Genomic DNA, 61,081 nt, shown 5'->3' with positions numbered 1-61,081 from the left:
TAGGCCACATCCTGATACCTGTAAGTTCACCCCCACCCCAGAACTGCTGGAGAGAAATCCCAAGAGGTAGCACTCCTCTACCATCCCATGAAAGATCCAGCTGGTTGGCTTCCAGCTCAGGGAGAGGGGCACTGGTGCCTAACCTCACTGGTCCCTCTCCCAGGGGCCCCTGCAGAGGGCCACATCCATAAATTTTCTTATGGAACTCTCCCAAGGCCTCTTCCCCAACTTCATTTGCTTCTCTCAACAACCTCATCTGCATTTTCTATTTCTATATGATACAGACTCTATATTGCTATATCTCTGTATATACTTTCCCCTAACTCTGTCTGTCTCTATCCCATCCCCTCTTGTCTCTAAGAACCATCCTCCCACCCAAAGTTCCCCTTTCTGTGTTTCCACTCCCTCCCTGGTCTCTGAATGCCTTTGCCTGTATAAAGAGTTGGACTCTCTCCCCTGGTGTCTGTACTGTGTACACACATCCCTCTGAGAAGCACAAGGAGACGACACGCGCATTGTAACCTTCGCACTGTCTCGGTGGCGACATAAAGGAAGCTGTGAATCACAAGCTCTGCCTCTTTCTGGCCTCACCCTCTCACCCCAACCCCGGGCACCCTACGCCCTCCCTGTAGCCTTAACATTCCCTTCCCTGTTCCACCATCCCAATGCCCTTTGCCCGGCTGGGACTGTGGCCTCCCCAGGGAAGGGGTAGCTACAGACAGAGCCCCCCACCCAGGGAATGGAGATCTGTTCTGCACACTAAGCCAAGGGTATCAGAGACAAGGGGAGCTGTGGATTGGTGACTTGTAGCTGGAGCAGTGGGGTGCTGACAAGCAGAAGTTGAGGTCCGCAGTCAGTGACTTTTCCTTTCGTCTGGGTGCCCAGCCTCCTTTCCGCACCTGATACCCAAGCCCACCACTTATATTTTCTGGTGAGGTATGGTTTGGTAATGGTGGGAAAAATACAGGCCTAGAGGGGTAGTTTTTAAAGCTCCGCTGTTCTGTCCCTCCCTTCCTATCTTAATGAGAAATGAATGAGGTAGAGGGCCTGCCATGCCCCCTCCCCCAGGCACTCCTCCTAGGCCAGAGCCCTACCCTTTCCCAAGCCTTCTCTACCCAACTGTCTCTTGGTCTCCAACCCCAGAACAGGACTTTGGCAGGTCACCTGTGCATTGGTCTGGAGCTGCAGAGTGAGGCTATGGGATTTTCGGGAACTCTTGGTTCCTAGAAGTTCTTTGGAGATCAGACCTCTCCAGAGGGAAGCAGGAGCAAGGCCCATGGGTGTGCGCCGGATGGGGAACCGCAGGCAGGGCTATGGGTGACGCATGCCTCTGGTCTAATAAACTGGGTTTCAACCATCTCTTCAGTGTCGTTCTTCTCTTATTTGAACAGTACTGAGGCCTTACCAAGAAGTGCCTAGAGCTGAGCTTAGCTTGGGGCCAAACAATCAGGGAGAAGTAAGAAGGCTTGAGCCTCCTGGGATGGGGCCGACTGACCATCACACCAGGAATGGTTTCAACCACTGGCCAGGAAAAGAGGGCGAGGTGAAAGACAACAAAAGTCCCAAAGAGAAGTCCTAGCACAAAAGATTCTTTAGAGAGGGGGCAGGGTCAAAATTCAAAAATAAAATCTGGAAGCAGGTTAGGTTTTAAAGGTCAGGGACAAAGTTGGGTTCAAATTGCGGTGTGAGGTAGTTATTGAGGTACTGTATCTGTGGAATGAGCCCTGGGCTATGAGCTAGAAGATCTGGATTCTGGGCTTCGGCTTTACTGCTAACTTGTTGGTTGATCTTTGCGAAGTCATTCACTAAGATCAGCTTTCCGGTTTGTAAAATGGAATAAACAGTGCATTCTCCTCTTCAGCCCCCCAGGCTTACAGCAGTAAGAGAAGGTAACGAAAAACAAAGCGCTTTAGAAAGTTAAATCTCCTGCGCCTGCATGAAGCAGTTACTCCATCACCCCCGTCATCAGAGCTCTGAGGCTGAGGTGTGGTCCCCCTTTCCAGGGCCTTGTCTTCCTCCCGTCGGCCTGGGGGCGCCCGCTCACAGGGCCTCTCTATCCCGGAATTCTTCTCTATGGTCTTCCCTCCCGGAGCGCGAAGACGGGAGGGAGTGGTCAGCACGCCTTTTCCGCTAGTCGCCCCCCTCTAGCCCACAGTCTCGCTGCCCCGAGCCTCCCGTGCCGGCCGGCCGGCCGGGCGGACAGGCGGGCGTGCGGGGGGCGCGCGGGGGGCGGGGGGAGTTCCGGTTCCGGTTCTTTGTGCAGCTGCAGCAGCGGCTCGGGGGAAGATGGCGGCCCGGGCGGGTTTCCAGTCTGTGGCTCCGAGCGGCGGTGCCGGAGCCTCAGGAGGGGCGGGCGCGGCGGCTGCCCTGGGTCCGGGCGGGACTCCGGGGCCTCCCGTGCGAATGGGCCCGGCGCCGGGTCAAGGGCTGTACCGCTCCCCGATGCCCGGAGCGGCCTATCCGGTGAGTGGGGCAGGAGGAGGGGCGCGCGGGCCGGGGGCGGGGCCGAGCGGGGGCCTGGGACTGACAGGGGTGGGGGAGAAGTAGGAGGGACTCTCCTGGGAGGGATTCGGGCCCTGAGTGGGGGTGAGGGCAGGCAGTGCGGAGGAAGAGAAGGGAGGCGGTTAGCATCCCCACCTGCTCCTGGGAGCATTGTTTCCGTTGGGGAGTCAGGGTACAGAAACAGCGTGGTTGAAGTGGGGCCAGAGGTGGGCATGTGAGGACCGGAGTGCAAAAGGGCTAGGGCAGTTCCAGTGCCCGGAGGAACACTACACAGAAGGTGTAGCAAGCAAATTGAGGTCAGCTTCTAAGGAAACGATAGCTGGCAGTACCATCTGAGTAAATGTGGGACTTAGAGAAGATGCCCAATGTGTCGGATACAAAATAGACTGGGGAGCATTTGAGTATAATCTGGGTGTCTCTTAGCTTTGGGGCTATATTCTCCTGTGGAATTGTACCTGGAGTACAGGACGCTCCAGTTATTTGGATTTCAGAGACAGAGGGCTCTCCTTCCATTGTGCTTCACCCCACCCCCAGCCTTGTTCATTCAAAGAACTCAGGCCATCTCTCACTTTTTCTTGGCGGGGTTTGTAGGGAAGCCATGACATCTCTGGGTCCTCTCCTCTCTATAGAGACCAGGTATGCTGCCAGGCAGCCGAATGACACCTCAGGGACCTTCCATGGGACCCCCTGGCTATGGGGGGAACCCTTCAGTCCGACCTGGCCTGGCCCAGTCAGGGATGGACCAGTCCCGCAAGAGACCTGCACCTCAGCAGATACAGCAGGTCCAGCAGCAGGCGGTCCAAAATCGAAACCACAAGTAAGATGACTCTGGGGCGAGGGAGGGAGGGAAGGAGGGAGGAAGCCCGTGAGGACACAGGTGATGGGAGAGACCGAACCCAGAAGTGGTGGTGCTGTGTCAGCAGATGGGTGCTCATTCTTCAGAATGCCTCACATGGGTGGGGGTGGGGATGGGCGGAGTGTCTTTGATTTGAGAGATGCTTTGCAGTCCCTTCATTATCCTATAAACGGAGGTGCTGACCAGTCTGTCTTCATGTTCTGGCTAGTTCTATCCCAACCTGATAACAGTATTTATTCCAAACAGTGCAAAGAAAAAGAAGATGGCTGACAAAATTCTACCTCAAAGGGTGAGTCCAGGCTGTAGGTCTTCTTGAGGATGTCCTGAGTTTGAAAATAGAAATGGTCAGCTCTAGATCCCAATGATATCTCTTTGTTCCTAAGATTCGTGAACTGGTACCAGAATCCCAGGCCTATATGGATCTCTTGGCTTTTGAAAGGAAACTGGACCAGACTATCATGAGGAAACGGCTAGATATCCAGGAGGCCTTGAAACGTCCCATCAAGGTAATGCAGGAGAGTGCTAGGCAGAGAGCCAAAGGAGAGGGCTCGGGAACCTTCAGTGGGCTTAGGATGAGAAATCAAAGGCACAGCGCAGCTCTCCTTGGCATTTAAATTACATCTCCCTTCCGCCTACGAACTGAGAATTACATTAGAACTGAACAGCAAAGGGGGAGGGGCTTTTGCTATCTCTTGCACCAGAAATACACCCTGTCCGTGTTTTTGCCATAACTGCTCTGCTACCTTGGGAACCTGGCACCTTGCATGACTTTGTCTGTTTGGCATCCTCGTGTATGCACTTGCACTCAGGCCAGTGGCCTGTATTCTTATAGATGGAATCTCTATCCACCCACCCCAGGGAATGGGTAGATAGTAAGCCAGTCTGTTAGGAGTAATTTGGGGGTTTGGGGAGAGCTTGTCTTCAATATTAAAGCACTGAAGCCCCACCATCAATCCTGTTTCTGCCTTCCTCAGCAAAAACGGAAGCTGCGAATTTTCATTTCTAACACTTTCAATCCGGCTAAATCAGATGCCGAGGATGGGGAAGGGACGGTGGCTTCCTGGGAGCTTCGGGTAGAAGGACGGCTCCTGGAGGATGTGAGTTCAAAGTCCACTGTGGTTGACGTCTAGGGTGGGAGCTGCTGGGAGCAAGCAATGTTGTCTGGTTGGCAGGAAGCCTGATCGGTGCTCACAGCTCCTGTTGGGAACAGCAGGGAGAGGGTCACTGTGTTCCCTGCACTAAAAGACAATGGTTCTTTGTGTCTGGCTCCCACAGCTTGGCCCTCGCTGTGGTATCATATCAAGAACCTTATTGTTCTGGGATTTGATTTGTTGTTTACCTTCCTTCTGATGGTGCTGGCCATTGGACTTAGCATCTGCAGATTATTCAGTTTTTGGTTTTTGTTTCTTAAAAATCAAGTGAGTTTGCACTTAGCACTTGAAGACATGCTTCTCTATCTGAGTCCTTGAGGTCCTTGATTCCCACTGTGGTATCTCCACCTTCCCAACTGTCATTGGAGACCTCTCACAGTTTAAGAGGGATAGTTTTCTTTGCTTCATGGGGAACATCAGCTGACAGGTATTAGCCCAAACTTCCTACCCCAGAAGCTCACCTTTCATTCCTTGCACTCTCTGTTTTTAGCTGTTCATAAGCAAGCTAATTTGAATGCATTTTTGCAGGAAAACCGGGGCTCCGTGTCAGAGCTTCCTTCTCTATATAGGTCCAGTCCATCTGCTGGTGGTGTCATTCCATCCAAATAAAGCTGTTTTTGTTCTGGCTGCTTATTGCCTGTGATTCATTTCCCCTCTAGAGTCAGACTTTTCTCTGTTCAGACTCGCTTTGTTACGGGCAACGGTTTGGCTTAACTTGCCTCATTTCCCTTAGGGAAATGAGGTGGGTAAGTCAGTGACCCTGTACATGTTATTGGCTGCTTCTTCAGGGTTCTGTGGCTACTCTGATGGGTTTAATACCCCCAGACACCGACCTTGTCATCTCCTGAGAGAGATTCAGAAGACAGTTTTTTGAGTTTTTTTCCCACTGCTGTTGTGGGTTCCTTTTTAATGGGATTTTTGTCTTGAGGAATTTCTTCTGGTCTTTTCTAACATGATCTCTCCTCTCTCTCCTCTAGTCAGCTTTGTCCAAATATGATGCCACCAAACAAAAGAGGAAATTCTCTTCCTTTTTTAAGTCCTTGGTGATCGAACTGGACAAAGACCTGTATGGGCCAGACAACCATCTGGTAGAAGTGAGTAGTTCTGTCCTCTAGGCTTTGACTCCATGACTGAAGGATGAGGGACTTGGGAGCCCAACTTTAATGTTTAGGGAGAGGGAGAGGTATACAGGGTTACCCCCAGTATAAAGTACTACCCTTGCAGTTTGCACGTTGACCTCCAGGTGGCACTAGCTGTTCTGATACTGTTTGAACCCAAGAGCTCTTGCAGTCTGACTTGTCCCACCTTTTTAATGTTATTATCCTGGTTGCTGCCCCAAGGGAAATTCTAATGGAGGCCTCTTATACATTCCAGGTTATCTCTGCATCTTGCTTATTAATAATGGTGAGATGTAGTTATCCACACCCTACTCATACTTTTTCCTGATAGCAGGTGCTGTAATTAAGGCGGTTAGCTAATAGGGTTCTAGTCCTTACAAGGTTACCTCTATAGATAGATCGGGGACTTCCTTTTGGCTCCTGTTCTGTTTAGATTCACTTCCCACGTCATCAGAAATCCTTTGTTATAAAGCCTGGTTACACAGTGTTCTGAAGACCATGTTAGCGACAGTGTTCTTTGGGGTACAGTCAAAACAGAATGACACAGTCCAGCTCCCTGAGTGAACTTAACCTGCTCCTTTCTTTGCCAGTGTAGCTGCAGCCCCTTAACCTCAACCACTAAGAGACATGGAAAGGTCTTTACCATCTAATAAGGGAAGTAAGTCATAGAATCAATAGAAATTTGTAAATATATTTAACTTGACTTTATAGCAGTAGAGTATAGTGGCTAAGAAAGTGGGCTTTAGAATCAGACATGCCAGAGCTCAAATCACAGCGCTACCACTTAGTGGTTGTTTGACCTTAGGCAAGTTACTCCACTCGTCTAAGCATTAGTTTGCTCATCTGTAAAATAGGTTTAATTGTGTCTATCTTATGTGGAAGTTGTGGGAATTAAATGAGATAATCCCAGGTAAAGGTCTTAGAAGACTCTTGAACATAGTAAGTATTCAAGAAATGATAGCCACGTTTTTTTTTTTACTGTGCACATAATGTATTATCCATTTGGTAGATAAAGTTACCACTGAAAATTTAGGCTAATTTAAATGTGACCCTAAATAGAATCAAAGGTTAATCTGTTTATGTACAGACAGTAATCCGAGATCTTTATGCAATGTTTAGAAATGTTTCCTGCTATTGCTCTTTCCCAATAGCCTCAGTAATCAAAGTTGAATATTCAGTCATTACAGACGCTCTTCCCTCCCACCCCAGCTCTTCCTCTGGGAGAGCAGCCCCTGACATCTTCCTCTCTGTAGTGGCACAGGACCGCCACTACCCAGGAGACGGACGGCTTCCAGGTGAAGCGGCCAGGAGACGTGAATGTACGGTGTACTGTCCTCCTGATGCTGGACTACCAGGTATTCTGGGGTGACGTCAGGGGACCTAGCTTTCACAGCCACCTCCCATCAGCAGCCTGATACTCAGAGGTTTAAGTCTAGTTGTGGGTGATTTGTCACCAGACGATAAACTCCCTAAATACAAGGAGAGGGGCTTAGTCATCTCTGAGTTCTTCCTAGTGTTTTTTGGCCCCAGAGAAAGCACTACATTAATGCTTGTTGAATGGCTTGAATGTGTGGCCACACTAAAGCACCCCAAAACGCATATAGACCCAGCTCACTAGCTTCATCCCTGTCCTCTTTGGTTCTCTGCAGCCTCCCCAGTTTAAATTAGACCCTCGCCTGGCGCGGCTCCTGGGCATCCACACCCAGACCCGTCCAGTGATCATCCAAGCACTGTGGCAATATATTAAGACACATAAGCTCCAGGACCCTCACGAGCGGGAGTTTGTCATCTGTGACAAGTACCTCCAGCAGGTAAGAAAAGGACCCATTCTTTTGCCGGAGTCCAGTGGAGCACTAGTTGTGCTCAAAATGCCCACTTCGTAGCTGCCTTTTTCCTCTTTCACACAGATCTTCGAGTCTCAACGTATGAAGTTTTCAGAGATCCCTCAGCGGCTTCACGCCTTGCTCATGCCACCGGAGCCCATCATCATTAATCACATCATCAGGTGGGTACGTAGGGGAGGCAGCCGTGGGCTGCGGTGGCCGGGCACCAGCTCTCACAAACCGGCTGTCCGATTTTCAGGGAGCACGTTGTCAAATAGCAGTGATGTAAATTCTTTACACTCACCGTTTGGTGAAAAGGAGGGTAGCATACACCCCCAAGCTCATAATTTCTTAATTGTTCTATTACATCTTACCAGTATTTGTGTTTGCGAGGTTACTTACGTCTGCTGCGTACGTCTGGTAGAAACAGCAGTCCGTTTCTCCTGCTGTCCAAGAGGAGAGCGTTCCCGCGAAGACTTTCTCACGAGCTAAAGAGGCATAAAGCAACAAAGCGATTACGTTTAATTTACGTGGAAACCTTTTTGAGCGTCCCAGACCCCCAAAAGGACCTCTTTCACGCAAAATAAATAGAAACAAAGTCCGCGTGCTCACAGACACAAGTCACAGCCCTGGTGGCTCGCTGCCGAGATGCTGGCTGGGGTTCTCCCAGAGAAGCTGCTCGGGGCACGCGCTGCCTCGGGGATATGCTGCCGCGACAGCGGTGCCAGGCGCTGGTTTTGCTTCTCGCCTGTTCTCGTAAACGGGAAGATCCTCCTCGGAAAAACTAACGTAGGTCTTCCGGCAAAGTAAAGTGCTATAATGTGTTATGGCGTGTTACTGCACATCTCATCGCAGCTCCGTGATCAGTGACATAACATTGGCAGCTTGAACCCAGCCACGTTGGGAATATTTAAACCACAGAAATCAGCAAATGCTCCAAATTGGCTTTTTTTCCCCTCCTCTTTTGGAGAATCGGTTGTTAGACATTTACCAGCCCATCGCAGACGGGCTCCCATCTCTTCTGTGGATGGTAAAACATTCCAGCCTGAGACTCCGCAGTTCCATTATCTCCTCTCTCTGTTCCGTTCAGAAGATGGATGGGCAAGGCATCTTACTGGACATGGAGTGAAGGAATGCCCTTCCCCCTCCTCAGAGCAGCAGGCGGCTGGCTACAGTCTCTCTGCCTTCTTTCCCTTACTCCGTGTTAATTCCAATAAGGCTTTCCTTCCTTTATATCCTGAGCTGTCACTCAGCCAACAGTAACTCCTACGATTTATATGTTGGATTGTTAATAGCTCATCTGCCCTGTGCTTAAAAGTTAAGCTGCTTTTTACTTTATTTTGTATGGTATGTGTTTTATTTGAATTTATTTTCAGGGTCAATTTTAGTTTAACAGGGAGAAAGGTATGTAAGATACTACAGTGGTAGTTTCCTTTGGGGAGGGAGAGAAACTTCATTTTCACTGGATATCTTTTGGACCATTTGAATTTTTACCACTGATCTAAAAAAACATAGTAGCTTGGTTGGGGTTTATATACAGTAGGTCACACACACTTGAAGTGTAGTTGGAGAGTTTGTCAAATGTAACACCATGTAGCTACCATCGGAAGGAAGGTACAGGAAGTTTCTGTTACATGCAGAAGTTCTCTTGTGCCTTCTTGCAGTCGACCCCTTACCTTCATTCTTGGGCCTTCTTCTGGATCTTGTGTAAATAGGTCTTAGGGGACGAGCCCTTTACCAGTCCCTTTTGGTTTCCTCCCCAGTGTTGACCCAAATGATCAGAAAAAGACTGCTTGTTATGACATCGATGTGGAAGTGGATGATACTTTGAAGACCCAGATGAATTCTTTCCTGCTGTCGACTGCCAGCCAGCAGGAGATTGCTACTCTAGACAACAAGGTAGGGGCCCCTGCCTTGGGTAGCTTGGGTGCCACCAGCCCTCTGCCACAGCTCGTAGGCTGTCTTTTGATTCTCGACATTGGTTCAGGATGTATTAACACCTAGTATACACCAGCACAGGTACCAGTTGGAGCTGGATGCTAGGATTCTGGCCGTAACTTCGAAGAGCTTTGAGCCTTAGTTTTTGAACTGTGAAATAGAGACTGTCGCTTTTTTTTTTTTTAAAGATTTTATTTATTTGAGAGAGAGAATGAGAGAGAGAGAGCACATGAGACGGGGGAGGGTCAGAGGGAGAAGCAGACTCCCTGCCGAGCAGGGAGCCCGATGCGGGACTCGATCCAGGGACTCCAGGATCATGACCTGAGCCGAAGGCAGTCGCTTAACCAACTGAGCCACCCAGGCGCCCGAGACTATCGCTTTTTTATAAGGTTGTTGTGAGGATTCAGTGAGACGATGTATGTAAAGACGACACGGTATCTGGCACATGAAAACAATAACTGCTGCTGTTTCTGCTATTCTCTTGGTTAGACATAGTCCATGCAGGGAAAGCCAGAAAAGGCTCGAAGGAACACAAAGAACAGGGAGGCTTTCCTGGAAGAGTTGGTGCCCCAACTAAATCTTGAAGGACAAAGTGAGAGTTAATGAAAGGGGAGAAAGGATAGTGCTTAGGGGTGTGGGAGGCAGAGGACATTGCAAAAAGAGAGAACAGGGTATGTAAAAACGAGAGAGAAGTATGTTCAAGAAGTACAAGCTGTTTAATGTGCTAGGTCTATTTCAGGGTGCCAGGGATGGGAAATTTGGGGAAAAGAAACTGGACAGGGAAGCAGGAGCCTAACCATGAAGAAGCTTTGATACAGGGAAACTGGTTTCTATTTCGTCCTGAAGACTGGAGGCAGTGATGCTCTTTGCATTTAGAATGATCACTGGCAGGAAAGTGGAAAGTGAGTTGTAAGAGGGGCGGATCTGGAGGCCAGAAGCCCAAACAGGAGGCCAGTGCAGTAACGCATGGGAGACGTGTGGAGGCCTAAACCTGTGGTACTGACAGTAAGGATGAAAAGAAGTAAATCTGAGAGGTGTCAAAGTGGAACTGAAGAGATTTGGATGGCGGGGAGCGGCTTGAGGGAGAAGGAGGCATTATGACTCCCAGGGTTTCAGCTTGGATGCATGGTAGTATTCATCCAGATTGGCAACAGGAGAACAGAAGTGAGTATTGGGGGAAAGGTAGTGAATTTCATTTTGGAGAGTTTCAGGTGCCTTGAGCTGTCCAAACAGATGGAGTGGTTGGAGTTTAGAAAATGGACTGGTCTGTAGACTGAGGACTCACGAACCTGTCAGTGGTAATGGAAGATCTGTCAGTGAAGGAAGTTGCCAGGACGAGTATGGATGATGAGGGGAAGGCAGGAACAGACCTCTGGAGCACAGCTTTTGAGCCAGCGGTCTGTACCACTGCTCCTACCTCAGAGTGTTTTTGCACCTATTTGTGCTGTGGATTAAGTATTCGCCGTGCGGCTCCCCCCATGGTGGACGTTGTGGAGACCAGAAGGAAAACTTCGGCCACGTGGGGTGTGTGACACCGTGCACATATCTGCTGAAAGAATGCTGAGCGCTGGGCAGCACTCCAGGCCTCGGTTGGGAGTGGCAGGCACTGTCTGCTGTGTAACTTCGCATTTCCCAGTCTGAAATGTTAGGAGCGTCCTTCTCTTCCTTTCAGATCCATGAGACAATAGAAACTATCAATCAGCTGAAGACCCAGCGGGAGTTCATGCTGAGCTTCGCCAGAGACCCTCAGGGTTTCATCAATGATTGGCTACAGTCCCAGTGCCGGGACCTCAAGGTAAAGAACTAGGAAAGGTGCATAGGGCCTTAGGTCAGTGAGGCACAGATTTGCTTTGTTTCTGTAGCATCTGGTAGAAGAGCCGGAGGGGGAAGTGAAGGACCAGATTTTCTTTAGCCTGCTCTCAGGTCTGTTTTCTAATCGAGTCAGGATATGAGGTGGAGCCATCGAGTGTTTATCCAGTCTCCTTACTGTGAGGTGTCACATTGTAGGGGATGCAGAGTGCAGACCTGGATCTCTGCTTTCAGAGCAACCTGCATTCTGTTTGGAGAAACTAGGCTAATAGGATTTATGCATTTATTTATTTATTTAAAATGGGAAGATCTAATTGGTTTTATTCAATGATTCATGAATTAGGCAGCATCCCTTCTAGTAAATAGGCCCTCTGAGGAGTTGTACAGAATGGAAGGTTTTGATAGACAGGCGTGGGGGGAGGAGCAAGGAAGTTATTAGCAGAAGCAAAGAAAGGATTGTTTCAAACCGGGTTATTTTCTTTTGGGGGGAAGGGAACCAACTGATCTGATATAAAAAAGTTGTAAACCACATAAGTCATGATGGGGACTCACCACTACCACTGCGATAATTCAGAGGAGAAGGGAGGTAGGTGAGGCTGGGATAGCTGGGGAACGCCCCATGGTGAAGGTGGGATCTGAGGTGTTTCTCAGAGAGGGGAGCACCACAAGCTTAGGCAAGGAAGGGGGGGTGAGCATTGAACGAGTGAAATGTGCCCGCAGTTTTCTCCTTCTCCGTGAAAGGTGACTGTGACTAATTACAAAGGCCGAGCAAAGGAGCGAGGGACGAGGGGTGCCAGAAAGGGTCCCTGAACAAAGCAATAGACTCACTAATAGCAAAGGGTGACTTCGGTCGTTGTATTAGTAGTTTGCGAGGGCTGCCATAGTAAAGTACCACAAACTGAGTGCCTTAAACAAAAATTTATTTTTATCTGGAGGCTGGCATTCTGAAATCAGAGTGTTGGCAGGGTTGGCTTCTTCTGAGGGCTGTGAGGGAGAATCTGTTCCAGGCTGCTCCCCTAGCTTGTGGTAGCCTCAGGCATTCCTTGGTTTGCAGATGGTGTTCTCCAAGTGTCTTCACATCGTCTTCCCTCTGTGCATGTCTGTCTCTGTGTCCAAGTTCCCCCTTTTTATAAGGATACCAGTCATGTTGGATTAGGCCCACCCTAATGACTTCATCTTAACTTGATCATCTGCAGAGACCCTATTTCCAAATAAGGTCACATTCACAGGTACTGGGGGGTTAGGATTTTTGACATCTTTTGGGGGGATACAATTCAGTCCATAACAGGTGTGAAGGAGGGAGACAAGTCTATTCTCCTCTCTCTTCCCCCTCCCATATCCCCCAGACCATGACCGATGTGGTGGGTAACCCAGAGGAAGAGCGCCGAGCCGAGTTTTACTTCCAGCCTTGGGCTCAGGAGGCTGTGTGCCGATACTTCTACTCCAAGGTAGGTGCCTGGGCATGGGAAACTGACGAAAAGCAAGGGGTCTGAACCCCAGATGGGGGTCAGCGGTATGAGGTGCCAGCTTCTGGTTTGTCTCATCTCCTGCTCCCTCCACTGTTTTCTCCCTAGGTGCAGCAGAGACGACAAGAATTAGAGCAAGCCTTGGGAATCCGAAATACATAGGGCCTCTCCCACAGCCCTGATTTGGCTGCACCGATTCGTATTTGGGCCCTGTGCTGCCTGCCTCATAGCACCTGCCTTGGTCTTGCTTGGGGCCTTCCAGGGGATGCTGTTGGTTCAAGGACAACACCAGAATGAAGAGGGTCTCGCATTTCTGTCCCACAAGACACCTGTCACCCTCTTCTCCCACCCCATCCCTTCCTGTCCCCCAGCCTCCCTTTGCCCCACAAAGTTCCCATGTGCCTCTACCCTCCCCTGGTCTACATAGGACCTCTAGATAGTATTAGAGAGAGAACCTGTAGTGGTAATCAGTGCATTGAATGGCTTGGGCCTAAGGCCAGGTGGTCTTCAAGGGGACCGGCTACACTGATCCTGCCCTTCAGAGACCCAGGAGTTGGGAGCTGTAGCCCCTTCTCTGAGACTCAGGCCTGGGGGCACTCCATAAGCTAGTTGATCTTGGCTCTCTGGATAACGGAATCCAATTTCCTTCCTTCCCTCCACAGGTTTGGCGCACACGCTCCCTTTACTTGTTGCCCTCTAGCACTAAAGGAACCCTGGTTCTTGGGCCCCACTGAGCCCCAGGTCAGTCCGCAGCCCTCTGGATTGGCCTGCTGTCTCAGTGCTTCTCTTACTCCCTCGTAGGGGGTCCACATCAGTATTGGAGTTTGTTAACTAGTGCTCCCTCCCAGCACACTCCCTGTAGCTGCTGTCTTTAGGATCCCCTGCTCTCGAGCTGTCCTAACGCAGGGCATTTGGGTGGGGGAATCTTGCCTTTCTCTGTCAGAGCCCCAGGGATCTAACCTGGGGTTTTGTCATTGCCAGCAGAGGCCGTTCCTTCCTGCTGTTGCTTGGAGGTGTGACTCATTTATTCACTCCATCCTGCCTCCCCTATCCCTTCATAGAGAAACAGGCCTCAAATCAAACGGGTAAAAGCCCTGGGCCATCCCTGTCTTCCTGTCCCTTGTCTGCCCAGTTGACACCCACTGGTGACTTCTAGGGCACTGAGGAGTGAAAGCGCCTAGGGCTGGCGAATAGCTCTGAGTTGGGTTTGTGACTCTTCCCTCTCCCTGCCTCACAGGATTGTGACTCCCCAGCCCCTGCCCTCAAAGCTTCAGACCCCCTCAGGTAGCAGCAGGACCTTGTGATCTTGGCCCCTTGGAACTGAGATGGTTTTGCATCTTTCCAGGAGAGCCTCAGATTCTTCTTCCAGGTTGTATCACCCCAAGTTAGCATATCCCAGGCTCGCAGACTCAACATAGCAGGGTGGGAGACAGCTGGGCACAGAGGGGAATTCCGTTCAGCCTGGGCTCTAAACCCACAGAACTGACAAAAGCCCCTGCTTCCCCACCCCCTCCTCAGGCTCCTGCGAGCACATCCTCCAGCCCCATATCCCTGCCTCTTCCACACCGGGGACAGAATTTTCTCCCCATCTTCCCCTTCCTCCCATTATCCCATCCCTCCCTTAAAAGGTTCTCCCCACAGACACTGGACAACCTCTGTCCTTGGGGCTGGGACCATGAGAAGGAAGTTCAGCACTCCTACATAGTGTCCCTGTTGAAGATAACTGTTTTTATTAACTGAATTATTATGTTTTTTTCATGGACCAAAATTTTTTTTGTACTGTCCCCTTACCGATGTCACCCAGTTTTAATAAAAGAATCTTCTGAAGGATGGGTCCCCCTACCTATTGAGGGAGAGCTCTTCCCTGAGCTCTTTCTCTGATACCATTAGCCATGCTCATGGTGTCTGTTCATTTTATTTGAGTAACAAATATTTCTTGAGCGCCTGCTGTGTGCTCGCTGTGGTGCTAGGCACTAGAGATAGGGTGGAAAACAAGGTTTCTACCCTGTGGACCTCAGGTTCTCACCTGAGAGCTGCTTCTGTCAGCCCAGTGGTCCAAGCAGGCCGGCTACTGGTTGGGATTATTGGGCTTCCTCACTGGGTCTGAGCGTCCTGCCCCCAGCTCTCAGTAGGGAGGTCCTACGAGCACGAGCCAGTAGCACTGCGATCTCCTCCCTCACCCTGCTGAGCTCCCTGTGGCACCCGCCGGCTCCAGAGCACTGCCTGGGGGGGCGCCTGCGGTTCCTTAGGCTTGCTGATCCCGAGCCACCTGTAGGCGAGTTCCTCCCAGGGCTCCTATCTAGCGAGGGCTGCGCAGCCGAAGACTGTGTGCCTCTGCCTGCCAGGCCTTTTAAGGCTCCACTTTCACGGCCCTGAGAGATTTCAGTTCTTAAGACTGGCATGGAAGTGCTGTGTTGTGCTCCTCATGGCTACAGATAACCTGCCCCTCGGGATTGATCTGTTAGCAGAAGCATGAAATTCTGCAGCCCCCATCATAATGTGCTTGCTCCTCACCTGGCGGCTCGTACTTGCCTTCTTGGTGCTGCTGTCTTGTTTGGTTCTACCCGAGAACGGGCTTCAGAATGTCGGGGGAGTGCGACCACATTCTAAACTTGCAGTAAAAAAAAATTATCCTTTGCCTTCATGGATGGGAACACGCAAGTAGTGCCTTGCATGCAGTCACACCCACCCAGGTTACAACTTGTTCCCAATTTGGAACTTGGGGGTTTATCGGACTTAAGTAGGGAAAAGGAGAATGTGTGGGGTTGATAACTTGGGAGCGGAAAAAAGTGATGTCAAGGACACTGAAATGGCATCTGTTTTTACGCAGGCTAATTACATGTATAATGAATGGCTGATGAACCATTATTAATTTCAAGCAGATAATCTACAGCTCGCTCTGGGGAAAAGCTCTAGTAGTACAGACAGCTGCTGTGATGAGCCAGTTCTGAATCTGCACACTCTTTATTCCCATATAAATGCACAAGTTCGTTGTCTCCATACTACTGAAAATGATTTTAGGGGCAAAATGAGAGATGGGACAATTTAGGCAAAAAACCAGGGGGTTATTTTATGCATAAACATCCATTCTCTGGGGTTTCCGCCATATGTGCCAGGGACAAAAGCATTCTTTCTCTTGCGTCACCCAGAATGGCACTTGGCGCTGGTCCTTTGTCTCAGTGCCAGCGCGGTAATGAGGCTGGCTCTGTAGCAGGTGCATTTTCACTCCTAAGGGAAACCATCAACTACCAACTTCATGTATGTTCCCCGGTGAGAGGAACTCCCTGCCATGGGAAGGGAATACGCTGGGCCCCTCCTGGGCAGTCCCTAGAACTTAGAAAAACCTTCTCCCCCCAGTCTTGCCCTCGGGCCCATTGACCCTTTCTCGGTGGTTGCACCCAGACTCCTCTCTGGCCTGGTGCTCACTGCTGTTGCCGGCCAGCAGGGGCCCCAGGGGGTGAAAACGCCCACTCAGCACTCCGCCGAGCCAGGAGGTCCGCACGTGGGCAGACACTGGTGTCCGCCCTCTAGGCCAAGGGGCACAGGCAGCCAGAGCGTAGGGGCATTTGCCTCACTCCAGATCAGCCTAGGAACGAGAGCCGCTTCTCTTCCTTGTCAAACAGATGGCTGTGGGTGATGTAGGGTCCCGGACTGCTCAGTGTGTTCTTCCCAGCCTCTTCCCATGTCCCAAATCACACACCCCACTTACTCTCAATTATAGGATCTAGGAACACAAAGCGCCACAGAAGTTAACGGCTGCCCCAGGTGCTGCCTCCCTTCCCCTTTCTGGCTTCTTGCAAGCCAGCCACTAACTTGAGGGAGCCCCTAGTGTGGTAGCTGGGAAACCCAAGAAAGAACTGGAGGAAGCTCAAAGCCTCTCAAGAACAGTGAACGCTTTAGCCACCTTGTTTGCTCTCCTGTCCTCTTCAAGCCCAGAATCTGCTTGGCATCAGAGCTTCTAACTCTTGACGTTTCCCACCTTCTCGTCCTGGAAGACATTCAGGTGAGGATCCTTTGAGGTGAGGAGAGAAGCCCAAGGGGGAGTCCCTGAGATGACCACTGTGGGTAACAGATGACCTTTTCCCTCGGGGCTCCTGGGGTCTCTTATCCTTGGGCTGGGATGCCCCCAAAGCAGGCCCCTAGCTCTTATGTGGTCTTTAAAAGTGAGCCCACAGCCGCCCACCTCACTCACACCCAGCCCTGTGGTAGAGCTAGCGTGGGGCCAGTGACATAGTCTTTGTCACTGCTAGAGGACAAACCTGTAGAGGAGATTTTGGGTTCCTAAGAGGCTATGGGGGGTGATTCCTACCTTGGAAAAGAAAGCATTCCTGCATCTGCTACTAGGACTGAAGACAATTTATTTCAGTGCTGGGGGACAGAAGGGAACGGGGGGCAGTCACTTGCTCCTCATCTGGGCTATTTCTTGGCAGACCTCAAAATGAGACCATTACAGGGAGGGAGGGCTGGGGCCAAGGGAAGCAGCTCATTAGCACCATCAGCTGGCAAACCTAAAAGGAAGAGGGGCCTGGACTCTGCCCCATTCCTGTTCACCACCTGTCTCTAACCTTTCCTCCCCTTTCCCTGGCTTTACCAGAGTCCCTGTCTCCCTGGGCACCCGCCTCCCAACCCGCCCCTGGAGGGCGGGACTTGGCTGCACCCATGTGTGGCGGAGTTATATGCTCCTAGTCGGCAGAGGAGCTGGGGAGCAGAGCACTGAGCTGGATCAGTTAGACAAGTGGCACCATGGCTGGCAAGAAAGTCTGCATTGTAGGCTCCGGCAACTGGTAAGTGGCTCTGTCAAGGAGTACAAGGCTAGGGCGAGAGGCAGGAGGCAGACGGTGGGTAGGAAGTGCCCTCCAATTTCTGTTCCACCCCTGCTCTCTTCTGTGCCTACCCTCACAGGGCAGATGGTGCCCAAACCTTTCGGGTCCTTGCCCGCCTGGGCAGCTGCACCTGTTTGCCACAGGAAGGGAGTTTCCAGAGTGCTCCCTGCCTGAAAAGCTGCTTGGGGGTGGGGTTTGGGGAGATCAGAAGTCTGGCCCCCTTCTCCAGCTGCAAAGTGTAAGGTAGACTGAGTCTCCTTTCTACTGCCAGGGACACACTTTCATGGTGGCGGGAGCTCACAAGGAAGACGGCAAGGATATAATCTGGTGGGCTGCTGCACTGTCCCCTCACCGCCACCCTGTGCCTCCTCCCCTGCCCCCGTTCCTCAGTCATGCCCTGACTCTTCTACTTTCTGTCCTCCCCCTCCCACTAGGGGCTCAGCTATTGCCAAGATTGTGGGAGGCAATGCAGCCCAGCTGTCACACTTTGACCCCCGGGTGACCATGTGGGTGTTTGAGGAAGACATCGGGGGGAGAAAGCTGACAGAGATCATCAACACGCAGCATGAGAACGTCAAATACCTGCCAGGGCACAAGCTGCCCCCCAACGTGGTGAGCCCCAAAACCCTGCAAGGAAGGGAGAGGGAAGTGGAGGGGTGCTTCCTGCTGAGAGGGGGCCATTTCAGCTGCTACTTGGACTTAGGAAGCGTCTTGGGATGGCTGCTGTAGACACAGGGCACCCCTATGCACAACCCCCAGAGTGCTCTCCAGGACTTTCTAGAACTGAGGAGAACCTGAACCCATCCCCACCCCCCTGATACACTTACGGGCTTCCAGGCAGAAAAGGGAGGGGGACAAGGAAGTTGGTTTCCATGGCAACCAAAGACTGGGGGTCTGGGTAGCACCTGCCTCAGGCTCTAATCCTGTTACTTATTCACTGGGCTATTAGCTGAGTTGGAGGCTGTTCCTTGGACTTAAGGTCCCTGGTCAAATCCATGTGGCTTGCTCCCAGCCTGGAGAGGGGGAGCAGGGAAGACAGCAGGGAGAGCTTTCCCTTCCCAGCTGGGGGCCCTAAGAAGCCGGGTGATGAAATCTTACTTGGCCTCTTCCTCCTGCCAAGCTTAGGCCTCCTGTGGCCTCCCTCACTGTCCCACAGCCAAGGGCTAGAAGAGTACTGAGTGGAGGTTCCCAGGAGTCCTCAAGAGCCCTGGGCAGCTGGAGGGAGAGGGATGATGATGAGGGGGAGGGAAGACAGTTTCATTCCTCCAGGTTCAGCCCTTCCAGATTCAATCCCCCAACTGTCCTTCCTTCTCCCCCCACCAGCCTCCCTCTTTAGCTCCTAGATCTCCTGAATGGGCTTCCACAGAGGCTAGAAGTCTGTGAAGCCCATGAGCACTGGTCACCCCCACAGGTGGCTGTACCAGACGTGGTCCAGGCTGCAGCGGATGCTGACATCCTGATCTTTGTGGTGCCTCATCAGTTCATCGGCAAGATTTGTGATCAGCTCAAGGGCCACCTGAAGGCAAACGCCATTGGTGTATCTCTTATTAAGGTGCCAGGAACATCTTCATGTGGATGGGGGGGTGCAGCTAACTGTTGTGGGGTCAGGGTGGGGGAAGAGAAGAGAACAGAAAATGGCAGAAGAAGGCCAAGAGTTTTTTGGAGAGAGGGGAGGAGTCGCTTTGGGGAGGCTGAGAAATAGGTGCTGGGGGCCACTGGGGAGGGGAGGCTGGTTGGGGAGTAAGAGATCGGTTTGGAGGCCGATGTCTTGAGGAATTTAGGAGGCATACAAGGGATGTCTGTGGGTATGAGAAGTGGGCTGGTTTGGAGCAGTGTCTGGGATGGAAGCTGGTTTGGGGTACTCTGTGGGGGGTTGTTTAGGGATGTGGAGGGGATACACTGCCTTGGAGACGTAGGTTGATTGAAGGTATATGGAAGGAGAATTTTCAAAAGGATTCATTTTCACGTGCAATCCACTGTCCTCACAGCAAGCTCTGGCTGCGTTGGAATGGGGGAGGGAGGCTCCACCCAAATCCAGTGGGTGGTCCGGGGGGAAGAGGCCTTTGGGGACGGACACTGATGAATAGTGGATTTGGAAGGGGCAGGATTTCTGGGTGGGAAGCCCTCAGTTGGGCATAAAGGACACCTGGCCTGAGCTCCATCCTGTGCCCAGGGGTTAGACGAGGGCCCTCACGGGCTGAAGCTCATCTCTGAAGTGATTGGGGAGCAGCTTGGCCTCCCCATGAGCGTGCTGATGGGGGCCAACATTGCCAGCGAGGTGGCTGATGAGAAGTTCTGTGAGACCACCATTGGTGAGAGCCCTATCGTCACCTGCATACACAGCGCAGCATACGTCCCCGCTCTGTACTCCCCGCCCCCCCATTTAGCCATCTTCTCCCCATTAATCAGGCGTCCCAAGCATCAGAGGTGAGGGAGGACTGGGACATCCCCCCAGGGAAAGGGTTGCAGGTCCTGCTTAGGGCAGGTGTGGGAAGAGTCAAGAGTCCCCTTTTAAAGCCTTGCCCCCTTCCCACTTTAGGCTGCAAGGACCAGACCCAAGGACAGCTTCTGAAAAAGCTGATGCAGACACCCAATTTCCGCATCACAGTGGTGCAAGAGGTGGATACAGTAGAGATCTGTGGGGCCTTAAAGGTGAGAGGGGTGCAGAGGCAGCTATGGGGTGGGGAGAAGGCCCTGAAGGAGGGCCTGGCTTAGCTCTACGACGTTGCTGGTACTCTGGGCTCTCACTCTTGGGCAATTGCTCCCCTTCCCCACCAAGTCTCTCTCTCTCTCTCTCTCTCTCTCACACACACACACACACACACACAAAGAATTGTAGCAGTAAGGTCAGGGTCATTCAGGCCTGCCAGTTATTCACTATCAAACATTGGACCTCCTTCTTCCTTTCTTCCTATAGCTCCTTGTGGGACATCCCTATCCCTGCCTCCAGTGGGTGGTCCAGGGGGAAGAGGAGATGTCCTGGGGAAGGACCCGGGCTAACAGGAGATAAGACATCCAGGACACCCAGGCAGATTGATGGCCAGAACTCTGGATCTTGGATAGAGCTGAGGACATCAGGGATATGGAACAGAACAGTCATGGATGGGAGGGCCAGCTGGACAGAAGACTGGTTTTCAGGAAAAGTTCTCAAGGATGGAGTATGGGGCAGGGTTGGGGAGCCAGGAAGCACGAGCCCAGGGGTACAGCAAGTGGGAAACTCAAGAGGTGGAAATAGTTGAGGAGCCCACCCACTGTGCTTCACTTAATTCAGTGGCGTGTCATGGCTGATGGAAGGAGCGTGAGGTAGGTGCCGAGGGGCCTGCAGGGAGGGATCCTTTCTCACCTGTGACCTCCACTCTCCAAAGAATGTAGTGGCCGTGGGTGCTGGCTTCTGTGACGGGCTGGGCTTTGGCGACAACACCAAGGCAGCAGTGATCCGACTGGGACTCATGGAGATGATCAGCTTTGCCAAGCTCTTCTGCAGTGGCCCTGTGTCCTGTGCCACCTTCTTGGAGAGCTGCGGCATTGCTGACCTCATCACTACCTGCTACGGAGGGCGGAACCGAAAGGTGGCAGAAGCCTTTGCCCGCACAGGAAAGGTGGGACCCTGGGACAATGGAGGATGGAGGGCAGCCCAACAGTTTCAACGTAGAGGGATTTAACTTGAGGCATCTCTTGAGCACAAACATTAAGACTGTTGTGAGCATTCCCAGCCTTTCTTTCCTACTAAGACCCCACCTCCCATCCGAGCCCCAGACTCTCCACCTCCCACAGACAACCTTCCTCTCCCATTTCCATCACCCATCCTATTTCCTTCACAGCCCATTGAGCAGCTGGAGAGAGAGATGCTGAATGGGCAGAAGCTGCAGGGGCCCCCAACAGCCCGGGAGCTACACAGCATCCTCCAGCACAAGGGCCTGGTGGACAAGTAGGTGTCTGCCCCAGCCCCACTGGGGAAGGGAACCACAGCCAGAAGTGCTCTCCACATTCATCTTCCTCATCCCTCCTCCATCGGTGAAGCGGGCGGAGAGGGGACCTTATGTTTACAGAGACTAGAGCGTGGAAAGAGTCTGCTCTGTCCACTCTCCCCCAGCTAGTTCATAGTCTTTGAACTACCTCCAGGCTAGTGTTCTTTAACCACACTGCTTGGACACCTCTATGTAGCCTCACTTCCTGTCCTTTCCTCCTGTCCTCTGCTATGAGGGCTGGAGCTCTGGGGCAGCAGGAATAAACTCAACTGACTGTCTCACTTCTCTGTCCCTCCACCCCAGTCTAAGCCACTACCTGGAGGCCAACCCTTCTGTACCCTGAATCCTCTCCTGGGTGCTAAGGCATGAGGAGGACAGTCTCTGTGTCAAGGTGCTCCTTTTCAGGGGGGCACAAACACAGTGGGGGTGATGGGCTGATCAGAGCGGAGCTGTGTTGGTCTGAAAGAATCCTAGTGTAAGAGTGTGAAACAGGTTCAGAAGATCAGCTCATGGCTGGTCAAGGGAAAGCCCCAGGTAAAGGAAGCAGCCTGTGCAAGAGGATGGGAAGAGGAAATGCATTTATTGAGCACCTTCACATTAATACATAATCCCTTCTGCACTTTGTTCTGTTAGTCCCATTTTACAGTTGATGATACTGAGGCTTAGAGAGGTTAAGTGGCTGGCCCAACTAGAACAAATAATTCATCCCAGGGAATCATATAGGCAAGTTCAATATGATAGGGAACAGGGCAATCAACAACCTGACCCTAAACCCAGGACTAGGAAGTTCAAATTCTCAGCAACTGGAAATTGAGAGCCAGAGTGTGCCTGAGCTCAAAGGTGGGAGAGTAGGGGAGTGGAGGGTTAGGAGGTGGAGGGGGAGTAGGCGGGGGTAAAGGGGGGAAGGGGTATACTAGAAGGCTAAACTGGGTCTTTCCTTCCCCATTCTAGGTTTCCTCTGTTCATGGCTGTGTACAGGATATGCTATGAGAGCCAGCCAGTGGGTGAATTCATCCATTGCTTGCAGAATCATCCAGAACACTTGTGAACGGAACTGGGGCCCAGGCCAGGCAGCTTCTTTACCCCAATGGAGACAGTCAGCAGCTTGGGGTACCTGGCCACCAGGATCTGTGGGATGCTCCATGGAGCAGCCTCTTCTCCTGGAGGATAAGGAGGCTGTGGGGCCCAACTATCTACCTGGGGATCCTGAACCATCAAGCAGCCTATAGCCTCTTGCCACCACCTCTCACCAGAAATGGAGTTGCCTTGTCCCTCTCCAGATGTGGGGCTTTCTCCTTGTCTTCTGGGAGGGGTAGAATCAAGGCCCAGTGCTGTCTGCTTTGGGTGTGTGTGTTGGGGGGAGGCTGAAGGGACAGGGAGGCAAGGGCTACCCACTGCTGCCTCACACAGACCAGGAGCCCCATCCCCAAGCCCAGTTAAATGGCTAAAGAAGTACCTCAGCCACAGGAGGAATGAGGCAAGGGCTGACACAGGCCTGAGGGACCCCTTTGCTCTGACCTCTGCCAGGCCCCACACAACATCAATGGATCTCAGTGTCTGTTAACAAAATACAAAGCTCTCAACCCCCTCCTAGCTTCTCCTAGCAACATCTGCGTCCTCAGAAACCTCTGGTCGTTCCTCCCCACCTCCCCCAAGCTGCCCTGGCACCAGAGCTGCTGCCATGCTGGCATCTCTGGCCCTGGGGCTTGTCATTCTCCCCCAGGGACTTCCTAGTTCTTGCTAGCTCCTCCCCACCATGCATGACCTTTCTAAGCCTTCCCTCGCCCTCCCGGCCAGCACCCTCTTCGGAGAGCAGGAACCTAATCTGCTGACAGCTACACCTTTTCATAGCAGGCTCAGATCACTCAGCTCCCTATGACCTTTGTATTTGCCCCGCCTCCCTTCTCTGGTTGGGGGAGGTGTCAGTTGGGTCCCTCCTGCTTCTATCTTCCCAAGGACATCCTGGGCTTCACCCCTTTCCTCCTCCTAAACCCTGTGCCTATTTCTCAGCTGCCCCCAGAGCAGCCAGGGCAGCTAACCAGCACCTGCATCAGGAGGCCAGGGGGCCAGAGAGTGGCCCAAAGGCTGATCAGGGATTGTGAGCAGGGAGGGGTGAGCAGGTCCCTGTTGATGGCCCCCGACATTCCAAGGCCAGTCCTCCGTTGTCACTTGAAGGCTTTCTCATGAGGTATTGACTCCATCAGCACCTCAGGAGCTGGGAAAGTCAAGGAGGAAAAAATTAAAACCCCCCTACCCACTGTGGTGAGGGAAGAACAGGAAGGGGAGGAGGGAATGTGCTTTGAACTGGCCTTGTTCCAGGATGGGTTGGCAGCCAGGGAATGTCACAGGTCAGCAGCCTGGGCCCCTGGCTACAAATAGGCCCTGTGGGCCTGCCAGGCTCCAGCCATGTTCAGCAGAGGATCTCAGCTTCCTATGTGGCAGCACCTGGCACACTGTGGCTCTGGCCAGCATTATGTTAACCCTTTCTTACTCCCTGCCCAATCAGGGAGGTGGGCTCGGCTCCTCAGCGCTAGCCCTCGAGGATTCACTGACTTACCAGGGAAGGGCAGAGCTGCCTGGATCAGGCTGCGGGAGTGCAGGCACAGCCACCCCAGATTTGCTGGGCCCGGGTTAGGGCTCTGACTGAACCCAGAGCTGCCTCCCCAGGAGGTCAAAGTGGGGGCAGAGACACAGCTCTCTTCCTTTGGCTGCAGCTGTAACCTTGTTAGCTAGTCCGACACCTTTGCCTACTTTTGTTCACTCCACAGTTAACAATCTGAGGCCTTCCCATCAAGCCTACCTCTTGTCTACTCAATAAATCGTGGTTTTCCCGGAAAGGAGTTGGGGAAGGGCGCTTCAGTGCATGCGGCAGTTCGTACGCTGTGGTGTATCACTGCATATATGTTTCCAGTCATGCCACAGGGAAAAATGAACAAAAGAAGGAAATCCCTCCTCGATAATCCCAGCCACCCCGGCCCCTGGCAGGGGTGCCCACGCCGTCCCTCTCCCCGCAAGTGGTATCCTAATCCCGGCGCGTCTTTGGTTCTTAACCGCGCTTCTTGCAAGCGCGGAGTTCACAACACGGGCCAGAAACGTTAGAGATTCGTCCCTCGTACCCACTCTGTGGCCGTGACCAAACCTGCAGCCTTCTTGGCGGTCCTGGCCTCGCGGTGCCGGTCGGGTCCCTCCCTGAGTTCGGCCGAAGCGGGCCACGTGCAAGAGGGCAGCTCCAGGCTCTAGGGGGCGCGCGGCCCGCCTCCAGAGGGCTGCCCCCGACACAATCTACCCAGCTCCCGGAGGCGTCGCGGCGCCCAGGCTGGGGATTGGCTGACTCCGAGTCGGCGAGAAAGACCGTCTTTTCTCTGGTGACTGTGTATCCTAAAAGTTCCGGTTCTAGAGCGGGAGTCACCAAAGACCCTCTGTCAATGGAGAATGGCCACAACCCCCAGAATTCAACAGTCCTCTCCGCGAGGAAGAGCGGTCTGAGGATGCGCAGTAAGGGGGACTGGCCCGGAAGCGCAAAGGCGCCGAGCCGCCGCGCTGCGCCGTGCGCAGGCGCCGTGCGCAGGCTCCCTCCGCAGTGGGCGGCGTTATGGTGGCTCGGGCGCGTGCTGACCTCTCTCGCGTCGGGAGCCGAGTCCTAGAGGGTAAGCGGGACGGGTGGCAGGCAGAAAGAGTGGTTTCCGCTCCCGTAGCGCCCCAGGAAAGGCCGCTACCCTCGCGTACGTGGTCCGGCTGCCGCGTCCGGCTGCGCTAGGAAATTGCGCAGAGTGCGGCGGCCAGACGCTGCTGGCCGACGCCGCGGCGGGACGCCGGGAAGCGGCAGCACCCAGGTACGCCTTTGCCAGGGCCCCGCGGGGGCCGCGCGTCCGCCGAGGCGCCCCGTCTCGGGCCGGCCTTTGTTTACCCTTCCTCCCACGCCCGGCTTTCAGTGCCCTTGAGATCCCCGCGTATCCTGGGCCGCGGAGCGTGAGCCGCCAGCCGCACCGCTTCCAGCCCAGCAGACCCCTGACAGCCGTAGGTGCCTGTCAAACCTTGACTCCAACCCGGCGTCTTGGCCCTCCAAGCCCTGACTTCAGTAGCTCTGACCCTTCCTTGCCTTACAGTCAGCTGCGCCTTGGTGTGCGGCTCTCCCGGGCACCCTTCGTGCTGATGGATTCAACAGCTCCACTCCTTTGCCGCTTTCAGCTCCGGGAATGCTCTCCCCTCCCTTTTCCCGACTGGTATAAATCCTGTCCGTCCTTCTAAAGGACAAAGCCACACCTCCCCCCTCCACCCCCCCCCCCCCGTGCTTACTGCTAACTTCTTGAGCCCCCACCTTTCCTCTGAGCTCTCACTTTATCTTCTGGTCACTGCCCGTCTTCTACGTTATGTAACCGAATTAGGGATCTGTGACTTTTCCCCATCAGCCATAAGCTGCTTTGAGACAGAGACTTTTTCTTCTCTGGGGCTTTCATGGCGGGAGTAAAAGGTAAACAGATAAATGAGTAAATCTAAGCGGAGGTGGAACACGTTTGAGGAAATGATTTCCAGGGGCGCCTGGGTGGCTCAGTCGGTTGAGCGTCTGCCTTGAGCTCAAGCCATGATCTCCAGGTCTTGGGATTGCCCCCCCACCCCCGTAGGGCTCCCTGCGCAGCGGGGATTCTGCTTCTCCCCCTGCTTGTTCTCTCTCTTTCTGTCTCAAATGAATAAATAAAATCTTAAAAAAAAAAAAAAAAAGATTTCCAGAGGAGAACCCCGAACCTTGAGGTACTCCCACATTTAGGGGGCAGAAAAAGAGAAGAGCCCGAACTTTGCAGATTGCACTCCTATGGAATTTTCCATATTGGTATTGTGGTTTTTTCCCGTTTTGGGGAACCTTCAGTTTAACCCCATCACCCCATAACAGACCCAGCATTGACTTTTTTTTTTTTTTTTTAAAGATTTTCTTTCTTTATTTGACAGAGACACAGCGAGAGAGGGAACACAAGCAGGGGGAGTGGGAGAGAGAGAAGCAGGCTTCCCGCCGAGCAGGGAGCCCAATGTGGGGCTCGATCCCAGGACCCTGGGGTCATGACCCTTGCCGAAGGCAGATGCTTAACGACTGAGCCACCCAGGCGCCCCGACTTTTTTTTTTTTTTTTAAAGAAAATTGATGTCTCTCACATGACAGTGTTTTGCTAACCTCAAAAGTTTCATTTCCAAGGTAAATCCTTCTACGTGGGCTTCTAATTTCACCTTTTCCTGGGCCATCCCAGATCTTGTTCCATCCTGCCCACCTCTTTTATCTTCTGTTTAGCCACCAGCTTCTTCTTCTCTAAAGCACATTCAGATCTTCCTTACCAATAAGCAAGACATACTAGAATTTCCTTGATCTTGTTGCCTTCTCAAGCGCTGCCTTATCACTTCTATCCCCTTAACCAGAAAATCACAAGAATTCTTAGCTATGAGGTGAAGGGGTTATCCTTCTAATAATCTGTTTCTCTCTGTCTCGGAAAAATGCCTAGGCACATGAAACTTGGGGTTTGTGGGCCTGCTGGAGCTAAGAATCTGTGCTTTGTTGGGGCGCCTTGCAGGCTCAGTCAGTAGAGCATGGGACTCTTGATCTTGTGTGGTGAGTTTGAGCCCCACCTTGGGTGTGGAGCCTACCTTAAAGGAAAAAAAAAAAAAGAATGTGCGTTTACTTAATGCCTGTTCCAGTTCAGTGCACTAAATTGACTTCTACCCTAGGAATGTTTGTTTACCTGTGATCTAGTCACCTTTTCCCATCCAGCGATCCGATCTGAGCAGTGTTCATGGCACTTAACTTGCAGTAATGGTTCCCAGTTTTCATTTTGGCTCAACAGGTGGGAAGGATACAGCACATCTCTATCAGTGGCAGTGACTTGATACAGGAGTGATTTTCAACCAGGAGGGGAGATGGATTTGAATAAAAAAGCCCCCCAGATGTTTCTGAAATTTCCCATCTGCTTTCTTTCACTATTTTCCTCCTTCAGATTAGCATTCCCTTGGCTTCTGTCTCCGGTCTTATCCTCTGCTTTGGTGTCACTTGTTACCTCTCTTTGTATCTGTAGCCTAGCCTCTCTCCCAAGATCTGTCCAGATTTGCATATCCATCTGCCTGAAAGACATCATCGCATGAATGTTGGGCTGAACATCTTAGTTTTAACATGTCCCAAACCCAGTTCATGATCTTGACTGCCACTCATTGCCGCTAAAACCCCCATGCACACAGTGATACACCCCTGTTTCTTTTCATTTCTTATTCCTAGTAACAGTATCCCAATCCACAGAGTTTCCTGATTTGCTGCTTTGGAGATATTTTCAGCTTTGCCCTAATCCATTCTGTTAATAAATCTTGTTCTACTTCCAAAATAACTGCTGCATCTGTCCTCTCCTTTTCCACTGCCCTGCCTTAGCTCAGGGCCTGTGGAGAGTTTTGGTTAATGTGAAAATAGAAATCTCTCGTTGGGATTAGACAAGAGACGGAAGTGAAGTTCTGGACACCAAAATTACATCTGTTAGTAGGTCTTCTGTCATTCTCCTAGCCAAGGTGTACCATCCTTTTACTTTGTTAGCTGGTGAATGCTTCCAGCCTTCTTCCTCCAGCCCCTCGAAGAAGTGGTCCTATACCTGGTTAGCATCTTGCCAGGGTAATGGGGGGGTAGGTGGAGAAGGAATAAATGAGGAAGACGTTGAAGGTTGCAGGTCTCTTTGCTGGGAGCTTGTTTACCACCTTAGTGTCCTCTGTGTGTGTGTGTGTGTGTGTGTTCACAGTCTCACAGCTTGGGGTCCTTTCAAACCTCAGATAACCCAGTCACAACTCTTTCTTACCTCAACCTGTGTCATTTGGTTTTCTTCCTCTTGCCTTATTTAATGTCACTTTCTATAGTCATTTGGGATTATAATTCAGGGAAGCTGTCTCTCAGCTCAGCTTGGGTTCCGCTCTCAAGGAATGGCTCAACAGCAGTGTTTAGCCAACAGGACTCACTCTGAGAAGCGCTTATGTGTCTCACCCTACTCTTGACCCCCTAACCAGCTAATCCTGAGCTTCGCTTCTTCCAAATTCTTGACTTTTAAGAAACCTATTCTCACTAATTTCAGTCTTTTTTTTTTTTTTTAAGATTTTTTTTTTATTTGACACAGAGAGAGATAGCGAGAGCAGGAACACAAGCAGGGGGAGTGGGAGAGGGACAAGCAGGCTTCCCGCTGAGCAGGGAGCCCGACGTGGGACTCGATCCCAGGACTCTGGGATCATGACCTGAGCCGAAGGCAGACGCTTAACAACTGAGCCACCCAGGCGCCCAGAATTTTTTTTTTTTTTAAGATTTTATTTATTTGACAGAGAGCGAGAGAGGGAACACAAGCAGGGGGAGTGGGAGAGGGAGAAGCAGGCTCCCCGAGGAACAGGGAGCCTGGTGTGGGGCTCGATCCCAGAACCCTGGGACCATGACCTGAGCCGAAGACAGATGCTTAACAACTGAGCCACCCAGGCGCCCTCAGTCAGTCTTGTAATATCAATTCCCTCAACAGTGAGGAGCCTAAGAACACATTCATAGTTCTAAATTGAAGAACATTTTGTTCAGGATGAAAGAGTCCCATGCTAAACTTTATCTTATTCCCTAGTTCAGAATATCCAGGGAACTGCTAAATTAGAAGTAATTTATCTTTTGCAAACAATTTGTTGGGGACTCAGTAAGTTTCTTTTTTAACCCTTGGGATAGGTTCTTGGTATTGTGTTTGGAACTTAGAATTAATGCCATAGAAGGTTAAGTGTAATTGAAATAATATCAATGTACTGTTGGCATTATTTCAGGTATATTATGGCTTACACAGATACTTGAGGGCTAACATGGGAACTTAGCCACCATGAACAAGATTGTTTTCATGGGAAAACAAATTGGTTATTGTGTAGAAGGCTCCCATTTGACCCTCCCAGAGAGAATAATTTACTGCTAATGTTTAATCCACAATTACCCCCATTAATTCCCTACTAGCCAGAGAAATTGATGTGTGCTTATATTTGTATATCAATTAAGAACATTTCTGGGTGGTTCATACCAGTGCTTTATCTTATAAACATAGAGGGCCAGGTTTTACCTGTAATGTCATTCATTACATGTATACATACATACCTGTATCTCCTTTGCAGACTTTATCTTTCTGAATCTTTTTTTTTTTTTTTAAGATTTTATTTATTTATTTGACAGAGCGCGCGCGCCAGGGAGCCCAAGCGGAGGGGAACGGCAGAGGGAGAGGGAGAAGCAGGCTCCCTGCTGAGCAGGGAGCCCAATGAGGGATTCGATCCCAGGACCAGGGGATCATGACCTGAGCTGAAAGCAGATGCTTAACCGACTGAGCCAGCCAGGCGCCCCTTCCTCTGGCATATGTGTAGGGGCCGTTCAGAGTAGAGTCCAGGCAGACTAAGCAGGATGCAGAAGATGTGGAGTGGCCTTAAAAAGAGAAGGGGGCTGGGCAGATGAGGCCTTATTCTTGGGTCTAAATCCATTCTCTCTTTGTAGGGGACAACATGCCAACTGCCAAGCAGCTAGCTGACATTGGCTACAAGACCTTCTCTACCTCCATGATGCTCCTCACTGTGTACGGGGGTTACCTGTGCAGTGCCCGGGCCTACCGTTATTTCCAGCGGCGCAGCTCCCAGCGCCAGGCTGCCGAAGAACAGAAGACCTCAGGAGTCCTGTAGGACTGCAGGTTTTTCTCCTTGAGCAGAGAGGCCTGAGGCGTGCTGTGGAATGATCTCACCTGCAATCATTTCCAAGTCGCGAGAACTAGGTCCTTGATGGTTTTCAAATCATGCTGAGAAAAAGTGCCCCTGTTTTCTCTGGTACCGCCGGTTTGGGGCGGCTGTGGGATCACAACAGGAATGGGAGGATGAGGCACATCTGTGTACATTAAATATTTTGCCATGTCTGTGTCTTGGTATTTTTGTTTACTCAAGTAGGCTATGGAAGGCAGAGGTGGGGCCTTGACTACCAGTTTCTAGTCACAGACTGGATTTCCATCTTTTGAGCTCTCAGCACCCGTGAAGTGGGGGTATGCAGTTTTAGGAGTAGAAGGGTCAACTCATGATCTCAGACAGAAGACTGTCCCAGCATCTCTACAAATCCCCTGAAAAGACTCAGTAAAGACCACAGCTCTTTGGTCAGTGACCATTCCTAGACCAAGTACTGTGTCCAGGTAAAGGGGTACTCTGGGCCGCTCATGGCCACATGTGTGCCCCTCGGTTAAGGAAGGCAGAGGCCCTTGTTTAACAGCCCTATCAAAACTGCCCAAAGTGGAGGAGGCGTAGTTCCCAAAGGGAAGGGTCGTTGGGCAGCCTATAGTAATGCAGTCCAGCTCCTTAGGCTCAGTGGGTGTAGCGTTAGCATAGGGTTGGTTTCTCCCTGTGCCCCTGCACAGGAAAGCTGCCTGCAGGTCTTTTTGCAAAGTTGTGAAGAGGATTTGAAAGAAAACAGTGCATTCCAGGTAAAACCCAGCTATGAAGAGAGCTGTTCCTGCCACTTACTCCACTTTGAGCCTTGAGGCTTGCAAGTAGACTTCATATCGCCCGAGATAACAGTCCTCTTGGGCATTTGTCCTCTCTCCTGCTTTCTGTGCCTACTGCTCTGACCTTTGTCCTTCTACTCCTAAACCTTTCACCTGAAAGCCCTCTTCGGTGATTAAAAAAATCCAGCTTTCCTATACCACCAGGCCTTTTACTCCCATCCTCTCTTGGCGTGTTAACCAAGAACTCCACGGCCTCTGCTTTCTCACTTCCTATATCCCGGGAGGATCACCATTCTCCCAGCTCCCCTGTGCACTTTCAGAAAGTATAACATCCTTCCACCAACACCATTGTGTTGAAACTCCTGGGTAACAGGGACTCCATTGTGTCACACCCACTGATGATTTCAGTCCGTCCCTGGCTGTTTCGAAGCTGCACTGAAGTTCTACTTTGGCCACAGGGTGGGACCACTATTCTTGTTTCCTCCTATGCCTTTGACTTTTCCTTTTGATTTCCTTTGGGAATTTCTGCCCACTTTAAACACTGATGTGCTTCGAAGTTTTGTTCTTAGACCATTGCTCTCATTCTGTATGTTTTTCCTAGATTATTCTAGGTACTCAATGGCTTTAACATGAAAATAGTTAAGTGCTCAGTGTTGATATCCCAACTCTACCATTCTAACCATATTGCAGTAGGCCAGTTACTTACTCTTAACTCCTCAGTTTACGTCTGTCTAATGGGGATTAAAAAAATAATAGTTCCTAATTTAAGAGATCAGTTTAAAGATTAAATGAGATAATCCAAATTAAGTATTTCTTTGTCTGGCATATGATAAGCACTCAGTAGATGTCAGCTGTTAATGCCTACTGCTGACCTCCAACTGTATCTTCCAAATAGACCTTTTGGGTTTCAACTATACCCAGTTGCTTGACATATCTACTTGAATATCCTATAGTCCTCTCTAACTTGGTATGTTTTTCCCCCTATTTTAGTTAATGATGCTATCATCAAGTCAGAAATAATTGGAGGGTTTTTTTTTAAGATTTTATTTATTTATTTTTAATGATTTTATTTATTTGACAGAGAGCGAGAGCAGGAACACAAGCAGGGGGAGTGGGAGAGGGAGAAGCAGGCTTCCCACCGAGCAGGGAGCCCGATGTGGAACTTGATCCCAGGACCCAGGGATCATGACCTGAGCCGAAGGCAGATGACGTTTAACGACTGAGCCACCCAGGCACCCCAATAATATGAGTTTTATTAGACTTCCTGTATCCTCCCAACCAAGTAATTGTCTTTTTAATTTTCACCATTTAAACATCTACTTAGTTCAATCCTTATCATTTCTTGCTTATAATTTTGCAGAAGCCTTTTAGAAGTCTTGATTCCAATCTTGACCTCATCAGATTTATCTGCCACATTGTTATCAGAGACCTCTATTTGGAACTAACTTGATTACGGCACTCTCTTGCTTTTGATCTCTGAAGCTCAACCACAGACAACAGGTTAAGAATCTTTGACCCAGGGGCGCCTGGGTGGCTCAGTTGGTTAAGCGACTGCCTTTGGCTCAGGTCATGATCCTGGAGTCCCGGGATCGAGTCCCGCATCGGGCTTCCTGCTCGGCAGAGACTCTGCTTCTCCCTCTGACCCTCCTCCCTCTCGTGCTCTCTGTCTCTCATTCTCTCTCTCTTAAATAAATAAATAAAATCTTTAAAAAAAAAAAAAGAATCTTTGACCTGTAGAGTCAAGTCCAGACTCCTTAATATGGCATCTGAGGTCCTTAAAACCTGACCCATTTTATGTCCCTACCTCATCCTTTTTGTTCTGGTAATATCAACTGCCTGTATGCTTGCATGCTGTTTCTTGTTCCATGCCTGTTTGCTTTCTCTCTGAATAGAATATCCTAGGTACCTATCCTCCCCACCCCCTTTTCTTCTCTTTTCTCTTTTTCCAATAAAGTTTCTTGGACTCTTCACTCTCCCATACTGGGCCACGTGTCTGTAGAAGATACCACTTTTCCTTTTAAAAAATCTTTAAAAGCACAAGTAGCTAAGACAGTTTTGAAGAGGAACAAAGAAGATGGGTTGGCCCTACCAGATATCAAAACTTAGAGTAATCCAAATGTAGTGACATTAGTGTAGGAATAGATGAATAGGTCATTGTCGTAGTATAATAAACTCAAACAGATCAGCATGTATGTGAGAAATTGAGTATGATAGAGTATCACAAACCCATGGGGGAAACTGTCCTCTATGTTGTGGAGATGGAGATTTTATATATATATATATATATCTCCTATATATTTATGATTGTAAAAATACAAAAATAAAAAATTGAAAGGACACACCAAACTCACAATAGCAATTATATTGGGGGTGAGGTGAGATGGAGTAGGGCAGAGGTAGAAGGGGTCTTAAATGACAACTGTTTCTTCTAGTCACAAGACTTCTTTTTTTAAAGATTTTATTTATTTATCTGACAGAAATAGCGAGAGAGGGAACACAAACGGGGAGTGGGAGAGGGAGAAGCAGGCTTCCCGTGGAGCAGGGAGCCCGATGCGGGGCTCAATCCCAGGACCCTGGGATCATGACCTGAGCCGAAGGCAGATGCCCAACAACTGAGCCACCCAGGCGCCCCTATTCACAAGACTTCTGACACCAAATGTGTTTTTCCCACACACAACAATTTTCCCACCTCTGCAGACAGCAGCCGAGTATCCCACAATTCAGTTCTGCCCTTAGCTACCTGGAGTTAGCACAGACCCCACAGGTTAAAGGCTTAGTCTCACAAGACTGGCTCCCACTTAAGATGCCAATCACAAGTAGTAGATCCCCAGGTTATCCACACTCTGCCTGTCTTGACTACAAATCAGTCCCCATGATGACCTTAGGTTTGATCATTTGTTATGATGGCTCACAGAGCTGAACTAGGGAAACACTTTATTATTCCTGGTTTATTATAAAGGATACCACTCAGAAACAGCCAAGTGGAAGAGATGATTAAGGCAGGGTAAAGGCATACCACCCTTCTTAAAAAAAAAAAAAGGGGACGCCTGAGTGGCTCAGTTGGTTAAGCGACTGCCTTCGGCTCAGGTCATGATCCTGGAGTCCCGGGATCGAGTCCCGCATCAGGCTCCCTGCTGAGCAGAGAGTCTGCTTCTCCCTCTGACCCTCCCCTCTCTCATGTGCGCGCGCTCTCTCTCTCAAATAAATAAAATCTTAAAAAAAAAAAAAAAAAGGCATACCACCCTATCAACACCTTAGTGTGTTCACCATCCCGGAAGCTCTCTGAACCCCATTGTTTAGGGTTTTTATGGAGGTCCCATTACATAAGCATGATTGATTAAATCATTGACCATTGGTAGTTAGCTCAGTCTCCAACCTTTATCCCCAGCCTGGAAGTTGGGAGAGTGAGGCTGAAAATTGCAGTCCTCTAATTATGCCTTTGGTCCTGTTGCTGTGGCAATCACCTCCCATCCTGAAACTAGCTAGGGGCCCACAAGTCACCTCATTAACATACAGACATCACTCTGGAGATTACAGAGGTCTTAGAAACTGCCAATAACTGGGAAGAAGACCAAATATGTATGGATGTATTGCTTTCTTTTTTTAAGTAAACTCTGCCCTCAACATGGGGCTTGAACTCAAGCCGGAGATCAAGAGTCACATGCTCTACTGACTGAGCCAGCCAGGTGCCCCTGTGTTTCTTACATCACCATGTCACAGGTCTCTAATTTTGTACTTCTTTTACAAGTAAGATTGGCGATAAGACAAAATGTTAGAGATGTTAATTCTGGGTGTTGGAAATAATGGGAGTATATATTATTCCTTATTTTTCTGCATTTTTTTTCCAAGTGCTCAAAGAAAAACTTGGGGGGAACTATTTTTGATGGCTTTCTGTTCACTACAGTTGTTCTTTTTTTTTTTTTTTTAAAGATTTTATTTATTTATTTGACAGAGAGAGACACAGGGAGAGAGGGAACACAAGCAGGAGGAGTGGGGGAGGGAGAAGCAGGCTTCCCACTGAGCAGGGAGCCCGACACGGGGCTCGATCCCAGGACCCCGGGATCACGACCCGAGCCGAAGGCAGACGCCTAACCGACCGAGCCACCCAGGCGCCCCTCACTACAGTTGTTCTTAGCCAAAGTAGTAATCACCCCCCTCCACCCATGACCACCTGAGGTGAAAGTGTTTTGAGTGTCACAATGATTGGGAAGCATCTCTGGCATTTGGTGGGTGGAGGCCAAGGATGCTAGATTTTTTGCAATGCCTGCGATAGTCTTGGCACAACAAGTCCCAAGTCCTGCACAACTCTCAGATGTCTCCATAGATGTTCAAATAAGTGAAAAGACAGTTTATAATTAGCCGAGCCTATAATCTCTCTTTTCCATATAAACACAAATGTACTTTTTGTACAGGTTTAGTGTACTCGGATTTCTCTAGGCATGCAACTTTATATTAAATGGAGGGAAGACTACAGTAATTCGTTTTATTCAGAACTTCTGTATACCATCTCAGAAAGCCATGTCATCGATGGCAAAGCCTGTTCTTGGTATTTGAGTCTCTGACACAATGTGATTGTAACAGTCTGCATTTGTAGCCACTGAATTGATGGTGAACGTACAGAAGGGCAGTCACCTAAATGCTAGTATAACTATGTCCAAGTATTTACACACAGAAATCATTTTATTACAAATTGTTTTAAAATTCTCCTTTATGTTACTATTAGGGTATTATGCTGATTTTTAAAAATTATGTGCGTCAGTATGTTAAAAATTATTAATTGTATTTAAGGTTAGCCACAGGAGACTGGCAAATGCTCATTATAGAAATAATTCACTTTTGGTCATCTTTTGCTGTGGTGCTAAGGTGATGGTTAATTTTGTGTCAACTTAGCTAGGCTATGGTGCTCAGTTGTTTGGTCAAACATCAGTCTGGATGCTGCAGTGAAGGTAATTTTTAGATGTAATCAACATTTAAATCAGACTTTCAGTAAAGCAGATTGTCCTCCATAATGTGGATGGGTCTCATCCAATCAGTTGAAGGCCTTAAGAGCAAAGACTTGAGAGTTGCCAAAGAAGGAGTTCTACATCAAGACTGTAACATAGGGGTGCCTGGCTGGCTCAGCCAGTAGAGCATATGATTCTAGATCTCAGGGTTGTAAGTTTGAGCCCTGCGTTGGGTGGAGAGTTTACTTAAAAAAAATTTTTTTTAATCTTTAAAAAAAAAAAAGTGTAATATAGAAACCCTGAGTTTCCAGCTTGTAGGTCTTTTTTTTTTTTTTTTTAAAGCAATCTCTACATCCAAAGTGGGGCTTGAACTCACAACCCCAAGATCAAGAGTCACATGCTCCACCGACTGAGCCAGCCAGGTGCCCCTCCAGCCTGTAGATCGTGGACTGCATTATCAACTCTTAACTGAACTTCCAGCCTGCTAGCATTTCAGATTTGCCAGTTGCTACAATAATATGAGCCAATTCCTTAAATAAGTTTCTAACTCTGCTTTCTTTCTAACCTATTGGTTCTGTTTCCCTGGAGAACTCTAATAGAGCAAATGTCATACCTGATAAGGGGTTGGTATCCAAGATATACAGAGAATTTATAAAATTCAATTACCTGGGGCTGGTTCATTCGGTAGAACATGCAACTCCATCTTGGGATTGTGAGTTCAAGTCCCACACTGGGTGTAGAGATTACTTACAAATAAAATCTTAAAAACAAGACAAAAACTCAATACCCCAAAAACAAATGATCCAATTAAAAAATGGGTGGGGGCGCCTGGGTGGCTCAGTCAGTTGAGTGTCCATCTCTGATTTTGGCTCAGGTCGTGGTCTCCAGGTTGTGGGATCAATCTCTGCATTGGGTTCCAAGCTCAGCAGGGAGTCTGCTTGAGATTCTCTCTCTCTCTCTCCCCTTGTCCCTCCCCTGCTCACATGCATGCTCTCTTTATTTAAAATGAATAAATCTTTTTAAAAAATGGGCAGAAGACATGAATACACATTTTTCCAAAGAAGACACATAGATGGCCAACAGACATATGAAAAGATGCTCAACATCTCTTATCAGGGACATGCAAATCAAAACTACAATGAGCTATCACCTCACACCTATCAGAATGGCTAAAATCAACAACACAGGGTGCCTGGGTGGCTCAGTTGGTTAAGCGACTGCCTTCGGCTCAGGTCATGATCCTGGAGTCCCGGGATTGAGTCCCGCATCGGGCTCCCTGCTCAGCAGGGAGTCTGCTTCTCCCTCTGACCTTCCCCCCTCTCATGTGCTCTCTCTCTCTCTCACTCTCTCAAATAAATGAATAAATAAAATCTTAAAAAAAAATAAAATCAACAACACAAGAAACAGCAGGTGTTGGCGAGGATGCGGAGAAAGGGGAACCCTCCTACACTGTTGGTGGGAATGCAAGCTGTTGCGGCCATTGTGGAAAACAGTATGGAGGTTCCTCAAAAAAGTTAATAGAACTACCCTATGATCCAGCAATTTACACTAAAGCAAAATATACTACTAGGTATTTACCCAAAGAATACAAAAATACGAATTCAGAGGGATACATGCACCCTTATGTTTATAGCAGCATTATCTATAGTAGCCAAATTTAGGAGATAACTAACTGTCCATCAACAGATGAATGGATAAAGAACAGGTGGAATACACACACACACACACATATACACACACACAGTGGAATATTAGATATAAAAAAGAATGAAATCTTGCCATTTGCAATGACATGGATGGAACTAGACAGTATTATGCTAAGAGAAGTAAGTCAGAGAACGACAAATACAATATGATTTCACTCATGTGAAACAAACGAGCAAAGGAAAAGAGAGACAAACCAAGAAACAGACTCTTAGCTATAGAGAACAAACGGATGGGTACCAGAGGGGAGGTGGGTGGAGGGATGTGTGAAATAGGGGATGGGGATGAAGGAGGGCACTTGTGATGAGCACTATGTGTTGTATGGAAGTGTTGAATCACTGTATTGTATACTTGAAACTATTACACTGTATATTAACTAACTGGAATTTAAATAAAAACTTTATTAAAAAAACCTAATAGAGCAGATAATGCCAATATGTAGCTGTCCAGTCTGGTTTTCTGGCCCAGGTTCCAGTCCTCCCTTACCTCTAATGGTCTAACAGTCATTTTCACTTGGAACACCTACTGTCATTTCAAATACAGCTTGTCAAAACCTAAACTCAAGCAATTGTTTAATCTTTTTTATCTTTACTGAGCATGAACTTTCTTTCTCCTTCCTTCCTTCCTCCCTCTCTCTCTCTCTCCCTCCCTCCATTTATTTTTTAAAAATTTTATTTATTTATTTGTCAGAGAGACAGAGGGAGAGAGAGTGCACAAGCAGGGGGAACAACAGGCAGAGGGAGAAGCAGGCTTCCCGCTGAGCAAAGAGCCCGATGCAGGACTCGATCCCAGGACCCTGGGATCATGATCTGAGCCGAAGGCAGACGCTTAAGACAGCCACCCAGGCGCCCCATGAACTATATTTGATGAAGAATAGACATATCAAATTAAGATGAATACAATCAAATTCATTAGTTATTTCACTATCAATGGACTGAATTAAAAGACAAAGACTAGTAGATTGGGCTAAAAAAGCAAATCAGATTATATGTAGTTTCTAATAAGCATGCTCATTATTATTACAGAGAGACTGAATATAGATGGGTAAGACATTCCTGGAAAATGTAGACATATAAAGAGTGATAATATTAAGAAAAGTTAACAAATACTAAACAGAAAAAGGATCATTTGCTAATGTAAAAAGAAGAAGGGATGACCCTCATAAATTTGTTTGAAACGAACAAAGCAATTAAGAAACTAAAGCAAAAGGGCGCCTGGGTGGCTCAGTCGTTAAGCGTCTGCCTTCGGCTCAGGTCATGATCCTGGAGTCCCAGGATCGAGTCCCGCATCAGGCTCCCTGCTCGGCGGGAAGCCTGCTTCTCCCTCTCCCACTCCCCCTGCTTGTGTTCCCTCTCTCGCTGTGTCTCTGTCAAATAAATAAATAAAATCTTAAAAAAAAAAAAAAGAAACTAAAGCAAAAATTCTTAGGAAAGTAAGGAGAACAGGATAAAAATACAATTATAGTGAGAGACTTTATTAAACTTTTTTTAAGAACTGGAACAGCACTAGGGGCGCCTGGGTGGCTCAGCTGGTTAAGCGTCTGACTGGATATCAGCTCAGGTCTTGATCTTAGGGTCATGAGTTCAAGTCCCACATTGGGCTCCATGCTGGGCAGGGAGCCTACTTAAAAAAACAAAAAACAAAAAACTGAACAGTGCTAGAAGAATAGAATAAGGACTGAGAGGAAATGAATGATAGAAACAACAAAGCTGACATGTATATGTGTGTATGTATGTGTATTTATAATATAGAATGATTTTCCATGACTATAGAACACTTAGAAACATTGATTGTGGGGCGCCTGGGTGGCTCAGTCGTTGGGCATCTGCCTTTGGCACAGGTCATGATTCCGGGGTCCTGGGGTCGCCCCCGCCCCCCGCCACTGCTCCGCAAGGAGCCTGCTTCTCTCTCTCCCTCTGCTGCTCCCCCTGCTTGTGCGCTCTGTCTCTCCCTCACTCTCTGTCAAATGGATAAATAAAATCTTTTAAAAAAATTAAGAAAGAAAAAAGAAAAATCAAAACAAATTTTCAACTTTCTTGAAAGTAATGAAATAAAGTATTTCATACTAAACTGCAGAGCTTAGCAGCCCAAGCTGGTGTCAGGCGATGTATGCCCTTAAATGCCTTCACAAGAAAAGAAAAAAAAAGAAAAAGAAAGCAGGCTTTATAAAGATCCATTGGCTACTCGATCAAGGTCAGATTCCCTCTCATGATATTCAAGACTTCTTTTGTGCTCCATAGCAACCAGTACATCCCTTTCACAGCTCTTTTAATATTTAAATAACACAGCATTCTCTTGCTAATGGAAATACAAGTTTGTACAGCCTTTATCAAAAATGTAAAGTGTTGGGGTGCCTGGGTGGTTCAGTCATTAGGTGTCTGCTTTCCACTCAGGTCATGATCCCAGGGTCCTGTGATCGAGCCCTGCATCAGGCTCCCTGCTCCGCGGGAAGCCTGCTTCTCCCTCTCCCACTCCCCCTGCTTGTGTTCCCTCTCTCTCTCTCTCAAATAAATAAAATCTTAAAAAAAAAGTAGACACTGTATTTTGTTTAAGGAACAAAATGTGTCATTCATACTAGTCTGTAAGCTTCTTTTTTTTTTTTTTTTAAAGATTTTATTTATTTATTTTAGAGACAGAGCACAAGAGGGGGGAGCGGGAGAGGGAGAAGCAGACTCCCTGCTGAGCAGGGAGCCCGATGCGGGACTCGATCCCGGGACTCCAGGATCATGACCTGAGCCGAAGGCAGTTGCTTAACCAACTGAGCCACCCAGGCGCCCCTAGTCTGTAAGCTTCTTAAGGTCAGGAATACATGAATATATTCTCTATGTAAAATATTTAAAAGTAGAGATAAGTGAAAGTACCCCTTGTCATTTCCTCTACTCCCCACTTCCTGCTCAGAAATTACCAGTATTACCAATTTGGTGTATTCTTCCAGACCATTTCCAGTGTGTTTACATGTACATAAAGATCTGTAGTGTATGTTGATTGAATCTTCTCTGGTTTCTTCTGTTGTTCAGAGCCAAAGACTCAGGAGAGAAGCACTAATGGGCAAGGCCTGGGACACCATGGCTCTCCCCACCCTGTGTTAATCAGAGGCAGCTTTGGTGGCAAGGTTCTAGTTTGTCCTGGGAACTCTTTGGAGGGCGCAGACAGGGTAGGAAAGGAGCCAGGCAGACAACTAGGAGCCATAACAAGGAATACCTCTGTGAGCCAAGTCCTTCTAATAAATTGCTACCAGACAGCAGAGCCCTACTGCTGTCAGAAAGTTTAGTATTGTTTCCTGGGTGTCTTTCATAGAGCAGTCATTTGAGTGAAAGAAGATTCCCAAATCGGCCTTTTTTTTTTTTAAATAGGCTTCGGGCTTGTGGCTAAACTCTGTTGGTGAGGCCTGCTCTGCAGAAGCCTTTACTGAACAAGAAAAAAACAACTGCATACAGATGGCTGAGGTGAGGGTGGTACAGATTGTAATCGTACTATCAGTCTGCCGATTCAGTCCCTTTTTTTTTTAAGATTTTATTTATTTGAGAGAGAGCGAGCATGAGCGTGGGAGGGGGATAGAGGGAAAAGGAAAAGCAGACTCCCCAAGGAGCAGGGAGCCCGATGCGGGGCTCGATCCCAGGACCCTGGGATCATGACCTGAGCCCAAGCCAGACGCTTAACGACTGAGCCACCCAGGCGCCCCTATAACAATTCTTTTAAATTTATATATTATATCCTACTGGTTCTAATGGTACCAGAATGTACTTGTCCTATGGACAAGTACATCCATATTGACCAAAAAACCCCCAAAAAACCTTAGTTTTTAATTGCTTATCCAACTGCATGAGTAAATCAATTTATTCCATTCCTCTAGAGAAAGATCACTGAGTCATCTCCACTTTTTCCCTCTTATAAATAGCAATCCGATGAGTATCCTTGTATGTTTTCTTGGGCCCATCTACTAGTTTTTCCAAGAGTAATTATTACTAATATTACTAATATTTAGCTTTACTAGTTTTTGTTAAGTTTTTCAAAGTGATGAAGTGGTTTCTGTTAGTTTTAATTTACATATTATTTATTTCCAGTAAGGTAGAGCACCTTTTTATTTACTTTTTTTTTTTAGATTTTATTTATTTATTTGAGAGAGAGAGAGACAGAGATAGAGAGAGCACAAGTGGGGAGGAGATGGAGAAGCAGTCTCCCCCCAGAGCAGGGAGCCCCATGCGGGACTCCATCCCAGGACCCTGGGATCATGACCTGAGCCGAAGGCAGACGCTTAACTGACTGAGCCACCCAGGCGCCCTAGAGCACCTTTTTAATTAATTAATTAATTTTTAAAAAGATTTTATTTATTTCAGAGAGAGAATGCAAGCATGGGGGGAGGGGCAGAGGGAGAAGCAGACTCCCCGCTGAGCAGGGAGCCTGATTGGGGGCTTGATCCCAGGACCCCGGGATCATGACCTGAGCTGAAGGCAGACACTTAACCGACTGAGCCACGCAGGCACCCTTTAATTGATTTATTAACCATTAGCATAGTCTTCCTCTAGAAATCGCCTATTCATATCCTTTACTCCCTCCCCTGCCTTTGTCTTGTTATTGGGTTGTCTTTGTTGTTTCTTTAGTTATGTGTATTCTGGATACTAGTATTTTGTAGTTATAGGTCTTGCAGGTTTGACTGAGACAGTCTTTCAGAGCTTTTTTATTTGGGAGTTGGAGGTAGCCGTGTAAGAATCCCACATCGTCTGTATCATCATGCACCTGTCTCTCCAGAGTGGTGCCATGGGCAACTGATCTGAGACCATTTTCATGCAAGTTCTTACCTGGGGATGGGGTGGGGATGGGGTGGGGGTGGGGGGTCATGATGTGTCCTAGACCACACAGGAAGCGTGTTTTAAGTTCTCAAATTCCCATGGAGTGTGGGCCCAGAGTTTGAGGAAATTCTTGACTCTCCTGACCCCACAAGCCCAAGCCAACTTGCTTGCGTCCTTCTTTTGCCAACCGGATGAATTTTTCAGTGCCCCCCCTTTCACTAAGGCTGTTGCTATCTCAGGGTCCCAGCTTTAACTGGAGGTCTCATTTCCAGCTTCCTGCATGGTCTTGTCTCTTGTCAGCATTAAAACCCAAGTCCTTCAGTCATGTTCCCTCATCGCTCTAGTAATTGCATCAGCTGTTTTACCTTCTGCATTAGTTTTCAGTTCCTTTCATTGTGTCTTTGGTGTCCAAACTTACAAACAAAACCAAACCCTTTTCCTACCATTTCTAGCTGTTTGTCTCAGGTTATTTTAGCCTGCATTATGCCGGAGCTGGTATCTTTCATATACTTTGACATCTCTTCTAAACATACCTTTCCATTCCTGTTTTCCTGGCAAAACTCTACTCATCTTGAATGGCCAAGCTCCACTTTCAAGTTTTCTCCCACCTTGCAAAGAATAATTTAGAAAGTTGTTTTTTGCACTGTAGTATTTTCCCCCCTTACTGGGGGGTATATGAACTCTTTGAGAGTAGAAACCAGATCTTGTTCATCTTTGTGTCCCCACATTCTGCCACAGTGCCTATCATAAAGTAGGCACTTAACAAATATTTTATTGAACTGAAAATGTTTCCCTGCATGAATACTGGATATAAAGTCTGAAGAATTTGGTTTACAATCAGCATACTGAATCACCTACTAACTAAACTCGTGATTATTTTAGGATTGCGATAACGTGAAACCTCATGATACATGATGGGCAATCTAAGATGTTTGTGTTTTTTTTTTTTTTTTAAGATTTTATTTATTGAGAGAGAGAATGAGATAGAGAGAGCAGGGGGGGGGTGGTCAGAGGGAGAAGCAGGCTCCCTGCCGAGCAGGGAGCCCGATGTGAGACTCGATCCTAGGACTCCAGGATCATGACCTGAGCCGAAGGCAGCTGCCCAACCAACTGAGCCACCCAGGCGCCCTTTGTTTTGTTTTTTAAAGTAATCTCGGGGTGCCTGGGTGGCTCAGTCGTTAAGCATCTGCCTTCGGCTCAGGTCATGATCCCAGGGTCCTGGGATCGAGCCCCGCATTGGGCTCCCTCCTCCGCGGGAAGCCTGCTTCTCCCTCTCCCACTCCCCCTGCTTGTGTTCCCTCTCTCGCTGTGTCTCTCTCTGTCAAATAAATAAATAAAATCTTAAAAAAAAAAAGTAATCTCTACACCCAGTGTGGGGCTTGAACTCATGACCCTGAGATCAAGAGTTGCATGTTCTATTGACGGAGCCAGCTAGGTGCCCTGGTGTGTGTGTGTGTGTGTGTGTAAGATTTTATTTATTTACTTGAGAGAGAGCACGAGCAGGGGGAGGGGAGGGGCAGAGGGAGAGGGGAAGTAGACCCCCCCCCATTGAGCAGGGAGCCCAAAGCAGGGCTCAATTCCAGGACCCTGAGATCATAACCCCAGCCAAAGGCAGATGCTTAACTGACTGAGCCACTCCAAGTGCCCCTATGTTTGTTTTTCAAGCAGTTTCTAAGACTCAGTTTCCTCAATGTGGCAGTTAGAACTTTTCAAAGATGAATGTAACTGTATGTCCCATTGCACATGCTCTTCTGCAGTGAGCCTTGCTACTCTTCATCGAGGTAGTCGTCTCTCTCACCACCCTCTTGAATCTAGGTGGTCCCTGTGACTTACTTTGATCAGTAGAACACAGTGGAAGTGATGTATGTCAGCTCTACATGACATTCTTTTTTTTTTAAGTAGGCTCCACACCCAGTGTGGAGCCCAGCACAGGGCTTGAACTCATGACCCTGAGATCAAGACCTGAGCTGAGATCAAAAGTCGAGTGCTTGGGGCACCTGGATAGTGCAGTCGGTTGAACATCTGACTCTTGGGTTTCGGCTTGGGTCGTGATCTCGGGGTAGTGGGATTGAGCCCCATGCTGGGCATGGAGCCTGCTTGAGGTTCTCTCTCACCCCCTCCAAAAACAAAAACAAAAACAAAAAACGACACTGGGTTTGATTCTTTATTAGCTGTTTGACCTTAGGCAAGTTAACTTCTTTTTGCTTCATTTTGATCATATGTGAAGTGCTTCATATAGTGCCTGGCATGTAATGAAGAGCTAGGTGTTATCTATTATTATTTTTACTATTATACCATTCAGTTGCATCTTCTGTCAGATTAACCGGGACAACTAGCCCTAGATTTACAGAGTAGTTGTTCAGATTTCAAAAGGCTTAAAACCGTATCTTTTTTTTTTTTTTAAAGATTTTATTTATTTATTTGACAGAGAGATAGAGAGAGAGCACAAGTAGGCAGAGAGGCAGGCAGAGGGAGAGGGAGAAGCAGACTCTCCATCGAGCAGGGAGCCCGACATGGGGCTCGATCCCAGGACCCTGGGATCATGACCCGAGCCGAAGGCAGCCGCTTAACCGACTGAGCCACCCAGGTGCCCCTAAAACCGTACCTTTTAAAAGTATTTCATTCAGGGGCGCCTGGGTGGCTCAGTCGGTTAAGCGACTGCCTTCAGCTCAGGTCATGATCCTGGAGTCTCGGGATCGAGTCCCACATCGGGCTCCCTGCTCAGCAGGGAGTCTGCTTCTCCCTCTGACCCTCCCCCGTCTCATGCTCTCTATCTCATTCTCTCTCAAATAATAAAATCTTTAAAAAAAAAAAAGTATTTCATTCATATTTCACAATTACTAGTCTTTTCAACAATATGGCAAGTTGAGGAACTAAATGTAAGACTTCAGGCTAGTTCTGACCAAATAACTATGTAAGATTTTTCAGAAATAATTTTCACATGCCCCAAGGTAAGTCTTTTTAAAAGCCAGCCACTCAGGGGTGCCGGGGTGGCTCAGCCGGTTAAGCATCTGACTCTTTGATTTCTGCTCAGGTCATGAACTTAGGGTTGTGGGACCGAGCCCTACGTTGGGTCTATCCAGGGGTGGAGCCTGCTTGAGATTCTCTTTCCCTCTGCTCCTAACCCCACTTGTGCATGCTCTTAAAAAAAAAAAAAAAAAAAAAAAAGGCCAGCCGCTCAGTAAGGTAATTTTAGCAGGGTCTATATCCCAATAAGGTCAATGAACACCAAGTGAGTACCTGTTTCTTAGAACAGTAACCTTTTTCTTCAATTTTCATCCATCTCCCTGACAATGAAGCATTTCATAAGCCTTAATGTACATAAGAACATCTGGAAATATTTTGATAATCTGAATATTCACTAAATGGAAAACTATCCTGAGATGAATACTACCATTGGTAATTTTGCCAAGACCTAAACTACAGAAAAGTCTAGATTAGGAAGACTGTTTTCCATGGCTAAAAGAAAACAGAACTAAAAGAGAAAACATCTCAGACTCATTTATCACAATCTTTTAAGTGTTAGCTGGTAGTCTCTGTGTGGGAAATACAGGTATCTCACTAAAAGTGTCTTCAACCAAATCCTTTGTTGGTTTAGTGATATCCGTACTTTTATCTGCCCAGTATTTTTTGTGACCACTGTGCATGTTTGTTTTCTTAACACATAAAGCCATAGAGTGTAGGCACTCTCTTCCCAGCATGCACAGAAAGGAAAAATTGAGTGTCTAAGAACCTTTAGAATCAGACCTGAAAATTTTCTTACTTAGCTTATGGATTCAGGGAATTGGGGATAGAGTCACTAAAGAGGCTGAGATGGCAGAGAAGGGTGGAAGCACTTTTAATCACAGAAGAGTAAACAATAGTATAAACCGTCAACGGTTCACCCAGTGGCTGTTGTCCTCCTCTGGCCCTCAGCACACCCTCTGCCACCGCCCCCCCCCAACTCCCTGCGTACCATTTAGTAAAGAGCAGGGAATCAGCAGCTGTCCCTGTAATCACCAGGTGGCAGAAAGGGAATCTAGCTAGGGGCCACAGAAATCTTGGTCATCCCTTCCATGGTTGTCTGTTTCTGTACAACTTCATGTGAAATATTCCAGCTCCGAGGAGGAACAGTGCAGAAACCTGGAGCTGAACTTTACTGTTCTGTTCGGATGGCCTGAGCTTCGGGAGCCATGGACCACGAGGGAGGGGACAGTCCAGAGCCAGCATTATTCAAGGCGCAGCCAAATCTGGGGTTGAGGTGGGTTCAAAAGGGACACAAGGCCTAGGGGCCCCAGTCTAGAATTGTGCCCCAACTCAGGAAACGAAACCCATGCACATGCACAAACGCATATGCACACGCGCGCACACACACACACACACAGAAGCAAATAACATTACTGAAAGAACCTGGAGGCTATTAAATACAAAATGGCAGAGTTTTTTTTAAAAAAAGTGAAAATATTTGCTTCTTTGATTCTCCTCAGTGCCCTGCAGACCCCCCAGTCACAAGCGTGTGGATGCGGGGCGGCCCAAGAGGAGGAGGCTGCCAGTGGCCCTATGAGTCCATGTGTGCCGTGGCCCCGCACCGACCGCCTCACTCCTCAGCCCAGTAGCTTCTCCCCGGGTGACCGTTCACCCGGTTGGCGCCATTGCTGGGGCCACTGCCGCAGGCGCTCTTGGGGTTGGTGGTCACGTCTTCCTCCTCTGAGCTGCTTTCCACGTCACTGCGGTCATCCTTAGACACCTGGGTGGGATGGGGCCAAAGGTGGGAAAGGTGAGGAAAGAACTTGTCTGCTATTGGAAGACAGACTTGGGCCCACAGAGCCCGTGCCTGGGCACTGCTCCCACTGTGGCCGACTTTCTGGCAGCACCTGACTCAAAATACTATCTGGGCCATGGCTACGGCTGGGATTACCCTTTGCCTCTTTCTCGATGTCTCTCTCGTCATCTTTGCTCCCTATGGAACAAGAAGCTGTGCTGGTAAGGGTGTGTCTCTCAGGACCGGCCTGAGAGAGCTGAAGTCATTCACTGAGTCCGGGTGTAGGCCTGAGGGAAACTCCAGACGCTCTCTCTCCTCTCCCACCTCAAACACTAGAAAAGACCAGTACAAACAACACAGGTGGCTGTCATCATTGCTTCTATGTTCTGGTGGTGGCGGCCCCTGGAGTTACTCATATTGGTCATCCTGACTTTGGTTTATCCCCAGAGCTGATCCAGAACTAGGCCTTTTTCAGTCATTCTGCTCTTCCTGGACTCAGTCCTATGACACCAAAGTATTTCCAGTTCTCTACCGCAGACCATAAAAAGTAAAGAAGAGAAACCCAGTGAGACCTGCCAGACTTCTGACCTCCAGAACTGAAGGATAATCGATGTGGGGTTTTTTGTTTTGTTAAGTAAGCTCTGCACCCAGTGTGGGGCTTGAATTCACGACTCTGAGATTAAGAGTTGCCTGTTCTACGGACTGAGCCAGCCAGGTGCCCCTCAATGTGTTTTGTTAGAAAAAGAAAAAGTAGGGGTGCCTGGGTGGCTCAGTCGTTAAGCGTCTGCCTTCGGCTCGGGTCATGATCCCAGAGTCCTGGGATTGAGCCCCACATCGGGCTCCCTGCTCGGTGGGAAGCCTGCTTTTCCCTCTCCTGCTCCCCCTGCTTGTGTTCCCTCTCTCGTTGTCTCGCTGTGTCTCTCTCTGTCAAATAAATAAATAAAATCTTTAAAAAAAAAGAAAAGAAAAAGTAAAGGAGAGAGGGGGGTGAGAAAGGAACAGAGCTACAAAGGCTGTTGCCAAGGCGTGGGGCACTTGCTTTGGTTAGCTCTAAGACTGGTTTATTGCAGCTGCTGACCTCTGAACCCAAGCAAGTGATTACCTGACCTTTAGGAAGTTTCTACCAGAGGGCAGAGTCTATCTAGATTTGAGGTAAAGGGAGGCTCAAAAAGGGGAAAATATAAAGAGTAGACTCAACTCTTGCCTCCATTTACGAACAAGAATCTGGCAACTTGAGCTCCAGTCAACAATGGCCCCACAGGGTCAGGAGAGAGGCATGCTGGGAGGCAACACGGGGAACAGGAAGGAAAGCAGGAAGGAAGAGAGACACATTCAGACAGACATGCTTTACTGAACGCTAGAAGCACAGATACACTTACATGCAAGAGATGAAACTGTCCAACTCCCACCAGGCATAGAAAAAAGGAAGGAGGTGAGAAAAGAGTGGAGGGTACAGAATCTGGGTCTAATCCTTCCTGGATAGGTCACCTGGTCAGGAAAGAAAAGCAGGGGAGAAGAAAGATGTCCAGTAGCCCAGAAGCTACAGCAGGATGCACAGGCACGCTGAGCAAGTTCTAAAACCAGTTGCAGCCATAAGGAACAGGGACATAACAGATCATATATGCCTGGGTTGCATTCCATTCCTCTCTCCTAGACTCAGTGTCTCCTCTGGCAGAGAGCCCCACCCCCCCACCCCCACCCCCCAGTGCTCTGTATTGCTGAAGGCTGAATCCCTAGCCCACGGGCAAATCCCCACCTGACTGATTCAGAATTTGCACACTTCAGCTATGAGTTTGATCATTAAATGACCCCCTTCTTTGTATTTTTGGGCTCTCAGAGTAAGGTGGGTATTTGAAACCCTAAATACCTATCTCATTTAGGATCACCACCTCATTCAACAGTGGGATGAGGCCAGTACTTAGCCCCATATCTTGAACATCACAGTGTAATCATCTTGGGGTGGCTTGCGAACTACCATGCCATTCTTAGGCAATCAAACATGGCTGCTTTTATACAGTTCCCAGTTTAGAGTTTTTCTGTGCTAAAAAACAAAAATATGAAATGCACTGAAGTAGGTAGGTAAGGGGTAGGAAATGGGTGAGGTCATCTCGAAATGTAATACTGTTCATTATTTAACAGTCATTCCTAAGGGACAGGAGGAAGGCAGATCCTTCCTCCTGCATCTATGTCTTTCTTTCTTTTTTTTTTTTTAGTAATCTCTACACCCAACGTGGGGCCCCAACTCACAACCCAGAGATCAAGAGTCACATGCTCTACTGACTAAGCCAGCAAGGTACCCCTCTAAGTCATGTCTTAACAGGCTCAACACTTAGAGAAAAGGTGAAAACTCTGGAGTCCTAAGCTTTCTGCTGGGTGTGCTTGAGCAGCTGTGGCTCACTAAACTAGAGAAGGTCTACGGAGTAATATCTATCTTGCTACCCAGCCCCAAAGAAAGAAGCCATCTTTCCTCCTCACCTTTCCTCGGATCAAAGCTTTGAAAGCAATTCGCACAATTAGGTAGGACCAGATGACATGTAGAACCTGCAGGATCAGGAGAAGGCCATTGAAGAGCCACCAGGAGGGATAAGGCCCGATCATCTCCCAACTCTCAAAGAAAGTCGTGTTCAGAATCCTAGAAGAAGAGGCAAGGGGTGAGATTCTAGAGTCAAAGCTAGGTAGATAGGAATAAAGCTCAGTTCCCTAGGAAGCAGAACCCAGTATGTTTTCTCTCTATACATTCTAACAGTTGAAATGCCAGGGATATTCATCCACAGTGAGAAAAGATAAAGAAAGGGGGCCTATGAAGTTTTCTATCTTAAAAGGCAGGGAAAGATATGTAAATCTCAGAAACTGATGGATTAAGTCCTATCATTAATCGTTTCAAATATGAAGAGTTTCACAAAACCGGGGCAGCAATTTTAATCATAATCCTAGTCATTACTCAGATTCTTAGGCACAGATAGGACAGTTCGTAGTTGATTCCCTCAGACTAAGGAGAATCTCCAACCTACAGTCATTGGCTTTGTACAGAAAGCAGTGAGTGTAGAAGTGTGAGTGGTGTGTGTGTTGGTTATGGTGGGGGAGGGTATAAGAGCAGGAAAATAAGAAGAGCCTGAGAGTTTTGCAATCAGCGCAAAAGAAGGCAAAGGAATTACTTAGGCATCAAAGGAGGGCTTGTTCCTCAGAGGGGAGTCTGGAAAGCCACAGGCAAGTGAGTTGGATGTTCTCAGTCTGGATCACATCTTCCTAAAAATACTGTGCGAGGGAAGTAAGGTCCCGTGAGAGTCCATAAGGGGTCAGGTTAGGCCCAGGATAAGGCAGGGCAACAGGGTTTTTTGGTGGCCTGTTCCCTGAATTGGCAAAAGGTATCATTAGCTACATACTGACCACTGCTCCATGGCCCTAACACTTACCAGAATGGGTAGATTCCTAGACGAGTGACCACAAAAACTGCACTGAAGATCACAAAAAGGGTGTCACAGAGACGCTGGTATTTGGCATAATTGGCCAGTTTGGCTGCCTGGAGAATGGAAGAGAAGAACTGAATTGGGGGGTGGGGGAAGAAAAAGAATTGAGCTGGGGATAAAGCCAATTCTCAGAGAGGAAGAAAAGGAAAGAAAGAGGAATAATGAGGAAAGAGAGGATGGAGGGGGCGGCGGTCCTTACCTCCAGCAAGAAGTCTGAGGCATCATGTAAACACATGACCAGAGTTCCCACCCGAACCATGTTGTTGATGTAGGAGAAGGTGATAAGCCCAATGGTGGCCAAGTGATGCACAAACATGATCAGGAAGTCCTAGGATGGAATAGAAATAGAAGGGGCGGGTAAAGGCAAAGACATAGAGGTTCTATTTTGTTTTAAACTCTCCCTTATGGAGCACCCTAGCATTTGACCCAAAACTCTATACCAGTAACTGACCCATAATCTATGTTAATATAGCTCAAAGCACAGAAAATAACAATTTTGTTTGGACGTTGCAGAATATGTTGACCATGTATGCTGACCTGACACTTGGAAATAATTTCCCAGGTGGTAATCACACCAAAAGCGGTACCTTTGATATTCTAAGACTGTTCTGATGAAGGAAATTTCAACCAAAGGGACCTAACAGGAGAGGTTTGTGGAGGGGTGAAGCTAAACTCTTCTAAAAAGTTTCAGAGAAATGCTAAATAATCTATCTAAACTGTAAGCACCTTCTGCTTTCAGATTTAAAGCTCTATTTTCCTCTTGGGTTCAAATGCCAAAGTTAAACTCAGAGAAATCTTTAAATACCTATTATCAGACATGTCTAATAAATACTTCTCAGCCCACTGAGGGACAGAGGATGGGAGAAGGCAGGTGAATTTGGGTCAGAGAAACAAGGATGAGAAGTCTGTGCTCTCCACATAGATACAATGGTAGGTTATAGTTCTTGAGCTGGGGATGGGTTCACAAGTACACGTTCTAGTATGTTTTAAAACCCACATATATATTACAAACCTTTTTATATGTGTTGTGTTTAAAAATAAATTTTTAATAAGGGGACCTGTGTCTCCTGACCATCGGAGAGTGAAAGGCATCTGAACTGAGGATTGGGCTTCTAGATTATACAACAACTAATAACCCAGATTAGTGTCAATTGATTCCCATAAATGCTAACCCTGATTTTCCTCACCAAAGATAATCATGAGTTAGTGACAGATTAAAGTTAGAGCTGCTGGAACCACATTGTTACAGATGCATACCAATAAAAAGTGAAGATTCTGCCCTTTCTTTCTGCTTATAAAAAACTTAAGTCATTTCCAACTTTGTCACTATGTGGGCGAGTCAACTCTCACTTCTCTGAATCTTTGTTTCCTAAACAATAGCAAGAAAACAGTAAAATAAGTCATCTAAAACCCTTTCCATTTGACATTCTTTGAGTAGGTGGAGTTACCAAGAATGGAGAACAGAGCGAGAACAAGGATCTCCAATGCAAAACAAAAGCCAGATCCTGCTTTTTTGAAAGCAGTCCTTTTCCTAGATGAGGCCTTGCTATCCCTAAGTTCTGACTAATTTCCAGAGCTTTATATATGTAAGAGCCTTAGAGAAAACTAAGGAAAAGGGTATGCTTTTTAGCTGGTTAACCGTTCTTATCCTGGGCTGCCCTGAATGCCTCAAATATACTTAATTCATCATTAGTCAAGTCTCATTTCTGAGAACATTACCAAGAGCTAACAGTCTCATCCAACCTACTTTCTCCTTCTTCTGTGGTCCCAGGCAGGGCAGAGAACCCACAATAGCAGTAATGGTGGCTGCTAGAAAGGAGGAGGGTGCAATCAATTAGAGTGGAGGGGAGCCAGTGTCCTTACCTTTCGTTTAATGTCTGTAAACTGAGAAAACATAAGAGACCAATAGAAGGCCAATTCCATGATATAATAGTAATAAAGGCCACTTGTGAGAGGCTGGAAGAGAGGAAAGGAGTAGTTAGAATACCAGCTAGTCAAAAATTCATTCCATCTCTGCAACTTTCTCTGTCTCAGAGGACCAATACCCCAAATTATTAGATATCCTTTCTCCCCATCATCTTCCAAGATCTGTAATAGCTAACAGACTGTGGATTGGTGTGGAGAATTAAGCCTCTTCCCTCTGCCCCTCCACATACACATTTTCAGCTGGTACCTTTAGAGGTCAGATAAGGTTATCACATATGATAGCACAATCAAATCAGTGTGTCTAGAATTCTGGACAATTAGTGCTTTTCAGGGGATTTAAGACACTCAGGTCTTCTCTTCTTCTACCCTGTTAGCAGTCCCCTGATATTTTTCTAGTATAGATTAGAACCAAGATGCTTTTAAGGGACTCCAAGTTACCCTTGATTCAAAAAGGACACCTGAACACCTGAACCAGAAAGAGTCTCATTAAGTACCAGGAAGCTGCTTTTCTTTCCACCCAATTAGGGTGAATATAATAGGGAATCTGGAACAAAAAAGATGGCTGGATTTCACTGTTACAGGGGCCCCAGAAATAGATACCCTGAATATATGACTCAAAGAGACTCAGCCCCTAATCCCTCAAGAATACCAAGAAAACGTGCCATCTGCCCTAAGACTGCCCTGCCTACCGTACCTTCCACACATACATAAGGCCCCTGTCTTGAAAGGGCTCAGACCGTACCTGATATGGATAGCTACGCCAGCACTGTCGGATATCCCAGAACCACGGTGACTAAGAGAAAACAGATAATCCAGGTCAGCCTTTAGGATTCAACCCTGGCTCACCTATAAATCCCTTTCTCTATGCTAGGAGCACAAGAGAGTTGGGGAAGAAAAGGGAATCCTTCATCCTTCTTGATGGAATTTATGGGTCCTTAAAGGATCAATAAATGGCTAGGTTTTTCTTCTAGAGCAAGAAAGTGTTATTACAAATAGAAAAAGCATACTTTGAGGTAAATAAGAGCAGGGAGAGCTCTAGGATAGTTTTTGGAAACATCAACATCTAGGATATAGGAAATAGGGACGTAGGAAGACAAGGATTCCATAGACAACAGAGAGAGAGAGATCTCCATGCCAAAGATTCAAAAGTCAAAAATAATTATCTCTAATGGAGTTTCAATTAAGTCCTTTAAGGAATTTGTCTATTTCATCTAAGTTGTTGAATCTACTACTATTAAATTATTCATAATATTGTCATTATCCTTTCAACATCTACAGGATCTATAATAAGAGTCCCTTTTTCTCCCTGACATTGATCATTTGTTTTCTCTTTTTTTTTCCTAGGGGTTTAACAGTTTTAATTAAACCTTAAAAAGAGCCAGCTTTTGGCTTTATCAATTTTCTCCATTGTCTAATGCCTATTTCATTCTTTTTTTTATTAATTTATTTTTTAAAAATTTAAATTCAATTAACTAACATATAATGTATTATTTGTTACAGGGGTACAGGTCTATGATATTTCATTAACTTTTTACTTTTTTTTGGTTATTTCTTTAACTTACTTTGGGTTACTTTGCTCTTCTTGCTCCGGATCTTAAAAACTTATTATCATTGATTTTAAAGCTTTCTTCTTTTCTAATATAAACATTTAAAGCTATAAATTTCCCTCTAAGCAGGCTTTAGCTGCATCCCACAAGTTTTGGTGTGTTGGGTTTTCAGCATCATTCAATTAAATATTTTCTAATTACCCCTGTGATTTCTTGTTTGATCCATGGGTCATTTAGAAGAGTTTAACTTGCAAATGTTTTCTAGATATCTCATTATTTTTAACTTAATTCCATTATGGTCAGAGAACATATCTTGTAAGAGTTCAAAATTTTAAAATTTACTGAGACTTGGGGCGCCTGGGTGGCTCAGTCATTAAGCATCTGCCCTCAGCTCAGGTCATGATCTCAGGGTCCTGGGATTGAGCCTCACATCGGGCTCCCTGCTCGGCGGGAAGCCTGCTTCTCCCTCTCCCACTCCCCCTACTTGTGTTCCCTCTCTCGCTTGTCTCTCTCTGTCAAATAAATAAAATATTTTTAAAAAATTAAAAAAATAAATAAAATAAAATAAAATTTACTGAGACTTATTTTATGGCCTAGCATATGGTCTGTCTTAATTCATGTTCCATGTATACTTGAAGATTATATATATTCTTCAGCTGCTGGCATAGTGTTCTCTAATGTCAATTAGGTCAAATTGGTTAATTGTGTTGTACAAATCTACATCCTTAGTAATTTTTTGTCTGGTGATTTTAGTCAATTACTGAAAGAAGAGTATTAAAATCACCAACCATGGTATTTGTCTATTCCATTCCTTCAGTTCTGCCTCTTTTTACTTCATGTATTTTGACACTTCAATTATAACATTTAGAGGAAAGTAGTATGGTACAGTGAAACAAACAAACATACAACCAAAAAACCAACCAAAAAACCAACCACTATGGAATCAGGAATCAAAAAGTCTGAAATTCTTCAACTTTGATAATTAACTGAAAAGCAGGAATAATACCTGTTTTATGCACTTTTAAAGGGTTAAAGGGTTACAGAATTTTTGTCAAATGCTTTATAAACCATCACAGACTATGCTGATTTAATCAATACCATACCATTATACTATGCTATTACAATTATTACTATTATCTTCCCCAAATAAGGGGAGAAACAGTAAAGTTATGAAGTTACTGAAGTCAGACGCCAGACAGAAGACCATCTATTTAGCATATAAACCTGGGCTGTAGGCATTATAGAAAAAATAAAAGGGGAGGGGGAAAATAAAGAACTAATGGCATTTAACTTTTATCTCTAGAGATGTAGGCATGATTAGAATTCAAGAGAGGACCAGAGAGAGTTTAGACTTACCGACCACAGAAATTTAATTCCGTAGCAGAATATACATAAATAGAAAGTGAATCTCCACCTGGGTGGGCAAAGAATAGAGGTTAGATGAATATTCACTCAAAAGAAAGTCTTTGAGGCTGAGGAAGTTTAGACAGCAGACTTGGAGGTAAGATAATTATGGGTGAGAAATACGGTAAGTTCCCAGAGGGGCACCTGGCTGGCTCAGTCGGTAGAGCATGTGACTCTGGATCTCAGAATTCTAAGTTTGAGCATCACATTGGGCATAGAGTTTACTTAAAAAATAATAATAATAATAAATAAAATCTTTAAAAAAAATGGAGGAGAAGTTCCCAGAATAGGGACAAATACTGTTACCTAAAAAGCCAAAATGATAAGAGACATCTTCCAGCTCTTTTTAAAAGATTTCCACAAGTGTATACTGGCTTTAATCAACTTTTTAATCAACTTTAATCAACTTTTCTTCCATACACTCCCTAATGATAGTGCCTAATTTTTTTTCTTGCATGACAATGATAAATTGTGTTCTGTGTCCAGAGGATAATTAGTAAAAACTCAGTGAAATGAAGTATAGCATGTCGAGAAAAGGGATGTTTCCTACCAAAATGTCAATGTAGAGCAAGCTGGTACTATCTCTACCAAGGTGGACAGGGGTGTGCCTATTTACCTACACGAGTGCAGTTATAGAAACGTACTCCCAATCTGTTTGGGAAAAGGGAACAACATGGAACTACAACATGTAGCTTAGTGGCAAGCACATTCAAGACACTAAGGGTGACCAGTCTTCCAGTTCTCTTCTTTCCTGCCTATAATAATTTGAGTTAGCCCTCTATATCCATTGACTATTGTCCTAACAAAAGAAAACCTCAGTCTGGTCACACCCTATCCTTCTTCTCACTCCCCACCTCCCTATGCACACCTACATGCTTTCACAGAATTTAGTGAGCGTTGGAGGCTTGTCCTGATTCCTCCGATGACGAAACCAGCATTGGATCTTTCGGACATCCCAGTCCAGTTGCTTTGACAGGCCCTCCAGCCTCTTCTCATCAGGATACTGTAGATGTATGAACAGAGTCAGAATATCCCTTTTTCTTCTACCCTCTCATTAAATCCCTTTGACTAGCTGAGTGGCAAAGGAGAGGTAACAACAGCAGTTTAAGGGATGTTTATCTTTCTAGGTTTCATCCCAAAACTCATTTTTAGTAAGAAGTCCTATTTTACATTATCAAAGACCTTTACTTTTATATACCTCCTTGTCTGGTCGTCTCCCTCCAGCCCAAGCTGAGTCAAAAAAACTATTAAAAACCCAACTGCCAAGGCTATCGTACCCTCATTTTGATCATGTAACTAGATAATGAGAGAAGCTGGGGCGCCTGGGTGGCTCAGATGGTTGGGCGTCTGCCTTCGGCTCAGGTCATGATCCCAGAGTCCTGGGATCGAGTCCCGCATCGGGCTCTCTGCTCCTTGGGAGCCTGCTTCTCCCTCTGCCTCTCTCTCTGTGTCTCTCATGAATAAATAAATAAATAAAATCTTTAAAAAAAAAAAAAAAGATAATGAGAGAAGCTGGAGCAGGGATAAACAAAATCAAGATATGATGTGTATTTGGGGAGGGCAGGGTTGTGGTGGCTACTAGGTCTAAAATTCAAATGTATGTAAACTTGATTTAAGGGATCCTGACCCAAAGGTATTTCCCTGAGGGATAAAGCTCTCCTTATAGTTATATGAACTACCCATTCTATCCCTACCCTTGGAGATACTTGCCTTCTATCCTCCCCTGCCCTGCGGAGCAACCCCTCACATGAATCTTCCTGTTTCTTTGCCCACTTACCTTGGTAATAGATACGAACACCTTTTCAAGGATGGCATTGGGTTGGGCCTGATAGGGACCACTGTCCTGGATGCCAACATGGAGTGCACAGGGTTTGGCAATAAACCTGTAAAGAGAAAAATCCAAAGCCAATTCTAAATATGGTTTGCTAATAAGCACAAAGGAAAGATCCTGATTAGGGGACTGATGGGAGGCAAAAGGGAAAACACTTGGCTGGGAACTAGGACTTTTTTATTTAGTCCTGGATTCTGCCATTGACTCCTTGAGAAGTGACCTGTTTAAGAAATATTAGAGGGCGCCTCGGTGGCTCAGTTGGTTAAGCGACTGCCTTCGGCTCAGGTCGTGATCCTGGAGTCCTGGGATAGAGTCCCGGATCCGGCTCCCTGCTCAGCGGGGAGTCTGCTTCTCCCTCTGACCCTCCTCCCTCTCATACTCTCTGTATCTCATTCACTCTCTCTCAAATAAATAAAATCTTTAAAAAAAAATTAGAACATAAGCTCTATTTCCATTTTTTCCTGGCTTCCCTAATCACATCTTGAGCTTTAGAGTCAGAAAGACCTAGGTCAAACCTATTTTATTTACCAGTCTAACACCTACTGCCCGTAGGAACGTGGGAAATTTACTTAACCTCTGTAAGTCTGTTTTTTCATCTATAAGATGAAGATAATATCACTATCCTTGCTACTCAATATAAGGGCCACAAACCAAAAGCATTTTTGGTTTTTTCTGCAAGCCTTTTGGAAATGCAGAATCTCAAACCCCATCCCAGACCTGCAAAATCAAAATCTGCATTAACAGGATCTGCTGGTGATCTTCACATGCATATCAAAATGTTAGAAGCACTGGTCTACTTTATAAAAACTTTATACGTATTCAATGAGACAATGTATTATGAAGACCATGGCACAAACAAGATGCTTAATAAATGGTAGCTTTCCTTACATCAAAAGATCAAGAAGATCTTAATTGGAGGGCCCAGTAGAACTGAGACTGTGCTCTTCCTAAATACAAATATCCTAGGTCTTGGTCACCTTCCTACCTAATCAAAAGATTATGTAGGGGTGCCTGGGTGGGTCAGTCCGTTGAGAGGCTGCCTTCAGCTCAGGTCATGATTGCAGGGTCCTGGGATCGAGCCCCACATTGGGCTCCCTGCTCTGCAGGAATCTGCTTCTCCCTCCTACTCTCCCTTTGTTCTCTCTGTCTCTCTCAAATAAATAAATAAATAAATCTTATAAAAAAAAAAAAAGAATATGTAAATACTTAGAACTTTCAGTAGCCTGAAAGAAGGAAATTAGGAAGGGTGAGAAATAAATTACCTGTTAGTATTCAGTTCTATTCCCAAATCTACCATTAATAAGCCATATAAACTTAGTCAAGTCACTTAACTCTTGCTTCTTGGTTTCATCATCTAGAAGAAGTAATGAGATGATTCCTAAGATTTTTTTTTATATCTATGATTCCATGGTGTTATCATTGATTTTAATTAGTTTTTAACTTGTAGATCTTTGAAAATTAAGGAACTGTTCTTTGGTTCTTCAAGAAAGATCTCTCTTGGGGCACCTGGCTGGCTCAGTTGGTAGGGCACGCAACTCTTGATCTCGGTTGTGAGTTCAGGCCCCATGTTGGGCATAGAGTTTACTCTAAAAAGAAAAAAAAATCTTGGGAAAAAAAAAGAGGGGCATCTCAGTGGGTCAGTCAGTTAAACATCCGACTCTAGCTCTCAGAGTTGTGACTTCAAGCACCACACTGGGCTCCACACTGGGCGTGGAGCCTACTGAAAGAGAGAGAGAGAGAAAGAAAGAGAAAGAAAGATCTCTCTTCTCCACAACTATAAATTTCTGTGAGCATTAACTCTAGGAACAGCTCTATATCGTCACTTTCAGGATAAGTCAAAACCAGTTTTAGTTCTCTTAGCATCTTACGGAGTCCCAAGATGAAATTGTGACTGGGAGGCATAAGATGGAGTGCTCTTGACCTATTTTCTTGATCTGCATTTGAAGCCAGAATTTATCTCTAAGGGAGGGACTGAGAATAAGAAACTTTACTATCTTCCTCTGTGAAAACTTCTTTTACTCTTATCATCAAAGTTCCTGAGCCATGGAGAAATATTTATTCAGAGCACAAAGTTAGCCACATCTGTAATCTATTCTCTCCTTTCACAACAGGTGGTGCAGAAGTTTCATTCAAAGGCCAACACTAGTAGATACTTTAATTTATATTTCCTGATATATTATTCTGTGTACAAATATTTTAGCACCCCATCTCACGTTTAAACTCCTTATGAACACAGAATATACAGGGAATACTGTTTTTGTATTTACCAAGGTTCTGTGTCTGTGCTCAGTAGTTGCTCAGTAACTGACAAGTGACAGGTCTTGCAAATCCTACCCTTGCTCTGTTGGAACTCAGTTTGGACCCAGGATTGATCAGCATCCAGAGAAGTAATTAAGTCAGTCATTCTTTGCTTTTGAGTTTGTGCTATATGAGAGATGAAAGCACTGTCTTCTCTCATCTACATTAATTATATGAAGAGGTACATCCAATAACAAAAACAGCTTTTCCAATTCCTACTCTTGCTCCTTGATCTTGGGCTCTTCCTCAATTCAGAAGCAGTCAGGTGATTAAAGGCCCCAAGTTAGATTTTACCAGCTACAAGACTTTGTGAGTTACTCACCTATAGAATGGAGATAGTATCTACCTCACAGGGCTATTTTAAAAAATGAAATGACATGATCCATGCCTAACCCAGTACCTGATATTTAGTAAACATTCATTAAAAGGCAGCTGCTATTATTATTATTATTTTTTTTTAAAGGCAGTTATTATTATTTTTACCAGAAACAGTTCAGTCTTGGTTCTCCCTGATGGTATCTCTGGCATAAGGCAAGAAGAGCAAGGAATCTTATTTCATACAACAGGAACAGGTTTGTACCCTGCTCACCTAGGTGAAGCCAAGATAATTTTTTTTATTATCTGGACCTTGGAATGGACTTAATATCCTAGAGTTTTAATTAGCTCATATCCTGACCTTATTTGTTCACAGAGTGCAGTGAAAGACAAAGGCACTGGCATCTAGTCAGTTACAGTTATACACATACAGACCCTAAGAAAATTTATCTATTTGACAAATATTTATGGAGCACCTATTTTGTGCTTCAGTGTGAAGCACAAAACCATAAATAAGGACTTACCATTGCAAAAGAATTTTTTCTGATAAAAAAATTATATATATAGATTTATTTAGGTATTTAATGAATCACCTAAATGAAGAAAGTGAAATTAGGTATTCATCCTTTCTGTTAGATAGGCACTTATCAAAGCATGCCATAGAGACTCCCAGGGTCTCAGAGACCCTTTCAGGAGGTCTGCAAGGTCCAAACACACTCATAATAATTCTATAACTTCAGAATCATTCTTCTCTCATTCTCTCATGAGCGTACAGTGGAATTTTCCATGGGTTACATGACATTGCAATAGACTGAATGCAGGAGCTGACATGAGAATACAGCTGCCAAGTACTAAAGAGACTTATAGGGGCGCCTAGGTGGCTCAGTCATTAAGCGTCTGCCTTCGGCTCAGGCCATGATCCCAGAGTCCTGGGATCGAACCCCACATCGGGCTCCCTGCTCAGTGGGAAGCCTGCTTCTCCCTCTCCCACTCCCTGCTTGTGTTCCCTCTCTCGCTGTGTCTCTCTCTGTCAAATAAATAAATAAAGTCTTAAAAAAAATAAAGAGACTTATAAAAATGTAAAATAATGCTATTATTCTCACTTTTTTTTGTTTTGGAAAATATTTTTCATGAAACATTAGTTCTATTACCAATACAATCAATTTATTGTCATTTA

The 61,081-nt window shown here is 47.0% G+C and overlaps 4 protein-coding genes across 8 annotated transcripts in view; 3 read left to right on the top strand and 1 right to left on the bottom strand.

Annotated features, from left to right (window-relative positions):
• The first annotated feature begins 2,140 nt into the window (after positions 1 to 2,140).
• Positions 2,141 to 14,490, top strand: SMARCD1 (SWI/SNF related, matrix associated, actin dependent regulator of chromatin, subfamily d, member 1). Of its 2 annotated transcripts, XM_035002697.1 has the most exons (13): positions 2,147 to 2,463; positions 3,132 to 3,319; positions 3,605 to 3,647; positions 3,742 to 3,864; positions 4,333 to 4,455; positions 5,487 to 5,603; positions 6,881 to 6,982; positions 7,277 to 7,438; positions 7,535 to 7,632; positions 9,214 to 9,349; positions 11,061 to 11,183; positions 12,544 to 12,645; positions 12,772 to 14,490. In XM_035002697.1, the coding sequence occupies exons 1-13, from the start codon at positions 2,287 to 2,289 to the stop codon at positions 12,823 to 12,825; spliced, it is 1,548 nt and encodes a 515-aa protein (XP_034858588.1). In that variant the 5' UTR covers positions 2,147 to 2,286; the 3' UTR covers positions 12,826 to 14,490. The 2 variants fall into 2 exon arrangements, with proteins under 2 accessions (XP_034858589.1, XP_034858588.1); XM_035002698.1 differs by lacking the exons at positions 12,544 to 12,645; positions 12,772 to 14,490 and adding an exon at positions 12,252 to 12,356 and having other exon boundaries at positions 2,141 to 2,463.
• Positions 14,491 to 17,320: 2,830 nt separating this feature from the next.
• On the top strand, positions 17,321 to 24,291 carry GPD1 (glycerol-3-phosphate dehydrogenase 1). 2 transcript variants are annotated; one of them, XM_035002699.1, is made up of 9 exons: positions 17,325 to 17,447; positions 17,758 to 17,813; positions 17,921 to 18,098; positions 18,898 to 19,038; positions 19,660 to 19,798; positions 20,026 to 20,138; positions 20,852 to 21,085; positions 21,308 to 21,414; positions 22,406 to 24,291. In XM_035002699.1, the coding sequence occupies exons 1-9, from the start codon at positions 17,340 to 17,342 to the stop codon at positions 22,500 to 22,502; spliced, it is 1,173 nt and encodes a 390-aa protein (XP_034858590.1). In that variant the 5' UTR covers positions 17,325 to 17,339; the 3' UTR covers positions 22,503 to 24,291. The 2 variants fall into 2 exon arrangements, with proteins under 2 accessions (XP_034858591.1, XP_034858590.1); XM_035002700.1 differs by lacking the exon at positions 17,758 to 17,813 and having other exon boundaries at positions 17,321 to 17,447.
• A 173-nt stretch (positions 24,292 to 24,464) lies between these two features.
• Positions 24,465 to 30,362, top strand: LOC118008863 (cytochrome c oxidase assembly protein COX14). Of its 2 annotated transcripts, none has more exons than XR_004678757.1 (2): positions 24,465 to 25,287; positions 29,954 to 30,362. XR_004678757.1 is itself a non-coding variant. In XM_035002702.1 (2 exons), exons 1-2 carry the CDS (start codon positions 25,047 to 25,049, stop codon positions 30,133 to 30,135), a joined length of 237 nt encoding a protein of 78 aa, XP_034858593.1. In that variant the 5' UTR covers positions 24,482 to 25,046; the 3' UTR covers positions 30,136 to 30,362. The 2 variants fall into 2 exon arrangements, 1 of the variants encoding a protein (XP_034858593.1); XM_035002702.1 differs by having other exon boundaries at positions 24,482 to 25,101.
• Positions 30,363 to 46,191: 15,829 nt separating this feature from the next.
• Positions 46,192 to 61,081, bottom strand: part of CERS5 (ceramide synthase 5) — a 29,396-nt gene continuing 14,506 nt past the window's right edge. Inside the window, exons 2-11 of one of the 2 annotated variants that reach the window (XM_035002693.1) lie at positions 57,238 to 57,343; positions 56,333 to 56,463; positions 55,413 to 55,470; positions 53,252 to 53,302; positions 52,447 to 52,539; positions 50,783 to 50,911; positions 50,530 to 50,636; positions 49,592 to 49,748; positions 48,496 to 48,604; positions 46,192 to 47,101 (exon numbers count right to left, since the gene is read on the bottom strand). In XM_035002693.1, the coding sequence (XP_034858584.1) occupies positions 47,094 to 47,101; positions 48,496 to 48,604; positions 49,592 to 49,748; positions 50,530 to 50,636; positions 50,783 to 50,911; positions 52,447 to 52,539; positions 53,252 to 53,302; positions 55,413 to 55,470; positions 56,333 to 56,463; positions 57,238 to 57,343 (949 nt within the window). In that variant the 3' untranslated portion in view covers positions 46,192 to 47,093. The remainder of the gene's footprint in view (positions 47,102 to 48,495; positions 48,605 to 49,591; positions 49,749 to 50,529; positions 50,637 to 50,782; positions 50,912 to 52,446; positions 52,540 to 53,251; positions 53,303 to 55,412; positions 55,471 to 56,332; positions 56,464 to 57,237; positions 57,344 to 61,081) is intronic. The other variant, XM_035002692.1, reaches the window with a different exon arrangement.

Source organism: Mirounga leonina, unplaced genomic scaffold (genome assembly GCF_011800145.1).
Source record: "Mirounga leonina isolate KUSES-001 unplaced genomic scaffold, KU_Mleo_1.0 Mir_126, whole genome shotgun sequence".
Classification (NCBI taxonomy): domain Eukaryota; kingdom Metazoa; phylum Chordata; class Mammalia; order Carnivora; family Phocidae; genus Mirounga; species Mirounga leonina.
This window is presented reverse-complemented; position numbering and strand designations above follow the sequence as displayed.

What these genes read in the sequence shown, in the direction of transcription:
- SMARCD1 (XM_035002697.1), top strand. Translation starts at nt 2,287, where the DNA reads ATGGCGGCCCGGGCGGGTTTCCAGTCTGTGGCTCCGAGCGGCGGTGCC. An exon ending in ATCATTAATCACATCATCAG is followed by an intron (nt 7,633 to 9,213) that starts GTGGGTACGTAG and finishes TTTCCTCCCCAG; the next exon opens with TGTTGACCCAAATGATCAGA. An exon ending in TTGCTACTCTAGACAACAAG is followed by an intron (nt 9,350 to 11,060) that starts GTAGGGGCCCCT and finishes TCTTCCTTTCAG; the next exon opens with ATCCATGAGACAATAGAAAC.
- GPD1 (XM_035002699.1), top strand. Translation starts at nt 17,340, where the DNA reads ATGCTCCTAGTCGGCAGAGGAGCTGGGGAGCAGAGCACTGAGCTGGAT. An exon ending in ATTGTAGGCTCCGGCAACTG is followed by an intron (nt 17,448 to 17,757) that starts GTAAGTGGCTCT and finishes TTCTACTGCCAG; the next exon opens with GGACACACTTTCATGGTGGC. An exon ending in TTGGTGTATCTCTTATTAAG is followed by an intron (nt 19,039 to 19,659) that starts GTGCCAGGAACA and finishes TCCTGTGCCCAG; the next exon opens with GGGTTAGACGAGGGCCCTCA.
- LOC118008863 (XM_035002702.1), top strand. Translation starts at nt 25,047, where the DNA reads ATGGTGGCTCGGGCGCGTGCTGACCTCTCTCGCGTCGGGAGCCGAGTC. An exon ending in CGGGAGCCGAGTCCTAGAGG is followed by an intron (nt 25,102 to 29,953) that starts GTAAGCGGGACG and finishes CTCTCTTTGTAG; the next exon opens with GGGACAACATGCCAACTGCC.